The 72,089-nt window shown below is 41.1% G+C and overlaps 2 protein-coding genes across 2 annotated transcripts in view; one reads left to right on the plus strand and one right to left on the minus strand.

The window, feature by feature from the left end:
• The first annotated feature begins 18,502 nt into the window (after positions 1-18,502).
• LOC139337911 (ethanolamine kinase 2-like) lies at positions 18,503-44,414 on the plus strand. Its single transcript, XM_070972745.1, has 8 exons — positions 18,503-18,643; positions 24,439-24,701; positions 25,749-25,901; positions 31,679-31,827; positions 32,194-32,277; positions 33,507-33,667; positions 37,068-37,141; positions 44,345-44,414. Exons 1-8 carry the CDS (start codon positions 18,503-18,505, stop codon positions 44,412-44,414), a joined length of 1,095 nt encoding a protein of 364 aa, XP_070828846.1.
• Positions 44,415-54,406: 9,992 nt separating this feature from the next.
• LOC139337884 (transcription factor SOX-6-like) overlaps positions 54,407-72,089 on the minus strand; it is a 104,343-nt gene continuing 86,660 nt past the window's right edge. The window contains exons 10-16 of the mRNA XM_070972711.1: positions 71,551-71,700; positions 69,889-70,066; positions 67,931-68,136; positions 60,685-60,793; positions 59,424-59,594; positions 57,715-57,928; positions 54,407-54,877 (exon numbers count right to left, since the gene is read on the minus strand). Coding sequence (XP_070828812.1) covers positions 54,532-54,877; positions 57,715-57,928; positions 59,424-59,594; positions 60,685-60,793; positions 67,931-68,136; positions 69,889-70,066; positions 71,551-71,700 — 1,374 coding nt within the window. The 3' untranslated portion in view covers positions 54,407-54,531. The remainder of the gene's footprint in view (positions 54,878-57,714; positions 57,929-59,423; positions 59,595-60,684; positions 60,794-67,930; positions 68,137-69,888; positions 70,067-71,550; positions 71,701-72,089) is intronic.

Below are 72,089 nucleotides of genomic sequence, written 5' to 3' on the forward strand. Positions count from 1 at the left end.
AAGAACCATGAAAGTGGGTTTTGAACGCATGTGAAATGTATGTGAAATATCCCTGCTAAATAAAAACTGAAATTTGAGTAGAAAAAGCTGCACACAAAGAACTGTGGACTCCTGTTTGTACTGTGCACTGATGAACTGCACTTCAGAACCAAGGACCCATGATCAACAAGGAGGGGAAGGTTGTTTTCAAGAGGCCCCAAACAGGAGCAGCTCCCTGAACAATGTGATCTCTTACTGAGGTGTGTTAAAAAGCACATTTGGACAGATTCTATTGAAATTTGTTTGTTAGTTTTGTTTATTTGGCTCAATATGAATGCCTCCAGTCCAAAGGCAGAGTTACACTGACAGCTGATCCAAGAGAGCCCTGAGGGCACAAAAAAACCCCTTCCATCTATAGCTTAACTTATTTTATGATTGCCGTCATATAGATCGAGGACAGCATGTGTTTGTACTTCATGTGTGTGGTCTGAAGTAAATTAAAGCTGAAATGTGAAACAACCTTTAGTGCCATAAAGGGGCTTGTTTGTTGCCACCACCTTTAAATGGAACTTGTGAGGTTGTAAACAACAACAAAACAATAGGCACACCCTGCGCACGTGTTTGGTCTTGCCTGCTGTAGGATACCGGTTTGTGTGGATGTCAAGTGCGAAACACCAAAATGGAAGCAAACAAGATTCTGAATGGAAAGTTTAGTTTCAAAAATTTGCCAGATGGGTCGGCTCACAAAACCAAAGTTATCTGTGTGTATTGTTGGTGTGAACTGAGTTATCACCATAGTACATCCAGTCTGAAATACCACTTGATGGCCAAACACACGGCGCATGTGAATTCTCTGCTGCCTCCTTGTCAAAACCAGGCGACAATGGATGGCTTTCAACAGAGGTGTATGGATGCTATTATGTTCAAAGGAAACTGAAGAAAGGAAAGTTTAAGCCATGGTTTAACTGCTCTATAGCCTGAGTCCTAGTTTACAATGATGTGCACTTTGTAACTTTACTTTGGATCAACGTGTTTTGATCCCATTGAAAGGGTTGTTGAAGGGGCTTTTTTGTAGCCAAGTATTTATTTTTTTGTCATCTGTTTATTGACAGTGTTAAATTGTGTGAGATTGGATTCATTCAAATGTGAATGACTGCTCAAAGTGAGAATGTTAGTGAGAAATAAAAAACTACACTATAACAGTATTAAAATGATAATGGGACATTTAGAATAGATAAAAATGTGCGATTATGTTGCGATTAGTCGCGAGTTAACTATGACATTCATGAGATTAATCACGATTAAATATCGATTGACAGCACTAATTTAGACATCAACTCAACATACGTAATATTCATTTAAGTAGCCTAATTATATTGCTTCAGGTAGTTGTCACAATTTCACGTTAGTAAAATGGTTAAATATGAAATAAATAATTTAATGTTAATTGCAATTCAGTGTTCAGACTTTGGTTTGGGGACACGCGGTGAGGACAGTGCTCCCTGGACAGGACCCTAACATGTTGTATTCATGTAAAAACACACAAAAAAACCTCTGACTTGGGAGCGTTCACTTTACTTCAAGATTGCTGCCCCTGCTGCAGCCTCATAGTCACACCTGATAATTAGCCTAAATGATCTACTTCTGTAGTATTGTGGTGGTTTGTCAACAACTGAAATCAGACATATTTTTACTCCTTCTAGGTATATTGGCTTAATTAATTCAGTTAGTCTGAATATTGATTTTGTTGAGATGTAACTACTAGCAATGTTTACATTTATCAGAAATTTCCTGACACCAAAAACCATGCAGTTTTTTCATTTTCATTTTTTGGATCTTGCACTATTTATTTATATATCCTGTGATTTGTTATTTGTTACCTGCACACTGTTTGGGTTATATGAGCATGCAGCTAGATTTGAAAAATCTAAAACAACAAAACAGGTTAGTCCCTTTTGATTCGCCTCAAACAGCTCATGCACCAGCTGTGGAGACTTCTGTGGCCACCACTGCACACACAGGCCGGCATATGCAGACTGTGGCTCCATCAACCTGTTTGTGGGAATCACTCAGGAATCCCAGTTATGTCTGTCATTTTCCTCTAGAAGCCTCTCTTTCTCATGCATTGGTGTCATGAAGCCTCAAGATAAGATGATGAGTTTTAGCTAGAGCTGAAACTGAAAGGTTTAAACACACACAAATCCCACATTGCTGCAGCACATATAGACCTCAGAGTAAAAAAACTAATTATGACTTAAGTCCCATCACCTGTCGGACAGCCAATTACGGGAGTAACATGATCTCCAGCTGGCTCCCATTAGAGGATCCAGTAGGGATTTTAATTGCTGAAATACAACCACAACATTGAGTGTGGATTAATTATCAGCACTTTGTGGTCACAACTTCTGGCCAACGTCAGTGGAGGGTAAAAGCCTAACAGCGAAAATGATCAGGAGTTTGTGTTCAGTGGTCGTATGGCTTTATCCTGTGGCTGCCATGCATTAGCACATCATAAAGGCTGGACCCCTGCAATGCAGAAATTTTCCTCCATGGTTTTATTCTGCTGTCTGTGCCTTGATACTGCAGAAAAAGAAATAGTAAAGAAACGTTATGCAATGAAAACTAAGCATAACACTTGAAAAACAAACCTCCACAGGTCAGCTTCAATGTTTTTCACGATCTGGGCTGTTTAGTTGTGTTATTTCCTGTTTTACCTTATGTGTCATATTGTACTTTACTTCCTGTGTTTTCCCTCCCTTGTGTTTGTCTTCATTTAACCTGTCTCTAAGTCGTTCTCCTCTCCGGTCTGTATGAGCCAGCACGTTCCTCTTTGTCTTTGTTTGATTGTTTGTTTGTTGTTTGGTTCATCTCTTGTTTGTGGCGTTCCTGTTTCCTGTCAGTTTGTGAGAGTATTTCCTGGATTACCTGTTTGTTGGATTTGGGCCTTGCTTTTGTTTTTGACTATTGGACTTTCATTGGATTTTTGCTTCTCGTATGGACATCTCACCTTGGTTTGACTCTAACCAGCTTCATCTACCCATAAGTCCTTGCTTGCCTTATTTTGTAGACAAATTGTCTAAAGATAAACTGCTTCCGCCTTGCCTTTCTGTTTGGTCTGCATGTTAGGTTCACTTCCTGTTTTTTCTCTGTGACAGCATTACAACAGTTTTTTGTGTTCTTTGCTCTCAAGTTCCCAAAACAAGCTGACAAATTAAACATTTATGAGTCGTAGTTCAGTTCAGTGATATGATTTCAGGGACTTAAGTCACATTTTCATGAAGTCGTCAGATTCACTTCTGTTTATTGCACATTACCAACATTTCTTTTGCATTTCTGTGGATGGTACCAATAGAACCACTCCGTTCCATCATGTTCTTTTAGTTAGCCCTCTGTTGAGGTACCCCCCACACTGATCCAGTACTTAAAGGGGAAGCTAGAAACACTACAGTCCATCGATTGATCACTGCCGCCTCGTCGTCTGCACTCTGATGCTGTCTTTCTTTTCTCAAACAAAGCTTGAGGAAAAACATTTCATGTCCTTCATTGAGTTCTAATAAGTAATAAGTAATAGTGTATAAGAACGAGTGGCAGGACAGTGACGGTGAATGTGACGGTGAATGAGAGCGGAGCAGAGAAAAGGTTAGCAGGAAGTTGTCAGTGTGGCAGTAAATATACAGTATAGGCTACAGGAGGTTTGCCCTGAAGCCCTGATAACAACCCTGCATGCATTCAAGAGTACTGTCTGCGGTGGAAATGCAAACAGATCTACAGTTTAAGTACATGTGGGTATTTTTTTGGGTACTATACCAAAAGTGTTTGGTCAAAACCTGGTTATAGATGTGCAAGTGGGGAAACTTCCCCAACATTGTCTCCTGGATCATTTAAAGACTGAGTAGGTTTCTGTTAGTCGCAGTCAGTTTAAATTATCTCAACTTTTTGTCTGAGAAATCATGTTTTTCTCTCCCGCACAGAGAGCTTTGAGCATCAGCTGCCAATGCTATGAAGAAGAAGCCAGTCACAGCTCAGATCGCTTTGCTGTGGCATTGGGAAAAAAAACATCACCCTATTATTGCAGAGTTCATCTGAAATTAAGGCAGAATTCTGAAGGGAAGTGAACTTGACCAACTGTATTTTAGTAAGCAGAACCGTATAGCTTCCATGTGCTGATAGTGGTGCAGCCAGGCAACAGTTTCGAACTTGGTGAAGCTCAGTGGGTGTTTCATACCATAATGCACCTCTTTTTTTGCAAGTTTTTTTTTTTTTTTTATCCATGCAGGCTTTTATCTATTTGTTTATCTTCTGTAATGATGATACGCCTGAATGCCTGAAATATTGTAATCCTGCCACTTTGCAACTCACTTCATCCTCCTTGGCTACGACTGTTTGGCCTGAAACATGTGGGCAGTTATGGTTTAACCACGATAATTCACTGTGTGGTGTTATGATATACAGAATAATGAAGGAAATATCAGGATACCTTGGAGTCTATCATTGCTTACTTAAGACTTTTTCTTATGTTTTTTCCATCGTATGTAAATCCTGTGGAATTATGGGTAGTCTTTCACCCCATTTTCCAGTCAGTATTTAACCAACATCCACTCAATAAACCCCAGACATCATTATACTCTCCTGGCATTTTTTAATATAGCTCATGTTGGTGGGAGAAACTGCCCACGACACCATTTTAAATTCGGCACACTCACAGGCCAGAAGTTACAGTGAAATTAAACGAGGCGTCTGCATGCTGATTTGTGCTTGAAGTCGCAGTGAAGCAGGCCAGGCAGTATGTCGTGTACAGTAAACTTTCACAGACCTTCAAGGTAAAACAAAACCCGCTTTTTCTTTGTGTTCAACAGAATTCCTGATGGGCTGCCATGAATTTGTTCATTGTTGCCTGAGTGCACCTTAATTTGTTCGTGCGAGGCAGGATAGCGGGAGGTCGCTCTCTGTGGGTCAGAACTGACTCTCAAATAAATGCTGTACACCGAGGCTCAAATGACTCCTTTTTGTTCCGAGACACGTGGCCTCGATTGGATTCTGAATGCATTCAGGGCTGCAATTTATTTTCCGTGCCATAAAGCAAAAGATAAACAATGGTGATTAATTTTCAGCAGCAGAAAATGAACATTTTGAATCTTTTTTCTTTCACTAAAATGAGTCTGCAGAGTGGTGCGCAGCAGCTCTTTGGACAGAGAGCAGCATGCTTCTGCAAAAAGGAACGAATTAATGAAATATGGTGATTAAAATTTGAGAAGCCACAGTCTTGTTAGTTTCAAAGGGTGTTTTTATTAAGTCTGCATTTTTGCATTTTAGAGTGTGTGTGTGTGTGTGTGTGTGTGTGTGTGTGTGTGTGTGTGTGTGTGTGTGTGTGTGTGTGTGTGTGTGTTAGAGAGAGTGGAAGAGAGAGAGACTGCTGCTCTTTAGGGATTGTGGTAATTCCAAAAACTGCCTTGAACATCTAGTGTACACACACAGACACACAGACACACACACACACACACACACACACACACACACACACACACACACACACACACACACATGTTTGTACCTCTAAATTTATGATGACCGTCACTGATATGACTGATTCTAGTCCTTAAGCTTTAACCTCCATAACCACATGACTACTAACCCAAAGCCTTAACTTAAACCATAAAAATCCTTTCCTCCTCACTAATGTGGTATTTACATTTTCAAGGTTAATTCACAGAAATTCTAAAAGTATTTTCTCACTTATTTCTCGTGATAAGCCATCTAGCTCTAGTTTTTCTACTCTTCTAGGTTTTAAAGTGTCTGTTCAGAGTTTTTATTGGAACTACAAGAGAAACAGAACTGATTTAAACTGTTGACGGCAAGGTCTGTTGTTAGTTTGTTAGTTGCGGGTAGATCGTAATGTGGGTGGACCGACCCTTTCACATACAGCGTTTCCTGTGCCTGATATTTGCTGATACAGTACTTCTTGCAGTTGGCTCACACAGTAGGTTTTCTATAAATATGCAACAGTAGTTTGACAAAAAAAATAAATAAATAACAGTTTTAACTTTAACTTAATTTGTCTTGAGCTGAGAATATTTTGTCAAAGTACATGTTTTATGTTCTTTTTATTTTGTATAATGATTATTATCATTATCAAACAATTTGCCATCAGGGATCAATAAAGGAACTCTGAATCTGAATCTGAATCTGAAACTGAATCTGAATTATTTGTTGGGGTTTGTATGCTTTGGGCTGTTATTTTGGTAGGTTCATGGACTTTTATTTTGGTGACACTGGTTCCTGGATGGGTTGTTGTGGGCTAACTTGTCACCTGCTCTTCCTGAGGCACCCTTCCCCCCTGCTGCACTGAGGAGTGATTGAACACACCTGTTCCTGCTTTACCATCAGTGTCCCTTCTTAAGGCCTGCAGAGACACTCCTCGGCGCCAGAGTATCCTGATAGCTTGCGTGGTATCTGCTGGCTTGGTTTTTTCTTGTGAAAAGTTGATATTCCCTCTCTTGTGACAACTGCTTAATTTGTGTCTAACTCGTGTCTCTCCTCTTCTTTTCCAGTGCCTCCCGTCTCCCACACAGCCCAGCACTCTCCAGCCCTTTTGGATTTTTTGTTGTTATTTGTGCACTCCCTGCCCCTGTTGAAAATAAATCTTTGTTCAACCTTTTCCGTTTCCGCTCCTGGGTTCAGTTTCGTGCACACACGTCACATTATTATCACTGTCACCCATGTCATGACTAACTCCATGTACATTTTCTTAAGCTTGTACATTTAATTTACTTATTTGTCCAGTCTTTTTTTCTCTATGCTGCAAAGCACTTTTGATGTTTGAAGTGCTGTATAAATGAAGCTGGGCTGACATGAGCTACCCTAACCCTCATTAAGTGTCCTATTGGAGTAATCAGAAAACGTTGTATGCATCCTTGAAGCCCGGCAAATGTGTTGAGTGCATTTTTATCCCCGTGAAACATTTGCAAAGCAGGTTTCAAATATTTTGAAACCTTCAGTGTTTGCTAGTGTGCAATCTTCTTTTTTCTTTTCATGAACACATTGCTCTACAGCGCCACCAGTGGTCAAAAACTGTGTGGGAACCCTTAAACTAAACATGATCAAAACCAAACTAAAACCAAGTCTCAACACTCAGACTGAAAAAATGAAGCTAGGCCTAAATTTCCTCAGTCACATATGAGTCAAGTAGAATTACACACACACGTTTACCACCACATGCACATAATACACACAAACACACACGAAGACCAACACGCTCACACAGCCACACAGTATTTGCTTTTTTCTACATGTGCTCCATGTAAATGCACACACACATTATATTGACTTACATCCATTTCCCTGAGATTTACACAAACCCTGCCTATAACCTGAACTGAGCTTTAACCCCCGTCGTCACCCTAAAATTTAATGATTTATGTTCTGGAGACTTGCATCTTGTCCCCTACAGGAAGGTGAGTCCTCACAATGTGTCTGTGCAAACAGATTTATGTCCTGTCCCCACAACACGAGTAGTACACATCCATACACACTCACTCTCATGCATGCACGCACGCACGCACGCACGCACGCACGCACGCACGCACGCACGCACGCACGCACGCACGCACGCACGCACACACACACACACACACACACACACACACACACACACACACACTTTCCCCACTCTGGTCCTCTGAGCCCCCCTCGCCATTAACAGGCCACCGCAGCACGCCTTCTCCATTTAGGTCCTTCAGTCCACCCAAAACCTTGCACAGGCACACGCGCGCACACAAACACACACTCACACACACACACACACACACACACACACACACACACACACACACACACACACACACACACACACACACACACACTCTCTCTCTCTCTCTCTCTCTCTCCTCTCTCCATCCAGCGCCTCAGAGGATTTGTGGAGAGGCTGCTGCTCCTGCAGACGATCAGGCTGCAGAGTTGTGTTTGTTTTTTCTGTAGCGCTGCCTGTAACTGCAGACAGTAGCAAACCACTGGACCGTGTGTGTTAACTGTCTGTGTCCACAGTTATGATGGAGCGTCCGAAACAGCCCGAGTATCTGTCGCCCTTAGGTTTTATATGTCTAACAAGCCTGAGAATGTTTGACACTGTTTTGGATTGGCAGCAGTTTTGGGTCTCCAGGGTATTTATATTTTGAATGACATGCTGTATGATGCTTTTTTCTTTTTCCAGAGTTGCACTGGATGTGAGGAAATGCTACTTACTAAAAATGCCCATATGTTATATGAGTGTTTGAGTGGCTTTAATTTCTACTTTTTTTTCTTTCTTTTTTTTTTTATTACACTTGCTAATAAAAACAAATGGAGAGCTGATTTCTGCAGCTTTAAGCTAAATGTCAGGATTGTCTTGTGTGTGTGTTGTGTTTAACCTCCCATGTCCTGAAGTGACATTCGTGGTTAACCATTAAGATGGTGGGTTTGCCCTGTTGGAGTGGATCTTTGAGCATGCATGACTCCACGTACGTTTGTGTGTGCACATATTTTCACTTCAAGAACCCACGTGGACAAAATACTCGCTGTGTTTTAGGGGTTTGTGTGACTCTAAATCCCGCTTCACTGCTGTCATAATAAGTGACTGATAAAACAGGCCTGTGTCTTTATGTGAGAGGTGATTTTAGTGTTTGTCAGACTCATTTTGAAGCAGATTTGTATTTATGACCATCATGACAGGCTGTTGTTGCAGAGGGTGGTCGGCACACAAAGTGCAGGACTTTGACACTGGGATTCACATCCTGGTTGGTTCAGGCAACAGAAGCACTTTGGTTAAGGTCAAGGAATGATTGTTTTGTTTTTGTTTAATTGATATTAAATGTAAGACCACTATCTTTGCCTAAACTGAGTGCTTTGAGTACCCAAATATAACCCTAAAAACAACCCGCTCACACACACAGACTCTTGGTCAGGACCACTTTTTAAGTCACTTTGAAGGACTTGAGTGTAATTTTTCAATGTGCAGGGTGGTCTGATAGATTTAAAGAGTTGACATCAGGGTTGCTGGAGGAGCCAAGCACAGGACTTTCATCTACAAGGTTCAAGTCCTGTGTGAAACGTACTTAATGTGCATGTGAGTAACTTATTTTAAGCCAAAGTATGATTATGCCCCAAACCTAACCAAAGAGTTCTGTTGACTAAACCCACCTGAGTGTGTTTCACAACGTTAATCTGTCTTCGTTATTGTTCTCTGCAGACTTTATTTTGAAAGTCTAAGCGGACACCGTTTAGCAAACCGTTGCATATTTTATTTCTAACTTAACCACAGAGCCGTGAATGTTGAAAAATGTTAAAAATGAACCCAGAGGTCATGACCAAGCCATCCGCATGTGATGAGCTGGGAGTGAAAATGTTAATCATGCTTTAGCTGCTGCAAGCCAGGATTTTATTGCAAGTGCAGATGCTGTAGGAATAAATTGTTAGTTAACGTTTTACAACTTTTCAGATATGTTCAGTACAATTCTTCACTGTCTGATAAATATAATCAAGGCAGCATGATGTTTCCTTAACCTCTTAAAAACGTATGTGCTGTTACACATTATGTAATTTCTAGCACACAGTACAGAGTTCTGAATTGCCTTAGAATATAAATAGAAATGAAAACAGATTCCTCATCAGTGGCTCTGAAGAAGGCCTTTGTAACTGAAAGCTTAGATAGTAAATTTGGTGAAAAGGAGATAAATGTGCAATTGTTTTGATCTTTTGTTGCTTCTTCTGTTTGCATCCGGCACCTCTTGGTGGTCTGCAGCAGTTTGGTGAAAGTTTTGCTGAAGCATAAGTAGAAGAAAAACCAGCACTCAAATCTAAAATAAATCCAGTGTTCAGTTAACATGTCAGTTCAGTTAGAGTCATCTCATTTTATCCAATCACTGGCAGAAACAGGCTCACTCTGTGACAAAGATGGCAGTTGAGGATCAGAAGTGACTCCTCACTTTGCCTTTTGTCAAAAGTCATATTCTTAAAGTGAAATTCCCTTCTGTCCAAATGACACTGCGGCTGCACTGCCTTGAAAATATTTTCCTCTCCGTCTCTCAAAAAAAAAGAAGAAAAAAAAAAAAGAAAAACACCTCTCAGGGGTGGGATAGGGGAGGTGTTTGTCAAACCCCTCCACCTCCTCCTCACATAACCTGACAGGGGAAATTACAACTGAACTGGCCTTCTCTATTAGAGACACTTGTAGACAGAATAAAGAGACTTTCATTAAGAGGGACTCTGTGTGTGTGTGTTTAAAAGTCTGTGTGTTTTCCAAGTGACTGATGTTTCCTCACAGATGTTATTCCTCCATATGTGCTTTAACACAAGATGGCTATCCTCGCTCTGTTAGCGCTAATTCCTCTAAGAATTCACCACTTTCTTCAGATATTTCATACCAACTTCAAGCCTTTTTCCTCCTCATCTGTCAGAGATTAAACAAGAGCAGCGCATGTAACCAAAACAGGTAAAGACTAGCAGGTATTAAGTAGACACGGTGCTTGACAGATGTTTTTCAAATATAGTACAGCGCTTTCTTCCCCCCATCAAAAGAGACCCAACAGCAGCATTGAGGGCAGATCTGTGTGATTTTCGAGCAGATGAAAGTGAATATGTAATTAACGTGCTGTAATTGCTGGCAGTCTCTCTTTTTATTTCAAGATGAAATGATGTGAGCTCTCTCCCAAGCCAAGGTCAGAGGCCCAAGCCTATGCAATACATATTTAATGGAGAAAGACAGAGCTGAACATATGTGGCTGGATGCTTGAGCTATACTGTATTTTGAATATCATCCACAGCTGCCGTTGCTCATTTTGGTTTTTGAGGCAGTCAAATAAAGACTGCAGAGCATCTTTACGCTGCATTATTTATTATTTTCAATGTGTCTTTAATAAGATTTTTTTTTTTTTTTTTTTTTGCAGGGTCTCGGTCCAGAAAATGATTGTTAATTTCCTCAACATCCAACATAATTTGGTAGCCAGACCACAACTAGAACACACTCTACTTAACATAAAAGTAAATTTGCTACCTCTGCCTCATGTGCTGACGTGGTTTCGTGGCTCATTCTTCATTTCTAGATCGTTTTAACGTCACCGCCGTGCCGCCATGCTCTATAAACTGCGACCCAACCGCCAGCACTGCTCCTTGCAAACGGCATCACAAGCAAAAGCTCTCTATGGACTTCAAACACATAAACTGGGTACGATTTAGCTTTATGAGCTGCCCCAAAGAATCCCCGCAGGCTAAGACAAGACAGCATTGTTGGACTGTGAACACCCCAGACTAGTGTGGTGAGAGATGGAGCTGGTTTAGCGTCTCTCTGCCAATGATATCAGATTAAGCAGGGCTTTCAGGGCCCGTCCGGTGTTGGCTGCAAGGATGACCTCACCAGCTGTGGCTCGGGTGGTTTGGCAGCGAGGGAGCGTGTATAAGCTGTGGCAGGAGATGACAGAAAACACTGCAGAGACGATTTCTGCAAAAAGAGCGCGCTGGTGCCGACACTGGCAATGGTTTGATCCTTAAATGCTTTATTTGATAGAATTAAGTCAACAAGAGTAATGGTTTGGAAGCGTCCGGGGGTCTGAATCCTTCAAAGAGTCAGAGGCTATTCATTCAGTTGTTTGATACTATATGTGCTTTGTACAGTGCAACAGTCATTTGGAAAGAGATGCACAACCTAAACTGCTCAGTGTGGCTGGAAAACACAATCCAGAGTATGATAATATTAATAGTATAAATATCATAATTTTTACTTATATGGCTGAGGGAATGAAACGAGGCACAAAGTAAACTTCCAGTGGAATACAACAAGACGATGGCACTGATTCACATTAACCTGTTATAAATTACCCCTCTGCCCTCTGGACTGCAGCTATCACACTTTTTTCTTTTGAAAGATGATTCTTTGTAGCTTACTCTCAAAAAAAGAAATCTTTTTTTACTCTTGTATTAAAGATAAACATAATATATTTAAAGCCTAGTTAGTTAGCTGTTGGAAAACACCACATCCTGCTTTAAAATCCAAAGATTATATAAACTAGTTCCTATTTTCTGATATTCAAACATTAAATACATCATGAGGTTGTTGGGCTGCATAAATAAATCCTGGATGTCTTATGCTGTATTTTAGAAATATATGTTGAACTTGTCAAAATTAAAACTATGCTTTTGTCTGAAGAAATATTTTTAAAGCTGGCATTATTAATTCAGAGCATATCTCCCCAAACTATTAAAGTCTTATGCAGCTCAGACATATATGATTTTTACTTCATGAACCTGCGGGCCTGAAGCGCAGCAGTAAACATCAGTTAAATGACGTACAACAACCACTGCTGCAGCTACTTCAAGACGTGACACATGTCACTGCACAGAAAATCTGACATCCTCATCTCTGATCTGTCAGTGGAGGGAACAATTAATTGCAGTTGCAAAGTATTTTCTTTGCCCATGTAGATCAACAACGTCTTTGGCAATTAGTCTCCCACCCCCCCTCCCCGAGGGCCGAGGCCTGAATCCTGCATGTCACCCTCTTCACATAATGAAGAGACAGCGAGTGTTATGTCTGGACTTGGCAATCTGCTACTGACATGAGAGTTAGAGTATTAAATGGACTAACTGCCGGCTCTACCGTCGAGGAACACCGGTGTCTGAGCCCAATGATTACCATGGCCCCAAACAAAAATGACATTTGTCTGACAATAAAATTGGATACTAACCTGTCTGAAAGCAGTCTCCATTTGCCTAGAACAAACGTTGGCAAACAGTTTGACACACTTTCCCCTTGAATGCATAGAGACGGCGAAGCCATCCTTTGGCTCACGGTAATGGCCCATCATTGTTGGCCACAGAGGATGTGGCGCTATTCATACCGGTGGATGATTGAAAAGAAAATTGAATCCCTTTTGATGTGATAAATGTGTCTATTACTGAATTTGCACACAAAATGTCGGTGGAAATTATAGTGGGGAGGCAGGGCTCAGAGGAGAAAATACATAGGGATGGCATATTGGCTAGCTTTGATTGGAGCTGAAATATAAATATACTGTACCAGTAGATGTAATGAGTCCAAGCTCCCTGATTTTCCACAGGAACTTCACAAATGAAAGGCCTTGACAGCCCCAATTGTAAGACTATATAAAAAGGTTAAATGTCTGCATAGCTCTCTCTCTCTCTTTTTCTCTTCAAAGAGCTGTTTGATAAAGGACACCAACAACTGTTTGCCTTGTAATAAAAGGGAATTTTCTCTTTTCAAAAACTTCTGAAAGACAGCAAGAAGCCCGGGGAAGAAAAGAGCCAGGTATTTTGTGTTGCTTAAAGTGTTGCACTGTGAAGGACAAATTCATTTCAAATTGTTAAGACAGTTGATGAAGTGGTTTGATGTATACATTTATGAAAATGTTCTCTTTGTGGGAGATAAAATCCTCCTTTTGTGCCATTTTGGAAACATCTACAATGCAAGCATAATAATAGTAATTACAAAGAATTAAAGTTATTGAAAAGTAGCAATTTTTATGCTTGTTGGACAATTTCTCAATATATTGCCATCTAATTATATATAGACGTAATTTTAGTATTACGTTAATGTTATTCATTTGACAGGTCTCTATGAGGGAGGGTCATGTTTTAATAGTTTATCTTAAAATAACTGAATACCCTGTATTAATCACAGAAAAAATAAATATCAGCTCAAAATGGAATAATTTCTGACGTAACACATGCCAAACAGAGTGAGGGTACGTGTCTGGAGGCAGTTTTTGGATTAAAAATGGTGTCCTATTGTTCTAAGCTGCATTAAAAAAAACACGTTACAAACAAAACTGAAATCCTAATCAGCCCCAAAACAAAGAGAGATGCTATTTAATAGTAGGAAATTAACTCTTTGATTTAAATTTAAGGTCTTGGTGTAATCTTAAGCTCAGATCTAAGCTTCAAGTTCCTCATTAGCACGATGATGAAAACTTCAGTTTTTCCAAACACAGCTGAAGTGTGACCATTTAGAAATCAAAGAGACACTGAAAAGCAGCTTCATGTCTTTATTTCAAGCATCTTGAATACTGTAACGCAGTATTTACTGGCCTCCCGAATGAAACCACTGAGAGACTTCAGCTCATTCAAAATTCTGCAGCTCGGCTATTAACCAGAACCTCGAGCAGAGAGCACATCAGTCCGGTTTTGGCTGCTTTGCAGTGGCTTCCTGTAGCATTCAGCACTGATTTAAAGGTCCTCCTCCTTGTATAAAAACCTACATTTCTAAATCCCTACTTCGCCATTTGCAGTCAAGAGCACTGCGATCATCTGCTGCTGGTTTATTGGAGGAAAGAAAATCAGGGATGCAGCTTTTGTCGATGACGCCACAAAGCTCTGGAAAACTCTACCTGAAGATATCAGGGAAGCAGCTTGCTGAATATTTTTAGAAGAGAGCTAAAAACTGATCTCTGCACTTGAGCCTTTAACGAGCTCTGACTTCCTGATGCAGACCTGAAACTTCTGCACCTCTTTTAAAATGTTGTCTTTCATTCTGTGTACTCTATTTTTAACTTTGTTTTATTATTATTCAGTGGTTTTTATTTTCCGTCTGATGTAACCCGTTCTCCTTACTCTATTTTCATCCTTACTTTAATCTCAGTCTTACTATCATCAAGTGGGTTTTATTTTCCATCTGATTTTACATTTATTTTCTCTCCCTGTCATTATGCTCAGTCTGTGTCCTTTTTATGTGAAGCACTTGGTGCATGTGATTTCTTTGTTGCAAAGCACTTTGAAAGGTGCTGTACAAATAAAATTTATTATTAGACATGCTCATGATTTTGGAAGGAATTTGAAGACTCGTATATGCGTATATGGATGAAATGTATGTATGTAAGTAGTTGCAGAAATAAATATCTACACTTGAAACAGTAAAAACAAAAGCATACAGAGACAAGATGTGCACATCAACAACCTACTGCCACAGTACATGCACACCCTTTTGTGTTTTAAAACCATTATTTCACCAGAAATAGTCTTTGTTGATGGGAGTGAATGTAGTCCTGAACGAGTTCTTAAGAACTTCTCTGACAAAGGTATCCCAACTATTCACATTCACAACATTTCAAATCTGATCGCATTCAGGTTCGCTCACAATTCACCAATTATCTGGCTTATTCTTTGAGTACTCAGGTTTGAAAGATCAAGGTCACCCTCCCACTGTAAATCTATGTCCTGTAATGGGTCCATATTGGACGCACCCGCAGTCAGCACACCTTATCCAACGGGGCTGAGACGTTACACAAAATGTGAGGTTTTAGACAGCTTTCACTTCTGGCCCTGTGTTCATTCTCTGTTTCAAATCTTTTTATTTCCATCATTTCTAAGATGTCATAAGTGCCAGTGTCAATGTTACACTACGGTTTGTAACATTAAGAGAATATTTGTGGCCTTTTTGGTGCTCTTCAGCTGCATCTCCAGACATCACTGAGATTCAGTTTACATTCCATACACTCCAGCTTATCCAAAGAAAGATACAATTCACATCTGTGACGATTTTGTGAAATATGCCCACCGTGCAGCTCTGAGGATGGCAGTGTGACTCCGTCGGTCATCTGGGCTGAAATACCTGTTAACAACTGCTGAATGGATTTGGATCAAATGTTGTACAGAAATATATGGTAATCAGAGGATGACTTCGGTGATCCCATGACTTGAGAGATTTTTTTTTTTTTTTTTGTGGAATATGCCGGGAAGCTAAACTAGGACAGTGAACGTGGTAAATATTTTACCATCTTGGTATCAGCTTGGTAGCATTGTGCTTTTGAGCATGTTAGCATGTTGATGTTAGCATTTAGCATGATTGTAGACTTGGTTTTTTTTTTTTTACTCACTTTTCATCTTGAATGAACCCCTCTGTCACCAAACATCTGGATTAAACTGTACTGAAGTGTATTTAGGCTTTTAGAGTGCATTTGTCAAATAACTCATATCCTGACACAAATTCTGGGAATTGACATCTTCAACAGTAGATCAGTTTTCATTACTTATGAAATCTTACTGCTGACAACAAATAACATTCTGGAAAATATGGTGCAACCTCTATAGCACTGACATTTATTGTGAACAAATGCTAACAAGCTTGTAAACTAATTAGCTACAACCACGCTATACCAACTATATGTGGAAATGCTGTTTTAGTGTTTTCAAGCTGTTCAAGTAAAACCGTCACCTTGAAACACCTGACCTGTGGTAAAACTGCTGAAAAATTTCCCTAACAAATGCTTACATTTCTCCTCTTTGTGCCAGAACCACAATATATTTGTGTCCAGCTTTGAAAGTGGTCTTCAGCAGGAACGAATGGCCTTTGGCCTGATTGCCACAGACAGAGTAGGGAAGTCAGAAAGCATTGAGAAAATGTCAGTTTTGTTTTATGTCTTTTTTGGGATTTGCTAACAATAACAAAAATACAGAACATCAGCGGCCTTATCCTTTTAAAATGGAAAGTTGTGAGCATAAAGTCGCCCCCACAACCTTCTGATATTTGAGCTGCGCCTAATTTGTGCCAATCGAGCCATTATCCAGAAATCTTGGAAAATGTTTAATAGAATTTTTTGTAAGAAGGAAAAGTGAGGACATATGATCACTTATCGGCAGCAAAATATAATCTGCAGATAGTGGAATCCTCTTCTCTATTATTCCACTTCCACTCGTTTTATTTCCACATTCTGCTGAATAGATATTGCAGGTTCTATTGCTTAAATGACTTCAGTGAAAAGGATGCATAGTCTAGGTAATGTCAAGAAGTCAAGAGAAACTCCAGCAACATTAACTCAGTTTTGTTACGCTTTCATGCTGTCTTCAACACAACTGATACTTTGTTGATCCTTTCATAAATGATTGATTTTCAAGGCTCAAAGGCCCAAATGTTAATGTCTGCAGTCTCCATATTAACAATCATGAGGAACAAGAAAAAAAGAGAAGCCAGACATACAGTAAGTGAATCTGTCTGAAAAGTGTCATTACAGTATATTTATGCATGCATGGGTTATTGTCTGTGTCATCTCTTTTTCAACCAGCCCTCTTGTTGGGCTGCATTTGAGACGTACACCCAGTAACACAAACACTGACTCTACTACTCTATTCTACCGCCTGACCCTTACATTTTTAATCGAGACACTCATCTCTCTTTCAATACACAACATCTTTGATGATGAGACGCTCTTTGATGGCAAGTGAATTTCATTTGCGTCTAAAAGCTTGCAAAAGTATTCGGTTGAAGATGATCACCACATTCGTGACTTCTAGGCAATTACTGTAATGATGCAAAATGGTAAACATTGGCCCAACATCTAAATAATTTAACAGACTGAAAACATGCTGCTCCAATGTTTATGAAATTCGTTTTGTGTTTACAGAGTGATCATGTTGAAATGTTCCATGGCATTGAGCTAGCATGAAAGGTCATGTTTAACTGAACTAATTGTATGATATTTAAATGGGTCCTCCAGATTACAAGACGACTTGGTTTAGACAATAGCCTCCACCCAAAGTCTTTGCGGTGCACACAAGCCAAATGTAATGCATCTGAAAATTATTTGGAGAATCAAAAGTCATCTCATTGGGCTGATTTTTGTTGTATGCCTACTTTTTAGCATGAATGAACTTCAACAAAGTCAACCGTACGCTTAATTCTACAGCCTGTGGGATTTGCCGCAGTGATATTTGCAGCGTGCTCAGTTTTGGGCTTTCAGCAGCGTGGTAGGGCATCAAGTATCTGAGAGCTGTGCTGAAACTGGCTGCAAAGAGAGCTCAGGATTTGGAGAGAAAGTATGCAGAGCTTAATTTGGACATGTGTTGCGTCTTTGTGGCCGACAGCGCTGACTGACATGTGCTTGAATGGCTTACAGACATCAAATGATGAAAAGTTAATTAAATGCAATTCCTTATTTTTGTAGAGAATTTTTTATTTAAGGAGTAATTTCAAGTACAGTGAAAAAATGTGGGGTTTTTTTTTCAATTTCAGTCGTTATGTTATTAAACTTCTATTTACAGGCATAATACATGGTTAAATTAGTAAGTATATAGACGTAAAAGCGGTTTACTGAAACAAATCTTAATGCCTCATTGCAGCTCTGCAGAACGAACTTTTGTTTCAAGCAATTGCTTTTCTCATTGAATTCTGTTTAACACCACAAGTGCCTGCAGGAAAGCTCCCACCTCCAGTGGTTAATATGTAAACTCTGCTGCAGTGGGGATGAAGATGCCCATAGGAACATTGGCCCCTGATAAGCCAGCTGGGCTGCTGAGTCACTGGACGCACAAGTGGACATTTCAGTGACTCAAATACAAGTGACTGCTCTTGAATTGTTCTGCAGATCTTAAAGCTCCGCTGTAGACTTGTCCGTCTACCTCGTTTGTTGTGGGGCCCATGTTTGGATGATATTTTGATGAACCGATCTCGACATAACTCTTAGAACAGAATAGGACTTTGGTCTGAAAGTTTCTGAGCAAGTTCTGGACCTCAAAGTTTTAAAAGCATTTTAAATCTGCTTTATTGAAAATGGACAGTGGACCTGCTGGTGCTGAGAATCAGCTTTTCCATGTGGACGTCCAGATTGATGAGCTGGAACCTCGTAGAGGAATCCTAGACCTCCTCAGCAGACTCCGTCCACATTGGAAGGCGCAGGACATTCAGATGAAGGCAAGTGTTTGGCTCTGCATTGGTTGTTTGGTAGGTCGGTTGTCTGAATCTGACGCTTGGTCTTTCAGAAAAATATCTGCTACTGTGACTTGAATTAATACGGAACCTGTGCTGACCTTGTATTATTCTTGTATTGAGCATGACACAAAATTTCAAAGCATTTGATCTTATAATGATTTCTAATTGTCTGCTCTGGGCACCTTTTTTGTAAAGAATTTTTGGTTTGGTCAGAGTTCAGGTTTCATGTTATGGGGTGTTGTTCTTCCATCAGACAATGCAGATTGGCTCTTTACCCCAAGTATGGGAAAGCTTGACCAACCCCTAATCTCCATGTTAATGTGCTCACCCGGCCATGTTATGCTTTTTGCATGGAAAATGTATAATCACTGCGCCTGAAACGCCTCTTCAATGGTCCAGCTTTATCTTCCGTTGTTTGTCTACGTCACTATGTAACACAGCACCACCTCCAGCATGGTGACCATCCCCCACCCAATGACCTTCCCATCGAGCTCACTGTCTGTATATCTTTATTTTTAATGGAAATGTGAGAGAAATGACCCCACAAGACGGGAAAACTGTGTTTGCACTCCATTGATGAAGCTGGACTGCTTCGGGTCAGTGTACAAGTTCAGTGATTGATTGGTGCCATCTGTCAGTGATCGTCTTCAAACTTGGACGTTGTAGGTTTTGCCATGTTTAATATTGTCTTATGGTTTCTTTTGCTGGTTAGCCTGTTTAACTTTGCGCTAACATGCTTTATGACGAATGTGGCTACTACCACAGACTGGGGCAAACTGCAGGGATTCATTAACTTGGCATCGTTGTGTAACTTTGATTATCACCCGGTAGCTTGCATACTCAGCCCATACAAAGACCTCTACAAAGCTGTAACGTTAGTGGTCTGCTGGGCAGCTATGCTGAGGCTAATACACATCACATTCATGCTGAAGATTTTATTTTTGAAATGTTATTGTGGTGTCTGTTTGGTCCTGTGTGAACTGACCAGTCAGACTGAAAATGAGCCTTTAAATGAGTATAGGCATAACAGGTTTGATTGGGAGCTGGTAAAAATTGTAAAGATGGGCAGCAGTATATTTCAAACATCTAGAGCACTTTCTTACATGGTTGAGATAGATAGATATGAACGATAATATTTAAATAAATATAAATATTTAATTATTAATATTTTTTGCGCAGTGTTTTGACTCAGCTGCATTAAGGTTCCAGTAAGTTTCCATTAAAGTGTCACTTTGATTTACTGCGTCTCTACAAACTGTACAACCATTCACTGACGTTGTCACTGATGTCTGTGACATTTTGTAAATTGTTTCTGTCATTACAGTTCTTTTTGTTTAGTTTCTTTAGACCAAATCAACAGCTTTGTGGAGAAAAGATAAGCAAACTTTATATGTAATATTATTTCCTTACACATATTTTCATAAGATACTTGTGTGCGGGGGACATAAACCTGAACTGATGCCGTTTCTCCCTTGTGTAATGTCTGTGCTGTGTTTGGATAATTGATTGAAAACTGCATTAAAACAAACAGTATTCATTGCTTTTCTACAAAGCTATGTACAAATATTCAAGTGGGTCACAGTTAAGCAGAGCAGACTTCATATGGATTATGAATTGGTCACCTCTGACAACTTTTTTAATTAGAACAAATCTCTGCTCGTCCTTGACGTTCAGTTTCATAGTCTGTCTGTCGGATGATCTGTTGGATTTCTGGCATGTCAGACCTTCAGGTCTGCTGTCTTGTTTGAGCAGTTTCACAGCCCCATTTACTGTATGTCATGGCTGCTGTCAGAAGATCTGTAATAAAGTGTCGTGAGCTTTGTTTAATATTATTGGAGTAGTATTTGACATTTGTGGTTAAAACTACAGTCTTGCTTCCTGTCAACATTCTACACCTGTACCATATATTTGTGAAAAAAATTCAATAAAAATATCTTTGAGGAAAAAAAAAACTGCAGTCTTGACTGAGACTGTTGTGATGTAAAACTGAACTTCACTGCAGAACAGACACCATATTGTCTGCATCTTCCAGCCATCTGCGCCTCCATATTTCTTTTCTTACTTTCTTCTTGGTTGAATGGCACAGTCCATCATTGTCTTGTTTGAATGAACTTTGGAAAACTTGTCAAAGGACAAAAGCGACGTGGAACTCCATGCTTACATTCAGTGCGAGCTCCACCTCATGGCTGTGAACTTGATCTGTCTGCTGTGAAGAGAAACGCTGCAGGTTCTGGCCATGCAGAAAGGCCGATTAGACGTGTAGTGTGCGCTAACAAAACATACGAGAGTAATAAAAGCACAGTGTCTGCTAAGTTTAAGTAAACCAACGCCCACACTTATGGGTTAAGGGTTAGATCGCTGAGTGTTTTTCCTCTTTGACAAGTACACTAAATCTATAACCTGTTACGGTTATACTGTGATCTGTGTTTTTAAAATGAACTAACCTCAACCTTGTCCTCATATAAATGGTATTACCTGTGTACGTGTGTGAGTGCCTGTCTTTTCATATGACATTGTATGCTTTATTTTCTGCTCCTGTTTTTACTGTTTTGTAAAGTGAATGCAGACTCTCTGGGTGATTGCAGTGAACTGAAGCTGAAGTTGGAGTTTGTCGTGCTCTTGACAGCCCTTTAGTTGTGTTTTCACATTTTCATAGGGAAAGAATTTTTTTCTAGTGCTTGTGTGGACAGGATTTTCTTTTTTCTGTGTGGGCAGTACAACCTGCCGACACTGGACGTGTCTTTAAGAAGAAATAGAAAAGTGCAGGTGAAAATATACATTTGCATATTGAATAAAACTGTCATACATGTTCTTATTTTTCAGAATAAAAGCACTCTTTGGTGATGAAATGTAACACAAAGCTAAAAAGTCCCATTTTCTGCACATATGGCATTGTATAGAAAAATACCTTTAAAATACTAAAACCAGCAGGAAATCCAAGGTAATTGGACTACAAAACTAGACTTTTCTTTTTTTCTGACCCTGGGAACAGATGTGTAAGGTTGTCAGAGCATCTGTTCAGAACAGAAGAATCCAAGCCTGGTCCCATGTGCAAACACAAGGTCCAATCTTTCAGAGAAATAGGGTTTATGTTTGTTAGGTGACAGCACATGGGGCGGGTGACCTCTCAATCTACACCAGGTCCTGTAATGTACACAGAGGAGTAGATGTTTCCCTTCAGTGCTCAGATCCCAGCGGTCCCTTTAATGATGTATTGTGTTCATCTGTTTGGAATATACAGACTGTACAGAGGAAGGACACGTAGTTCCCACTGTTACACCTGCACTTTTCACTGTGTTTATATGTGAGTTTCACATTACCTTCTGTTGCATCTTGTCTGTTTTACTATTCTCCATTTTCATAATCTTGTTTTTTGGGGTGATGGAGGTTGAGGCAATTTGAATGCTAAACTTTAAAAGGGATTAAAACCAAAGGAATACAAGACAAATTTACGCAGGAGAAATAGTTAAAAAGCTGAATGGGAAATTGTCAAAGCACTTCACATTAAAGAGTTAATTCAAATTCATCACAAAGACACTGAAAAGAAGATACTTACAAAGAAAAAGAGGCAATCCTGAAACAAAGAATGTGTGCAGTGTGTGGATACAGGTATGAAAGCAGTTTAGGTACACATGCTGTAATTTTCATCCCCATGTGCTCAGAAATCAGTTCAGGACATGCTCTAAATGAGGTTTTGTTTCCAAATGACTATTAATGAATGGAACACTTTCAGTAAGACGTTATGCAAGAGTTTAACAACACTGTCAAAGCCTGAAGAAAGTGTCCATGCTGCCCCACATCCACCATATAAATACTTGATCAGATGTCAAGGTGGACATGTTTGTTCACTTTCCATCCAGATGAAAAACTGTGGGCCCATCTGAGGCTCCGAGAATGCCTTGGGGACTGTGGCAGAGAATGAGAGACTTTGAGAAACCACTGAATGACAACAAATGTCCGATGAGGCCTTTGCAGGCAAACAGTGGTCACTGTGGTATTGTTGTGTACACACAGAGCAGTACAGGCCGTGCAGCAAGTGTGATCTCCAACATCAACAAGTTGAGGCTGCAGCTCTCTGCAGCTGCACGTCTGCAGCATGTCATTTACCTGCTGTGGCTTCTACTGTGCTTTCCTGTGCATACCTCTTTTGCATGCAAGTTTAATTTTAGCAAAAGGAAAGATTAAATCATTCAAGATGCTGCACATGAAATATAATTCCATAGAGAACAAATCTGGGTTTTAAATCGATTCCAGTTTACTTTTTTGCTTATTGGATTTACTTTTTAGGATGCTGGTGGGACAAAACATTTTTGGGACCCCATTAAACCTCCACCTGCCACCCTCTGTGCATTGATTATGTACCCTGTAACCTCCGACTTCCCATTAAGTGCAGTGCAAACAGCCGGTTGCATATGGCAGAAACACAGACCAAGCAGTTGCTCCTGTGCTTGATGAACTCGACCTGGAGCAAGGTTTTACATATCTCAGCTAGTTTGTGATAATTTGACAAAATGCATTTTTATTTTATAAATCTGTACCATTTTGGCACAGTCCCTCCACAAGACAGGGCCACACCATTAGCTAACAATACAGGGCCCTTTTTGTGCTTTGATGGTGTGAATTCTCCAACGAATATGCAATGAATCAAATGACCAAGAACCAGCTGACACACAGCGAACCTGAGACTTTTGGGGGCCTGTGGGAGTCTGGGGCCCCTGCACAGTTCCCCTGCTTTGCCCAGCTGGTTATCCTGCCTTGCACTTCATTTTGCAGTATTTTAATTATACTCACTCTTTAGATACACATGCCAGTACTGCTAATTTCTGAATAATCAGTTTTTGACATAAACACCTGATCCTCATTGATGGAATGTAACTGTGCTTAAGTGGGATTTTGAGGTACTTGTACATTATTAGTACATTTTACTACTAATACTTGTGTGTTTTTATATTTTTAAGAAATCACAGTTTTAGAGGTGGGGCTTTTACTTGTAGTATTATGTAGTATTGGGTCTTCTGTGTCTTGGACATTGTGGTGCTACATTAACTTCTGTGATGATTTTTACATATTTAAGCAATTGAAGATTAAATGTGTTCTGATGCAGAGTGCACATGTATTTTCTCAAGTTTCTACAAAATTGCTGGTAAATGATCTCTCTGTTTTTATAGTTTATTTTTGCACAATACCGTGTCTTCAATGGAAGGTTGTTAAAAAATTTGAGTTAAATGAGCCGTAACGGTGGTAAATTAGCAGCCTGTAAAATGATATGCTACCAAATGTTATAATCCAGAGTCCTGAATCCAAACATATCAAATTTGTTGGCTATATTTACATACTTCTAAAGCTTTGAGTGCAGCCATGTTGGTGAGATTTGTCCAAGATTGTTATGAATAAACTGTAACTCAGACTGAGGTTTATGAGATTGACCCATTAAACTTTCACTAACAGAGTGTGGCTGTGACTCCCTGCTTAACAAACTAGAATGGCTGCAGCATGCTGTAATTGTGTTGTCCGCATGTTAGTAATACCATGAACGCTATTGTAAAGAAAGGTCCCCTTTTTTACAAGAGGTTGTGCTGTTGCAGTGTTATCATTGTCCCATTATCTGTGAAGTGACTCATAAATGCCACTTTACAATGTACTTAGAAAATTAGTGTTGATTTAAGTGTGTTGAAATATGGTGTTGATAAGATATTACATGTTTCATTTGCAGGAAAAAGAACAAGCTGTCAGTATTTTTCTGTGTTCATTTCCCTTTTGATCTCCTTTCATTGCAGACATTCACAGAAGGCATCACCAACCAGCTGATTGGCTGCTATGTGGGCTCTCTGCAGGAGCCCGGTTGCGTTCTGGTGCGGCTGTACGGCAGAATGACGGAGCTCTATGTGAACAGGGACCGGGAGGTGGAGATGTTCCAGGTCTTCCACGCCCACGGGTGCGGTCCGCAGATCTACTGCAGCTTCCAGAATGGCATCTGCTACGAGTTTGTTCAAGGAACGGTGCTGGATGATGAGCTGCTCCGGCAGCCCTCCATCTACAGGTCTCTGCCAGAAGAGCTCTCAGATTTTTTGGTTTTTCTTTTATTTGAATGTGCAGAGCATATAGACTGTGTGCTTTTATGGGAATGTCTTGGTCCACATTCTCACAGTTACGCATACACAGCTGAAAATTGCCTCTTCAAGCAGCAGTATGATGACCAGAGTCCAGTGGAGTTATTCTCATTTCTGCAGAACTCATCAATGAAGGGTTGAAGCTGTGCTCACGTTTATGAATTCTCAAAAACTGAACACAAATGGCTGCTTTTAATTCTGATTTTTTTGAGGGCAAAATGAAAAAAAGATACTTCATCTTAAAACCAGGTTTGGAAAACACATTAAAACATTTACTGCACACTTTATGCTGTTTAAAATACTGCTTGATTTGCAAATGTCTTGTTGCATCTCATCATTAACGGAAAGCAAACATTTGCCAGATGAACATTATAGAAAAATGTTCAGGAAAGTTCTACTGACCTGGGGCTATAATGAGAAAAACATATCTAATTTATTCTTCTAACTTCTTTGAAATTTAGATTGTGTAAGTGAAGTGCGCGTGCGTGCGTGCGTGCGTGTGTGTGCGCGCGCATTGTGAGCATTTCAAAAGTGCTGATGCAGGTGTTTTTTTTTTTGTTAATTATTTCAGTCGAGTCATGTTTCATGTTGAGTCAATGTTGTTCAGTCGTGCCCCCCGTGTCATTCATCGTCCTCATGATAACAGGTCAGCATCATTACTCTCTCCACAGGACAGTGGGACGCAGCACAGCCAGCTGAGGCTGAGCAGGCAGGGCCACGATATGATCAATCACCTTGCTCTGCCTGATACCCTCTGTGGGGAATACCCAGAAAACTTTATGTCACCACTGAGATGCCTCGAGAACGAGCACTCAAGTAGTCAAAAGGTCACGAATGCAACAAGGCCCATTTTTTGAAAAGAAGAACAAGATAAGAGCACTAAATGGAAAGGGAGTTGTGTTTCTACTCTGATAATGGTTGTTTGTGCAATAACAGCGTCAGCCAGGCTCATCTGAGAAAATGTTTTCTCTCCGCAGATTGATTGCAGCAGAGATGGGGAGAATCCACTCAATCCAGCCAAAATGTGGTCTGCCTGTTGAACCTCTGCTCTGGACAAAAATGTCTCACTTTCTCACACTGGTGCAGAGCAGCATCAACAGCTGCCCGGGTGAGCAGCGGTGCATGACAAGGTACGACTTCTGACAAAATGACCTCCACATATTTATAGTTTAGGTATCTTGCAGTCGTCATCAGAACGAAAGTGCTTCCTGAACACGACATGTTAATATTTACACTCCATTTCAGCAGTAGCTTTTCTCAGCCAAACTTTATCCTGCAAGCTCTGGAGAGTGCATTTGTTGTTTGTGACCTGTGTTTGATTGGCCAAGGAATGGTTAATCACATGACCTGCCTGCTTAAACCTCAACAACTGTTTTAGAGGTACATATAAATAAATGGAGCATGACTCTGTAACCTGTTTATGACCACAGAAATATTAACAAGATTTTGGTGGATAGTGGCAGGTGTCAGACCATGGTGACCACGTGCCACCTAGAGAGGCACTGGAGCCGCTCAGAAAGGCCATCCATGAGTTCTTCAGCCTTTCAAAGATTAACTTGTAATTTGGAAATGTTTCCCATGTTTTTACCGGTTTGAAACTCTGAAGCAAAAACAAAGAACAGTCCCGCCAATTGACTGTTTGCTCATCCCCTTCCCCTGGACACTCATGTCCTATCATAGCACAGCAAATGGCGGGTGTGTCCACCTGACAAAGCCAGGTGAGGCATTAAGGAGTTTGGAGGGAGTGACATCGTTTTAGCTTTTCCAAAAACACACGAGGAAAAGTGTAAGGGCTGGATTAATTGGTGTGTCTGCCTGCTCTGACAGCTCTAACCAATCCAGTGTTGCTTCAAAGGCCTTGGAGCACATCATCAACTAACACTGGTTCATGAGGTTACAGGTTACTTTATGAAAAGCACTGATAACTTATACATCTACTGCATAGTATTTACCATCTGTGTGGGAGCTGGGAAATGCAATCCTTTTAGAAGTTTCTCATTTTGAGATGGCCTGCTGGAAACATGAAAAAGTCAGCTGGAGACAGCATCATTAACTAGCTCATCGAGCTAAAGTTAGCCTAATTAGCATTACGCAGCTGATGAAATCTGCCATGTCTGTCAGCAAAATTAGTAATTAGCAGTGTGATTTTGTCTTCTTCAGTCTGACAAAAAAAAAGTTTTTAAAAATACATAGAAGAAGTCATTATCAGCCACCATTTTCATTGGGAACTGCATTACGTGTCACACAAGGGGGGGGCGGGTCTGAGTGCATGGTCGGTTGTCTTGTCAGGTGTAGGAAAGGTTCATATTAATGTATGAGTGTGCTGACACCAGTTTTCAACAAATACCTGTTGAGCTGGTGTTGGGAGAATACCTCAGTGGTGCATTTTTGCCATCACCCCTTTGATAGAAACCAGCAACATTTTCCACATCTTTATCTTTTAGGCGGCAGCACTTCAACTGATGCCTTATCGTTTTCTCACATGCCAAACACACATTTCTCAAACCTGCACACAGTGCTCACACTGCGTCGGGACGCTCACCTCTCTGACCGAAGCAGGCCGTCGTTGTGAGCTGTCATTGGTCAGAGGGACGAGGCGGGGGAGTGGCCTCCGTGGCAATGACTTTGTATTATCTCTGACAGGGGTCACGAGGTGAGAGGTGAGAGGGGCCTTGCAGACACTACAAAGAAACAGAGCTCGGCCTTGAGCTTCCTGCAGAGCTCTCCCTTATCGGTCAAATGTTCAACCTTGTTTATGTTTTCTGCAAAGGGGTCGGAAGTCCACGCAAACTGAAGCTGCAAGGCCTCGAGTCTCAGAGCTGCTTTGACTTTCTTTTTCTGAGTTTTATCACGTGGGCAAGGCGTTTGGCACTGGAGTCAGTCATCCATTAAAGAAAGGGACTGTGGAGGAGACAGTCTTTTATGATAAGATGTTTTAGCTTCCTGGACTCAGATGGAAGAGAAAGCCGGTGTGACTTAACCTGTTTGTCATCAGGAAGACAAGACACAGGCAGCCATTCTCATTTTAAATCTGTATTTTCTGGTTTGTCTACTGTTGTATTAGTAAACCCAATCTACAGGTATTCAGTTATTTTCTGCTGTATAATAATGCAAATATGACCACCTACAATGCATTAACACAACCTCAAATATCTCAAGCAAGCTAAAAGAAATATTGATTTAATCTAAACTTTAAATTTAACATTTTTTGTTTGATCACCAACAGTGAAGTGAACATTTGACTTAAAATCCTGCATAAAAGGAAACACTGCCACTGAAAAGTGAGGCACAGGGAGTGAAACTGAGCACAGAGGAGTTGTCAGCTATTATTTTAGATCCATTATTCAGAGATTTTTTTTTTGTTAACCAAGGACTTTGTCGGGGTTAACAACTACTCTCTTCTTTTCCTTTTCAGTGTCAGGTTTACACTGAACAGAGCAGTTTTGAGGATCGCATTTTGTTATAGAACTCCTAACATACTTCTGTGTTTTTCTATGAATGCTGTTTCTGCTATGTGACACCAAGAGTGATGCACGTGTCAGGGTATTGCACACTGTTATATGCATCTACAGAAGCAGGCTGCACCTCATTTAGAGGCCCAATAGATGGTGCTATATTGTGAGGCATTTGTGTGACTGAAGGACTTGACACAGTCCACTGCTGCTCAAACACAGACATACAGAACAACTCAGGAAAATATAAATAATCTGGTTACATACGATAAAATAAAGAGTGTTGGAACATTACAATGAAGTGACGGAAGGAATGCCATGGCACTATTTAAGATTTCAGAGCAGAGATTTAAGAGGTGAATTTATGGTTAAAACTCATGGCTGTGGTGTGTATGTCTGTCTGTATATCACAGGTCTCTTGAGTGTATGTGTGACATACACACACACACACACACACACACACACACACACACACACACACACACACACACACACACACACACCAAAGAAGAGACAGAGAGGATCAAAAATTTTAAAAAAAAAAGAAAAAAAATTTAAATAGGCATCAGACAAACTTTTGTGCTTGAGCATGTATGATTGCTGGTATGAATGTGATCTTCAGAGGAAATGGTAAAAGAAAGGCAGAGAGAGAGCAGGAAGAGGCTGCACCTGCAGAGGAGGTCTTCAGCTCTCAAGCCACCCGCTGTGCAAAGAGAGAGCGACAGATACAGAGAAGAAGAGAGAGAGAGAGGCAGCGACGGAGGCTGCAGCAGCTGCGAGGTTCGGGGAGAGAGTGCACAGCACAAGTCAGAGATGGGAGAGAAAAGAGCAGAGAGAAAAGCAACGGAGAGCCAGAGTGCAACGTCTTCTTCTCCAAAAGGCCCCCTGCTATGTCTCCCGTTTGCACTCTCGTGAATTGCATAAAACTGCAAAAAGAAAAAAAGACAGAAAAAAAATCTGCAGTGCTTGGCTGGTGTTTGAAATCATATGTAAATAAGGCACATTGATAATGAAGCGCCAGAGGAGGAAATTCCACTAATTACCTTACAGAGACTTGACAAGGAGCAGGAGGCGAATGTACTTGACATACTGTTTCTCATGAAAAGGACAGAAAAGAGAGAGGAAAAGATCTGATGGCAAGACGACAGGTTTCCATTTAAAGTCAATGGAAGTCTTTCATTTAGCTTTTGACTCCGAGTAATCGTGGGTTTCTATGATAAAGTCAGTTTGTTAAGTTAAAGAAATGGTTGGGTTGAAAAGGAATCAGGGTGATTCACCATCCAACTGTGTGTTTTAATTCATATTAGAGAGCAGATAGATAAATTATGCATGTCAGAAGGGGTCGATTTTAAATAACAGAAAGATTTCATAGGCTAGTGGATGTGAATCAAACACTCCGACAGCCACAGCATATTCTAGGCCTGCACTTCTTCATAATGCAATTTTCGGTTACATGTACAGTATTTGCACAATTTCAGCTGACAATAGAAGTAAAAAAAAACAAAACTTTTTTTTTCAGTTGCTTTAAAAAAAATCTCAAGCAGCTCTTTTCAAAAGAAAAAGCCTATATATATTTTTGCACACTTGCTTGCAAGCACACAGATTGAAAGTATAGATCTGAACGTGGTTTCATTCAATCAATCCTTCCTCAAAGATAATTTACAAAAATGACTTGTGTTGATGAGGATGTGTAGGAGGACGTGTATAAGGCAGCAGAGCCCGTGTCATGACTATAAACAAGGCTGCGCTCCTCTGCTTTTATTGTGCGTTCCTAACAGGCCTCACTAAATTATGTCTACAAGTGTGTATAATACTGGAGCATCTGTTTGTTCCCCTTCGAATAAATAGGTAGTGTTTAAATTACACTGTTTAAATTACCCTCTTATCGTGGCCTGACAACTGAAAAGGAAACACGAAAATTAATTAGGAGACGGATGCTTGCGCAGCATTTCTTCCAGGTGCATTTTGCACTGACGTCCAAGGACATTAGTGCCTTCTTTGATAGATGGAGTAATCAACAGAGTGAAAACAAGGCATGTAACCTCTCAACGAGGCTCGCCGAACTGCTTCAGTTTACAAACATGTTGCTCCTGGAAGAAAAGTGTGGAGTTCATGGCAAAGTTCGTCTTCCATATCTGCATTCTTTCAGCAAATTTTCAGCTTCTTCCTCCCTTGATAGCTGTGTTGTAAAAGTCTTCTTCCTCTTTGTTTACACAGGTTCAGTTTGTTCCCCTTAGCTGCTCTGTACGCACACTTTCTTATATAGTGTTTGTCTAATGTTCAGAAAACTCCTTTCTGAAGGTCAAAATGTTATCATCTGAGGAACTAACATATAGTCAAATCCATGATTTTTAATTTTAAACATTTTCCTTTGAAAGAATTGTCTGTGTTTCTAACATTTGCCCATCGTGTACAGTAGACAAAGGGACAGTAACTTTGCTGAAATCCAGACAAGTCAAATTCTTTTAGAGTGAACAAGCCTTAAAGGCAGATGAGTCACCATGTGTAAGAGGAAATTCTGCATTAACCGTGCACTAAAAAAAACATTTGAAGTGGCCTCAAAACAGAATAGTGCCACTTTACAATGAGGCATAGTGACACTGTTTAAAGTGTTTCACTACTTCCTGTAAGCATGTCCTTTTGTCTTTGTCTCATCTTTAGCTTATTAAGACAGGAGGACCCCTCCCATGTCCCATACATCTAAAGCCTATTCATGTCCAGTGGTGGAATGTAACATGTATGTTTACTTAAGTTCTGAGGTTACAGTGAGGATATTTTTTTCTTTTCTCTGCTTGAGTTCTCACATTTTAAGTTACTGTGTACTTGTACTCTACTACGTATAAGAGCAAAATACTGTGTTTTTCCTCTACAGCATGTATCTGTCAGCAACAGCACATATAGAACATTAGGATGATGTGCTCATATGATGTGATTAAAGTACCCAGTGTAAGGTAGTTAACATTAGCTTCTGCTTCCACGTAAATGCATCAGTTCTTGTGCTACTTTTTTGCTGTGTTTTTCAAAAGTTCTTTTCCACCACTGTCCATGCCAATAATGTGTGAAAGCCCACACTTCACAGTACAATAAGCTGTCGGGGCTGCAGTCACAAGATTTATATGTAAGCAGAGGTCATCTTCATCTACTTCATTTAAACGTGAAAACCATGAACTGCCTTTTTATTTAACCCCTTCCACAGATTTTTGCCTCATGCCCTCTTTTGACACCTGTCTTTTGAGTCTGAAACACAAACATGGTGTGTGATGAAGAAGCTCACTGCTAATGTATTTGTCTCATGAAGGTGGTTCATGCAGTTTATTGAGACTCTTTGGAGCTTTGGCTGCACAGTTTCTTTGTACAGCAGTGAATCAAAGACAAAAAGCATTCCTCAAAATGATGAAATGACGATCCTCCATTATGGAAAAAAAAAGTGATTTCAGTGGATTTACCTCCTGCAGTCCTGCGGTTCGACGAGAGGTGCCCAGCGTTGAGACTCTGATGGATGAAATGGAGTCACTGAAGAGACACCTCTCGCAGATTCACTCACCAACGGTGCTCTGCCACAATGACCTTCTGACAAAAAACATCATCTACAACCACAAAGAGGGTGAGGAGCACATCACAGACACTGGGAAACACGGTGCATATGATACTGCTAATGATACATCTTATTTGTTTTAAATGGACATGCAGCAGAAGCAATGAGACCAGCTGAGCTGTAAGAACAAAAGACCTCCTTATGCTCCTTAACTGGAGTGCATTTGTAGTAGCTTTTATTAATTTATTTCACTCACATATTTTACAAGGATGCCTGGGGTGACGCTCAAAAGAGGCTCCTTGTTCCTTTGACTCCCACAAGGTTCTGTACCTTCAATAAAAGGAGGGAGGGTCATCCGTTTTCTGCCCATACCTAAGATGTGTTCGTCATGTTGTCCTGGTAACAGCTGCTGCTCTCCCTCTCCTCCTCCACCAGGAGCAGTGAAATTCATTGACTACGAGTACGCCGATTACAACTACCAGGCCTTTGATATTGGCAATCACTTCAATGAATTTGCTGGTAGGTTTGTGTTGTGATGGGAAGAAGTTCAATTTGCCTCCGAATCTTCTTCACAGCCAGAACATATTAGATTTCCTAATGTGGAATATGGAGTAAGGCAGAAGTTGTATATACAGTCTATGATATGCAGAATCATTGTTCAGTTTGTGCTGTCTCCTGGACTATGATATCATTTATCTTTTCGCCATGATGTACCATGAAAGTCTGTCCTTCGTCTGAGGCTGCTTGGACAAATTGCTGTATTCAGTGTGCATTCTGTGTGCTGACTAAAGTGGCTTTGATGTGCCAGCTGCCTCACGGCAAAGTTTGACAAGCCTCCTTCAGACATTTGTGCAACAATCATCAATTTAACACTTTTCGATAGTTTTGACTCGTGTCAGCTTTCACGTCATCGTCAATGATGCCAAATTGTAGCTGCAATGAGCAAATTATAGAAACTGTTTCCACTTCTCATTCAGTTGCATCGTAGAGACCTAACTGAGATTTTCACCTGAAGCTGTTGTGCCGTAAAATGCTTCGTACTGTGTGCAATTAAACACACGCTACGCAGTGATGGAGGATTAAAGATCATACTGAGTAAAAGCATAGAAATACTTGCAAATTTTACTTTGGTAAGTATCAAAATTAAAAGTACTTGATGCACAACAGTGGCCCTTTAACGTGTCATGTTTTATTAACTATTACTGCTGACTTGTGGCATTAAACTGTGCAGCTCGAAGTGGAGCTTATTTCAGTTATTTTACATTCACTGTTTTACCTATAATGATGCATCATATTATACAAGCTTATCACAATGTTGCAAATGCTGCAAAATAAATAGTGCACATGGAGCAAAAAGTGCAGCAGTTTCTTCTGAAATGTGGTGGAGAAGAAGTATAAAGTGGCATAAAAACAAACAGTTAATTGTAAAAGTAATAGATAATGAAAATAAACACCAGGTTAGACCCCTTCACATCAGAAGTGGCACAATGACTTAGTGTTTTATTTTTTATTGGCACCATATTGATCTCACTCAGATTTTAATTCAGTGCTCAGGTGAAGTTGCTGTCATCCAGCTTCATTTTTTTGCACGTCTGTGTAGCATTGTACTCACCGATGGGTACGAATAGTTTAATTTATGTGGAACTGACGAGTGTTGACTCATCCGACGTAGCTCTGCGGCAAATCTTCAAAAGCGTCAGCTGGTTTAATTGTGTTGAATAATGTGAGCGTGTGTGTTTGTGTTCAAGGTGTGAATGATGTGAACTACAGCCTCTACCCGAGCCGGGAGCTGCAGAGGGACTGGCTGACGGCCTATCTGGAGAGTTACAAGCACAGCTCAGGCTGTGAGGTCACCGTTACAGAGGCAGAAGTTACGCAGCTCTACGTTCAAGTCTGCAAATTCTCACTGGTGAGTGTCTGCTCCCTCCAACTTTGTTGAAATGTTGAAATATGTCATTATGTAGTGCCTCAACACTTTGGAAAGACTTTGCAAAGTGACAAATCTCTCAACAGCTATTTCCTCTTTTAAGTCCTGCTCTCGGAGCAGCTCAAATATCAATATTATGAGATTAGTGTGTGCATTTCAACAACATCCATATGTGTGCAGAGCTTTAAAATGACAGGGCGGCAACACCTCGCCATCACATTTGAACAATTTACTTTTCCAGATCTCAGAAAAAAGACTCCCCAAAGAAAACCAAACCCAATCCACAGCTGACCCACCACTGTTCAAAGCCTGATGGAGTCCATCTGAGTTGATTAGAAACTGCCGCAGGGAAAAATGAAAGACAGCAGCCAAGATTATTTTTCTTATGACCACAATTTTCATTCTTTGGTGGCTCAAGTGGTGCTGGGCTATCTGTCTAAAAACACTTTCATAGCTCAACACAATATGCAGAATTGTCCTAGCAATTGTGGGGTGGTGTGAATGTCTCTTGAAATAGCCCAGAAATGATGAGGAAGCATATTACTTTTTAAAATAACTTGCTCCTCAGCCAAAAAGCAGAGAGGGAAAAGTGAGAGGAGGGAAAAGAAATAAAGCCTGAAATGGAGTGAGAGAGGCGATAACATCATGTTGATTGAAATCAGATTTTCTATGACAAACCGAGGAGGAGTCTTGACTCGAGGGAAGTGGGAGAAATCAATCACTGACGCTTAACAAGCCAAGTTTCCAGCTCGAACCATTTTGACAGCTGTGTGTCAAAATGAGGGATACCGAGCCTGTTAATTCAGAAAATTATGCCGTCTATTTCTCATAATATCAAAGGACTGAAATGCAGCTTTTGGCCATTAAATGTTGTGTTTTTGTGCAGTCCTTTACTTCATTAATTTTTATCCTCAGAGCATTTCATTACTTGTTTTCTTTTGTCACGTGCAAAGGCCCAGACGCAAAGGAAAGAAAATATCTGATGTCTAGTATTTTTCTTCTCTTCTTATGATAATTAAACATCACATTATGACAATTAAGTCAGTTTTTTTTAGCAAAAATGCCAAAAATGTGGTATTTGCTGGTATCTGTGTAATAGTAAATGACCAGCCTTCAGGTTTTGGACAGTTTGTTACCTCATGCTCTGGCAATCTGTGACTTTTTATAGATGAAACAATTAATCAGTAAAATAATTTGCTCATGAAAAGAAGCAGCCTGAATCATTTTTTCCATAAGAAGTGGCACAAAAAATTGTGTCCACACAGTTTTCAACCATTCATCTGCACAATACAGATTTCGCTAAGATTTTTTAAAAGATTTTTCACATCACATCTGGTAAGAGCAGATGATATTCGCTTCACCGGGGTTGGATATTTTCCAAAACAGCAATAATTATCAATTCAGCCTGATGCCTTTTAATATTTCTTTTGTATACTTTTTTATGAATTGGATTAAATGCCATTTTATTCTTTTGTCCTACTTCCATATCACTCGGTAAGTGCTTGAAATAATCAAACTACATTGAAGTCATGCTGTAGTTAAGTCTGAGTAGATAAGAACTAGGATGAATAGTCAAAGCTCTGAAACCAAGGAAACGAGCACGCTCCGGAGGAAGCTGTGTGGCTCCGCTGTGTGGCATCAACAAAGCCTGGCCTGTTGCCAGAGCTCTGCGGCGTGAAGCTGCCTCCTCCGAACCATAATCCCTGGCAAACTGTGCCAAGACGCAGTGGGGTCTTTTACAACTCGTCCTCTCCCCCGCGGGGATCCCCCGTCATGTCGAGGCAAAAGCTTGCGGCTCTGTGATGTCACTCCCAGCACGTCCCTCATCTCCGTTTTTCTCAATGGCTCCCTGTCACCGATGGTCTCTGCTTAGTGTTAGACTAATGCTCTCTTAATGGAGAGCAGTTATTAATCATAATGGAAACATGCTCAATCTCTCTCCCCCAACTAAAGACAGAGATTAGAGATGAAAATCTGCCAGCGAGGGAAAAAAGCCAAGGGAAAACCACACATTGCTCTTCAAGTATTTCATTCCACCCTTTATTTGATTATCAAATAAAAATGTGATTATATCACTGGGCCACAGAACAGAGGCCTGTCTGGATCTTATTAGGACTTGCTATTAGTGGTCCTACCATGAAGATTTACAATAAGGGTGGAGAACAACAGAAATTTATGGAGGCATGGAAGTCCGCAAGCCTAAGTGAGCAAAGCCATTAAGGAGGGAACCATTCAATACGGAGGTTTGTCATTCTGACTGAACAGCTTGCAACTGGCAGGCAGCGGCAGCAGTTATGGGAGTAGTTATAACACGACAACTGGAGGTCACTGAAGTGAGTTTTTATAGTTCTGCTCAGTGGCACAAGGAAATGTAGCAGAGCGTCAAAGGGAAACAAAGCTGGTGACACCGTGCAGCACGTGTGATGTGTAATTTACAGCAACCAGCAACATGGATTTCCATAATGCCACAAACAGAATCCAGATTTTGACACTTTTGAGACATGTCCCAGTCCTATATGGATAAGCTGCATGCAGGTAATGAGGGTGTCATTCAATTAGATGGATCCATTTCAGTGTCAGCGAGCAGCTTCCCTGTCCTCGAGTGAGAGGCTGACATCCAACCCTGGTGTGGCCTCCTGTGGTGGCCATAAGAAGAGAGCGTTTGAAGCTCTTAATTGGATCACCATAAGGGCGTGTGATGGTTACATGTCTGTCACATGCTCACGCTCCATTCCTTCCATTAAAGACAACATCCAGCATTGTTCAGAGCATGTAAGCACATCGCGTTCTGCTGGTGCTGCTGCTCAGTATTTCCATTTTATGCAACTTTACACTTCTGCTCCACCACATCTCAGAGGCAGATATTAGACTTTTTACTCCACCGTGTTTTACACTTTCAATACTTACATCAGTACAATGCAACATGGATGTAAACACAGCAGCAATATTAATCCAAAAGCATCAGATATAATGGGAAAACACTGACGGGGGATGTTTTTACTGCACTATAAGTGCTTTTATCTGATAATGCTTTCCTTACTTTTACTTCAGTCAGATTTTAATTTCAGGACTTTTACTGATGGAGTATTTTCACAATGTGGTGTCAATTTATTTTGCTTCAGTAAAGGATCTAATATTTCTTCTATTGCTGTAGTTTTAATGCACCACACACACATTCTATAGTGCTTTCATTCTTTTTATTATTATTGTTGTTGTTGTTGTTGTTGTTGTTGTTGTTGTTGTTGTTGTTGTTGTTAATTACTGCTTCAACTGCATTATTTTGCAAGTTGGACAATGAAGCACTTGTGATGTTTACTCTGAAGACTCCTATTATGCAATAACATAAGGTTGCTTTAATGTTACTTTCTGTCTCCTCCACCAGGCATCCAACTTCTTCTGGGGTCTCTGGGCCATCCTGCAATCACAGTACTCCTCGATTGACTTTGACTTCCAAAGGTTTGTACTTCTGAAGGAGCTGAAAGTTCTCGTGAAATAGAGAGAAAAAGCCATTTCCATGTGTCCACAGTTGGAGGTGTGTGTCAGGGTGTCGCTCTGTATAAATATACATCCCAGAGAGGTTACAAATACTTGATACTCAAACTGACATCCTCCTGACATTAAGTACTACCTCCACATTCACCCCAACAACTAATGTAGAAACACATGAAACAGCAAAGAAAATGATGACTTGCAATTTCATGGGTGCCCCTTATTACTTAACACCATCATACATCACTTACTCAAAAATGGGAAAATTTATCCTTGAATTGAAGTCAATCACTCGCTGTTTTTCACAGGGGGTTTTAGACAAACAGGATCTTCATTAGGATTGCCTGATAAAGAATTTATTGGCAGAAAAATTGCAATAAAGGATGGGGAACTTGAGCCCAGAGTGTGGAAATATTTCATTTTTTTCCACCTGTGCTTCAAGACTTTGTGTACCCAGAATCTGCCATAAAATAGGCAGGACAAGCACACTTCCTCTACTCTTCTTGTCACTTCTGAAAGCAGAAATTTTCTACTTGCTGTCAAACCACATCTCATGAAAAGATGAAAGGCTCTGCTTTCAAAACTAATCAAAACTTTTATTTTTTAATGCACTCTGATACATGTAAGGGCTAGTTATCTTTAAATAAGTCTAGGAGACATTCCTCACCACCAACCAGACAATAAAGTTCAGGAGGGTGAAATGTTTCCCTTCACCCCCACTTTTTCCTCTCTTTCTCCCTTCTCTGGATGCCCCACACCCACCACAGTTGTGATCGTGATCCTAATCACTATTGACATACGGCACCCTCCCCTCTGTGTGGCTTTCTCTGCTCGCTTGCTAGATCAGCGACAGGGCCCCCGCCTCATTTCGATCTGGACCTCGGAGGAAATGTGATCCAGAGGGGTGCCGAGGCACAGAGGCACTATTGTTCCCATGCCGTTGGTCCTCCCTTACATACGTCTCTCATCCCTGGCTGGGCCACATGCGCCTGCTAGACGTCTGCTCCTCTAAGCCGCCGGCTGAGGTTGTCCTAAAGTGCATGGTGAGGGTCGGGTTACCTTTCCTTAACTGGAGGGCTAAACTGAAATGAGAGCAACAGTAACGATGTGGAACCAGGTCTAACGTTTGGTATACACACATGCATATAGACACACGCACTGTATATATCCTAATTACCTTTGCCGGCACTCATTCACACTGTAAAGAAACACACAATATAGATGGCAATGGTCAAGTTTGTCCTCGCTTTCATCTTTTCATTTTAATAGACTGACATTGACGGTCATAGACAGTCATACTCTTAGGAAACTGTCCTTGATGTCTGTTTAAAGAGCATAAAGCAACCAACATTTGCATTCAAAAGCAAAGCAGTAAGTAATACACTGTATGCTTATTTTGCTGCAAAAAGACTTGAAAACCTGGATGCATAAAGGCCAGGTCACATTAGGATTTGCAATAGCCAAATGGCACTTAGCAAGCTGGTTAGCTTCTGAGAGCTTTTAACCCTCTGAACTGAACAAAATGCTGGGGGGGTAAGTAAAGTACACGGCACAGCACAGAGAAAATAGCAAGGAGCTGGGAGAGCTATTGTGGCTGAATAGTGTAATCATGTCACAGCTGGCTGGCATGTGAATTTAACACTGATTTGTCTGTATGTGCGTCAGTCAAGTTGTCACGCCAAGGAGAGTGTTTTTTCTTTCTAAAGAGCTCTGGAAAGCTTATTCCCTCCATCTTAAAGTGACCGGTAACGGAAATGCTGCATTCATGATGTCGATGGGTGTGCTAAAAGCTGAAAAAATTGTCCCCCGTTATGATGAAAACAGCTATGGTGTATGCACAAGCACATATATTTGTGCATGCGTTATCACAGAAAGGGTCCCAGTGTGGTGTTTGAAATGCACCGCAAAGTGAAGATGCCCTCATTGTAACTCTGTTTTGGTCACCTTTAGAGATTCTCACCAGCCGTTTGCTAACAATTCTGAATGTTGGTTTTATTTTAACCATTAAAAATCTTTCCAAAAATCTTTTGCCATTAGAAGAAATTCTCCAAAACAATTTGACACAGCACAACAAAATATCTGGCTGAATGCTCGATGTTAGCTGGCTGCTAACGTTTGGTGGCAGTTAGCTCAAAGCGAGTGTACCAAACTCCAAACGGCTGCCTTTGAGAGTTTGCGGGCTGAGAGGCGGTGAGACTGAACCATACCGTAAATTTGCCATGAAATTTACTGCAGCGTGGGCTGATCATTCTCTGTGCCTTAATTACTGCAAGAGACATTTTTACATCAAACATCGTCAGCCGATTTAATTTATAATATCATGATTAATACAGCTTCAGCCATAATTTACATGTCATGACCACAACCTTAACTCTTAGCTAGTTTTATCTTGCTTAATTTGACAGAGAACACACAACACACTGCTGCTTTATGCGTTTGTGATAAACAAGGAAAGGAATAGGAAGTTAGAGTTAAACCCTGAATCTCTTTTTCTCTGTGTGTGTGTGTGTGTGTGTGTGTGTGTGTGTGTGTGTGTGTGTGTGTGTGTGTGTGTGTGTGTGTTTGTGTGTGTGTGTGTGTGTGTGTGTTTCCTCCCGCTGTTATCCCCCTGAGCCAAATCTGCCGACTTCCCAACGAGTGACAGGCGTCGCCGAGGACTTGCGCTTTAACCAGGGCCAGATGTAGAAGTGACAATAGGGAGCCACAAGGGGAATGCAAACCCACCCTCCCTCTACCGTCCATATTTACTTTCCTTATAAGATTTTATTCATGTGTCGAAAGTGTCTGCGAGTCAGCGGTTTAGATTTGTGGAAGTGTTGGCAAGGTGAGCCGTTATTTGACAAAGACATTATTATGAGGAAATGAACGAGGAGGAGGCCCACTGTTTGGAATAGCCCGTCTGCAAAATTGAGGGAATTGTGCACAAAAGCACATTGTGAAATGGAATACCTGCTTTGGAGGGAGTTCATTTTCCCCTACTTCTGCTAAATAGAAAAACGTCTCAGTTACATCTCTGATGATGATAAATGTTAAGCACGCTAGTTTTAGGTGTCAGCCTTAATAAAAACAAGGATGAATGGGATCCCCTGTGAAGGTTGCTGTTCTTTTAAATTGGTATACTCAAATATAATTCTGCTTATGAAGGGTGTGGGTGTGACAGGTAATTAGATTAACAGAGCAAAATGCTATGCTATGCTACGTGCTGCTTTTGCATACGCTGACATTGAGGCTCTTTTGACTTTTTATGTTAACTAACTGAATGTAATGACTGAGATTCATCAGTCTTTTATTCTAAATGCTTTGGGTCGAAATAGACACGATGTGGTTGGATAGACAGACGATGTACCTCTCTGAAGGTGTTTGAGCGACAAAATCTCATACAGTAGCGTAGCAGAGGAGTTTCATATGGCACAAGTAATTATTAGTCAGGCACACAAATTTAATGTTGGCCTGTTAATGTTAATTAGCAGCTGATATAAGCTGCCGCCACTGATGTTTGCCATTTTTACCGGACAGGGTCTTCATAAAAGTGGGAAGCTGATGCCCAAATATTGTGCATGGTTCCTTTTACAAAGAAAGAGCTGAGATACTGTAAAAGACTCACTAACAGATTTGTTAGCACATTAGCTTAGCAAATATGTGTTTTTAGTCAATCAGGGTGTCAGAAATCGAAATCACTCACAGTTTTTCACATTCACATTTGTGTTTTTCATCAATATATTCAGTGAAATGTTCGCACTGTACTCTCTGGCTCTCATAAAGGAGGAAAAAAAGCAAAAACCAGAGTACAGACAAGAAAGATTCAGCATTTCATTGGGTTTATTCTTAGGACTGGTTCAGGACGTCTCCAACAGTAAAATGAAACATGATTCTGCGTATGTGTGGAGAAACAGCCGCCATGTTTTTATTCAGATTTTACCCAGTGACAACCAGGTTTTGCTTTCATCCAGTGGGATTTAGGAAGGCTTCTTGCTGCCATCTGAGTGAATGAGAGAGCTGTCAATCATCCACTGTAGCGGATGGTTTACTTAAAGTTAAGTGAGTCCAGAGAAAATACCTTTTGAGTGTCACCCAACCACAATGAGAGGAAGCAGGCAAGGATTTCTATTCACCCACATTTTTTAATCAAATACCTCCCAGTGACAAAGACTGTGTACCATCTGTCTCTGTCTACAGGCTACAGGTGTGTATTCTACAACCTTGATTCCAAAAATGCTGTGTAAAACATAAATAAACAGAATGCAGTCATGTGTAAACAAACTGTATTTACTGACAACAGTTTTACAAAGTCTTCCTGAGTCCATGTATTATAATCTCCTTTAAACAATCATGTGTTCACAAAGTGGTGAACTTCGCTCCATCCTTTCATACCCAATCATGATGCTATCACCTGTTACCAATCAACCTGTTTACCTGTGGAACGATACAAACAGGTGTTTTTGGAGCATTCCACATCTTTCCCAGTCTTTAGTTGCTCCTGTTCTAACGTGTTTGAAACATGTTGCTGCATCAGATTCAGAAATAGTATAAAAAATCAATGAAGCTGATGAGGTGAAATATTAAATACGTTGATTCATGATTAGCAAATGATCACATTCTGTTTTATTGATGTTTTGCACAGCGCCCCATTTTTTTTAGAATCAGGCTTGTATTCCTGAAGGTGGTCAAAAGAAACTACAAGAAAGAAACAACTGGAAAGAGCCAACAACAGAGGGCAGATTCTGACATAATGATTAGAGAGCAGTTTTACCCAGAGATACAGGTGGGGAGCAGAGTGATGGAACACAAGTAACTAAAAGGTGTCAGAATTATCTTTTTGTCTCACCGAGTAATAAGAGAGAGAAAACTGATTCGGCATTGAGGAGTTCAGTGAAAGCGATGATTAAAGGACAAACTCCTCTCTGTGCCTCCATTTTCTGTGCTTTTGAAACTTCACTTAATTTCAAAGGGTATATTATAATGGCCAAGGGCAACAGTGTATTCAGACATCAGATTTATTGAAGCGTTTGATAATATGGTTTGAACAAATACAAAACCACTTTTCTCACATAGTTAAGTTCTGAAATTCGCTCAGGCTTTGGCACAGCTCTCAGAAGAAGACTCTGTGCTTCACTGAATAGAGACTTGATGCCATATTGTTATGCAAGTTTTGCAAACAAAACACATAGTGCCCACCTTTAGCTATAAGGGCGGTTTGCAGCGTGACCCGCGGCGAGTGCAAGAAAACACATTATTGTATTTTAACTCCCAACTGATACTGAGGGTACGTCTTTTTTTTTTCCATTTTTGCCTTACGTCTTTTGTTTGAGATGCTCTGAGGGGAGGTGCAGACGGGAGGTACAGGAGTACGTTCTGGCTCAGAGAATGGAAAGCTGTCAGAGAAGTTCAAGTAATTTAAATATTGACAGCAAACATTAAATACAGACTTAATATTTAATCAACATATGTATTAACAAATAGAAATTACATTAACCTTTCACATTTGAGTCAGTGTTTAGTAGGCAGGGAGGCTGAGGAATCAGATGATATCGAGTTGCATTATGAGAATTGTAGGATCCAGCATCCATCAAACAAAAAGTGAGGGTATCTCCTTTTTTTTAACCATCCTTTTTTTGTAAATCTGTGGCTCACAAGTCACATGATATTATGGAATTTCAAAACTAAATCATTCGCCTTTACATAAACTTTCTCACTCTTAAGTGTGCAGACCGATTTTATCTTATATATTTGTGTTTCAACTAGCAAACTAAATAAACATATTTATCATTACACTTCATTTATGATCCACATTGGATGCTCAGCTCCTGACTGCATTGGTTTTAGAAAGTCAGCTGATTTTGAAGAAATGAAGTGGAAAAAGTAGCCCATAGATATGCAGTATGGGGACTCCTTAGGCGGGTTAGAGTTATAGCCTACAGGCTTTCAAGTGCTGTTCTGCATCAATCAAATTATCCGTCTATTCTGTGTAACTGGACTTTAGCCCAGCGCACAGTGGCCACAAGACTACATCCTTGTATTTCGGTGGATGTGGTGAAATTTAAATGGCTTCTCTAAACTGCGACCTCATGGTATGCAGAGAGTATTTTATTAAGGTGACACTCGCGGTGGAAGTTCTTAATTCTTTTTAAAACATTATATGATTTCACTTTGCTGCACGAGCCTGAAAAAGAGAAGATGAAAGGTTTTTGATAGTGCTGTCAGGCGATTAAAAAAATTAATCTAATTAATTACAGGATTTGTAATTAATTAATCTAATTAATCGCATTTTAATCTCATATCTGCTAAAGGTCCCCAAATAAAGAATCTGAATTCTAGGACATTACAATTCACTGACATTCACATTACAGCTGGTGAATTCTTTTCATCACTGTAGTTTTCGACGGTAGCTGGAAATTAGAGTCAGATGACGCTATCTGAAACACCTCTTTTAGGCCCTCGTCTTCCATGATTGAAATCGGCCTGCAATCAGCAGTAACCCACTTTGTGATTGAGTTTGTCAGTTTTTCTGTCGTGGCTCTGCTCATTCGTTTTCCTAACTCAGCAAGTGTGGGTTGGCGGAGTGAGCTCACGGTAGCACTAGCGGCACTAGCAGCAACTACATGTTTAGCGTTTAAATGATAATTCAGGCTGGAGCTGCTACGGTGATAGGAAAATTCTTTTTTACACAAGGTACAAATCACTGCGCTCTTGTTAATAGTCCCGTCTTTGTTCTTTTTATAAATAAACTTGCCGTTCAAAGGTCCAAGTAGGCTTGCCTCGCTCTCCGGTGTCGCATCCATGTCTGTTGTCACCCTGCTTTTGACTAGTGGCGCAGGTAAGATGCGACCTCACTGCAGCCTACGGGTCACTCAAAGGGCCAAATTTAAAATGCTTGCGCATTGACTTGCCACTCATGATTAATTGCGTTAATTTTTATAGCGTGTTTAATTTACTTCAGAGAATTTGATGCTTTGTTAGAAAATAAAATGTGCCCTGAGCTACAGTAAGGTAGTCACAGAGATGGAGAATTGTTTTTTATTTAAGATGTAAAAGAGAGAGGTAGACAGGAAGATCACCATATGCAGCAACTGATCATGCACTGTATCCTTCAAGGAAGGTAGACGGGACACAAGAAGAAAAAAGCTGTTGTGTTCTCTGATCACTGTTTTCTGCTCTCTGATCTCCTCCCAGATACGCCATGGCACGACTCAACTACTACTTTGAGAAGAAAGAGGAATATTTTGGCCTGACAATGAGCTAGAAACAAAGGACCGGCATTTCTCAAATCACGAGTAGCATCACTCTGTGAGTAGAAGAAGAGTTTTCGGTGAGGCGACCCACGTCCTGCTCCATCACACCAACAAAACTATGAATCCACGGTGGAAATGAAGGCGCAGAATGAGCTTAGAAATGTGCTCCCCATTGTTTGTTTTTTCAGGCTGTAGTGTGAGTTAATATGTTTTGCTATCACTGTGATTTTTAAAATATTTGTTCTACCACAGTCAGTATGCCGATAAGCCTATCTGGCAAATTGAGATGAAGCTCCTGCCAGAAATGCATTAATTGTTCCCACATTTAGCCGAGTCGCATAAAGCCACAAAAACTGAGCCTGATCATAAAACCCATAAGAGGGTTATTTGCATGCTTATTCAGTGTGCACCACAGTTCTGATGGAAAACAAGTTTCCATTTCAACTTATTTACTGTATCATAGTGCATTATCTCAAATCTTTCTCTTTCCCCGAGACGATCGGTGTAAAGCTGATTTTTATTTACAGGATGTCCACAATCATACAGTGTGCTGCACATTTTAAAGTTTACTGCAAATCCATCGACAAGTGCTAAAACGGTGTGTAACAGCAGTGTAAAACAGTGTTTGACTCAAAAAGTGCCTGAAAAGAACTTTTGCTGACCGACTGAAAGTGCTCTCACTAAACTCCTGTTTGATTTCACCTCGAGCAGACTCTTTTCTCTGTGTCAAAGACAAACACAGCAGCAGCCCACAGAGTTAATCATAGGTAAGTTTGATTCACCAGTGCTCCTTCACCGTATTACCGAGTACTATCAATGCTTTCACGACTAAATTAAACTTATGCTTCACTTTATGAGCCGTAGCTGCTTTTTGTTATCGCAGTTATCTGAAAAGGTTTCCTTGAAGGACAATGGAACTGCATGTACGATCATCTTTCAACGCAGTTTATTTTATTTTTCACCATTTTTCACACTGTAACCTACAGCTGTGAGGACAGACTCGATGCTGCTGATATCCCCTCGGATGCATGTTGCAGGTCATTAACTTTTTGACATATGCTCCATTAAAAGCAGCACAAAGACAATATATTTAATGCTTGACCTCATCAGCTTCACTGATTTTTATAAATATCTTCTTACTCTGAATTTGATGCAGCAAACACGTGGGGACAGGATCAACTAAGGACTGGGAAAAATGTGGAATGCGCCAAAAAAAAAAAAAACCTGTTGGAACATTCCACAGGTAAACAGGTTGGAGGGAGGTAAACACAGTCCGTTTTCAAGTGACTGCATTCTGTTTTTATTTCCGTTTTCCCAACTTTTTAGGAATGGGTTATAAAACTTTGCAGAGACTCTTCTTTTTTTTTTGTAGTTTGATGAACACACACCTGATAGACACCTGCTGTGTGTCTTTCATACAACTTGAGATAAGTTATGTTTGTTTCCTTTCATAACATATGCTAACCACTACGAAGGTTAGCATCGAATTCATTTCAACTCCTGTGCTTGTGATTTAATAAGGGCACAGGAGCGGCCTTGCATGTTGTGTTTATATGGTGCAAAACTGGCTCCAACAGCAGCCGCAGCTGTACTTTATTTTCTTTATGGCAAATGAGAGAAAGTAACTGGAAGCAAACCCGTCGGTAACACCGGTCAGTGCGGCTGAACAGCTGTTGATTCAGCTAAATATCTGAAGGTTATTGAACTTGTTTTCTCGTGTTTGATGAACTTACCTCTGTTGGTTTTACACTTTCACAGCTCATGAAGAAGTCAAAGTAATTATTTAACTTTAGTTGCGTTCAGTCACATTTTCCACACCAGCAGCTGGATTCTGATCAGATGATGCAAACGTGCAGTGAACATAAGACTCATGGAGTAGCTCAGTGTGTGTATTGCTCCATTTTTTACTGACACACAATTACCAATGACTTCATTTAACTTTTAAATAAAGAGGCTGCAAAATGAAGAATTCTGATTCATGACAGAAGAGAGCAGACTCCATGTATCCCTGAATCCCCCTCTTTATCTAACATAATTACAGTACATCTCAGTGTGTTAATGTTCCATGTAAAATTAAAGAAAATGACAGCTGCTCCAGGCAGTATGGCTCAGTCATTTCTCAGAATCGACAGCAGGAAAAATGTGTTTGAATGCCAACAAATAGAGATGATGAAAAAATGGAGTTTCCTCCTGGGAATATAATGTGAAGTGCTGCTTGCGAGCTCCTCTTCAAAACCAGAGGTCAACAATATGATCCGTCATGCATTCAAGTGCTCTTCATTTGAAACAATAACAAAATGGACTCTGCAACAAAACTTTCTCTGTCCTCTGTGAGTACTGCTCTTCAAAGTATCAGAAATGGGTGTTTCACTTTTTTATGCTTCAAACCTACAAAAGTGCTAATTATAAATTAGACAAGTGTAATTAAAAGGTTCCATGGGTAACTTTTTTTCTGGGTGTTCTGAGTTGACGAGATCAAAAGCTTTCTCCAGTTCTTTGTTTGAAGGTGACTCACTGGGATCAAAGTATTTTCACATGTGGTTAATGTTTCTAATCCCACCTTGAATCAATAGGTTTCATGTGAGGGAGGGCACACGAGCACAGGTGAATTACTGACACAGTAACACAAATGTCACACCTGCTGCAGCACAAAGCTGATGTTACTGTAGGACAGCCTCTCCTACATGCACTGGGTAATCACACATTTGTATCACCCAGTGCATCCTGTAGGAAATGTTCTAGATCATGTTCACTGGGATGTGTTTGCTCTGATGCTAAGTCATGTGATTTTGTATTTCTGCTGTAGTTTCTGGAGAAGGCTGGATGGCAGAGAGTGCAACACTCTTTAGTTTGACTCCCTCATTCTTTAAATCAACTCAGATTTTTTCAATATTAAACCAAGATCACAACCTTTGTCAGAATTCAACCTTGTGCTTTGAGTGCTTTTGACGTGCTTATTTTTTGCTTAAAATACTGCAGGGAAAACAAATGAGAGGGTAAAGTTCAACTTGAAAGTTAATTTTGGGCTACTGGACATAAAATTTGAAAAATCAGTTTCACCATGAGGTCCAAAGTTTGGTAGCTGTTCTGAAGCTTTTGATCATAACACATTGCCTTCATCAGAAGATGGAATTCACCCATTTTCAATGGAATTTAGTTGATGTGCATCATAATCATATATAATCAATGCATCATGGTGTTTCCTCCAAATTATATTAACACTTAATTTAATACATAACCAGAAAATAAAGAAAAATCTGATAATTCATATAGAAATTGTAAAAGCAGGAACTAAAGGCAGTCAAACAGGTATACATACATATACAGTATTAGAGATTGCATTAAAGGCCGGCTGGGGCTGTCTAAAGGGGGAAATGACCCAATAATCGGAGCTCTGAAGAGATTAAAACGTGAAATATGTGCTGAAATGTTACATTATGTTTCCTTCTACTTACATGAGCTAAGCTTTGCCATTGAGCACTGTTTGCTCTAACGTCATACACTTTCTGTTGTCTTAACTCCAGGCTGTTCAGCTTGTCGTGTGAACAAATTGGCAGCCTGTCGCACTTCACACCATTTTGAATGGTTCACAATGAGTCCGTGTGTAGTCAACGTAACAAACACATCAGGCTGTGAAAAATGGATGCAGCATGCTGGCAAATATCAAGGAGTCCCCTCCTCTGCATAACTGTGTCTAGTGTCTTTGTCTGTGAGGGCAGCACAAAAGCGAATGTGATTGTAAAATCAGCAAAAAAGGATTATGGTGGGTGAAATGAAGGGGAGGACTGGCAACAATGCACTTCTTTACCTCCTCATGGTCGCACACAGTTCCAATCATCAAGGCTGCAGCCATGTCTTTGAGTCAAACAATCCAGCTGCTTTCAAAGTGCATTTTTCGTTAAACATATAATATTTAATTAGCGGACTAATGCACTTAAAAAGACCCAAGGACTTTGCCTCAAAAAGGAAAAATTGGCCTTTTGTCCATTGCCCATCCAAAAAGTGCTGTAGATTTTTTCTTTCACTTCTAATTGCATTAAAAAATAAGTATAGGCCTTTATGCACTGACACACACACACACACACACACACACACACACACACACACACACACAAAAACTCCATTCAGAGGTTTTTTTGTTTTTTTTTTTGCTATGATTTCCTTTTATTCAGTTATTGCATTTAGCTTTTTTTTAGTTATTGTTGAAGGCCTCCCAACACGGCTGACCCTTGGAATCCTAATAAGACCCAATCTTAATTCACAATTGTGATCAGTTTTCATTTTCTGAAAACAATGTGTTCAAGAGAAGGCTTTACAATACACTAATGTTCAGTGCCTTTTTCAAAAGTTTGATTTATCCGTTTTATCAGCAGGAGAAACCTTTTTTTCTTTTCTTTGCACAGTATGCCGTTAAGTGATGCATTGAAAGCCCTAATTAAAGCAATTGCTTTATGTGCTTGTATTGTAAAAACTCCCACCACCTTTTCAGTTTTTGAGTATCTTCAGCTGAAGCTTGTGCTGATGTTATTTGTTCATTCGGATTCATTTGTAGGTAAAGTTCTTATTGTCTTCATTTGGACGAGCTGTACTTTTAGCCACATTAGCAGTGCAGCTACAGCGATGGCGGCGTCAGCCTGTGTTGGACGTTCGTGGTCCCCAGAGGATCAGTCTTACTGACTTTGGTGATCCCCTGACTTTTCTTGCAGTGTCAGCATGATGTTGACATTTGTGGTTTTGAGCAAAATGTCTCAACAGCTATTGGAAGTGTTGCCATGAACTTTGGTGCAAACATCCACGTTCCCCTCGGGATGAACTGTAATGACTTTGTTGATCCCCTGACTTTTCATCTGGTGCCATCGTCAGTTTGTTGGTTTATGACCAAATACTTGCAGAACTAATGATATTACCACCAGCCTCAGCTGTATTTTGTGTTTGTTGCTAATTAGCAAGTAGCATGCTAAGTCGCTAGCATAGCTGAAGGCTTTTACTCGTTTCCCAGCAAAGACCTGCAAGAGAACAGATCTTTCAGACAGAATAACACTGAGGCCCAAGACTTGTTAGGTTTTTAAAAGAATATTTGATGAAGGGGACGTCTCAAACTGAAACAAAACCATGCACAAAATGCAGCTCCTGTGTATGTAAATGGAAATAAGAGAACTTTCACTCTTCAGTTAAATGCTGAAGACTACTTTTTACCTGCAAAGTGACACGAACAGTGCTCATTGTGAAACATGATCACCTCGACAGAAGTGCTTGGGTCAATTATTCCCCTTTTGAATCAGAGACACTTGAATGATTAAGCATCATAAGCTCTTAGCTCAAAGAGGACGGTAGTGTGTTGCAGCACTGTGGCCATTCTGTGCACTTTAATGAGTCGTGGAGCCTCCATGATCATAAACAGGGTGTCTTTGATGCCTCATTGAAAGAACCTCTCCAACACGTCTGAAGGGGGCTCCTCCTTTGTAATAACAATTTCTAATTCTCTTGATCTAAGGGCCTGATTGGCAAGGAGGAAGAAAAAAAAAGGATTTCGTTCTCTCTGCTCTTCAAGATGTTCTTGTATAAATCAAAAAACTGAATTTGCCCACAGGGCCCATCTGAGACCAGGCTTCCATGAAGAAAGCGTGTCATTATGCCTCATCATCCCACACACACCAAACCCAAAGAAAGGTAAAGTCAAAGCCTGCGTAATCACCGCTCAGTTTATCACTTTGTCGATTTCTCCCACACTTGAGAACAGTTAAGACGGTAACCAGGCAAGCAGTCAAGCTTTACTGCTAAATATCCAGTTTGAAATCCTCCTTTAATTTTAGCTTGTTTTTCCTGGTGACGATCAGGCGTGTTCAGTAACAGCAACTTTCCCAAGTAGTTTGAAAATTTCTTGGTTAATAAAGACAAAAATACATTTAATTTACAGAGACGGATGCACATCAAACTGCTAGAAGGACAAAATGTACAAATATGGATCTTCTTTGAAGTTCTCCACTTTCTTACTTCACTTGGATGTTTGACCTTCACAGAATGATGTTTGTGCACAATTAAACAGAAGGATCAACGTTTTTCTGTGCTCACCTTAAAGTTTAAGATGTGTGCATACCTGCATGATTATGGGACATCACAGCAAATTTGGAAGCTAATGATGGTCCAATATGAGATTTCTACAAGTGTGATGATGCACATAGCCACCTTTTGTCCAGCAGTTGCATTCTCATTTTTCATTTTTCATTTTTCAATCTGGGTGAATGAGAACATTTTAAAATTTAATGTGGAAAAATCATATAGGACACAATATTAATCAGAGTATGTGAGAGTGCATCAGTTGAATTACCACAGAAAACAATGTCTCTCAGTATGACCCAATTCCAGATGCAGCGAGCTTCACCCAGCTCTCATACTTCACAAATTCTAAAAATTATTTACAAATTTGACTGAATTTATTTAAGTTATTGTGACAGCTAATCTCTTTACATTTAGCTACCTGCACCTTTAACAACTGGGAAATCATGCAAACTGAATGGAAAATTGTGGATTATGTCAGTTACCTTTTGGGATAATTGTAAGAAAAAAAGGTTTGTATATGAAACTATGACTGCGCTGTAATGAACTACACTATCCTGTGTTAGGGCGCTGAAGGTTTTGCATACACTCACACGACCATGCACACACAGAAACAATCTGTCAGCTTGCAAACTGCTCAACGTTCATCCTGCAGAGAGGAAAAAGGAAATGTAAATTATGATGACTTATTTAACGAGATTAGTATGGCAACAGCAAAGTATGATTTCAAACACCCCTCCCAACTAAAAGCTGTAGCGCACACACACACGAGTGCACACAAAGGAGTGTGTGACAAACTTGCCGGCGCCCCTCGCAGGGTGACGCTACAGTTGATTTGGGAATTACAATTAGATTTATGATGTGGCTGCATATGGCTGAGCTCTCTGTTTCTCTCTCTGAAATTCTGGGATTGGCTGCAGCGAGCACCGGCGCCGTGGCGTATACACCACAGCACAGTCAGAATGTGTGGCGTTTCCTTACACACACACACACACACACACAATGGAACAATAGGCCACATTTACTGTAATGGGCCACCAAAATATAAAGACGGAGTGGAATAGCTCGGCTTTGGAAACAGAAAGCCTTGTGTTGGAAATTATTAGGTCCCTGGAAAGTAAGAGCACTATTTAGAGCAATGGAAATAAAAATTCATGCAGCTCTACCTGTAACTTGTGCTTTCACATGCAGAACACAATGGGCGTGAATGCTTTCCTGCATTCAGCCGTTTCCACAGAAGTCAAAGAAACAGTTGAAAAGCAACAATGCAGTGACAGATTAGCAACAAAAATCTCAAGTCTGTACTTTTTATTTATTTATTTATTTTTTTGATTGTCTTTCTCACCAAGTTGTACTGACACTTTTTAGAGCCAAAGCTGGCTAATAAATACAATGAAATGTTAAAACGCACAATTGAATTTCAAATACAATACTCATCACAAAATGTGTCTGACCAAGAAACGTATGTTCTGCTTCTGCAGGTCACAACTGATAAGAGCATGAGGTTACCTATTCAAAGAGATCAGAGGTGATGTGACCCCTTCAGGCGGCACTAGAGCTGCAGCAACAAAATTTGCTTCAATCAATGAAAAGCTTCTAAAGAAATGGCAATTTACCTGTGCCTGGCATGTACGAGGCTTTCTATAGAGTCCGAGCATGTGACTTTTGACTGTTCTAATTTATCATGTTGAAAATCAAACAACAACTTCACATTAGTAATACTAAAAAACAAAAAACAAAAAACAAAAAAACATAGAATTTATATCCAGTGCTTAGGATGTGTATGACACTAACAGAAATTTCTATGCATGAGGCTTTTTTCCTGTGATGCAAGCAAAAACCAATGTTCAGTCCCAGCTTGTGAAGCTTTTCCAGATATGGTCATGAAGACAAATATGGAGTCAGAAGGCATGTGAAACAGCTACTAGCTAAACAGAGCACCGAGAAACCACCTGAGGTCACAGGTGTTGAAAATGGAAACATGTTCAAAAAGCAGAGTGTGGTGAAAAGAGACAAAGAAAAAAAATATTATGTGTCTTCAGAGAAAGAATGTGACATTTGAATAAAAACAGGGGAAAAAGCGTGCACACCCAGCGTGGCGCTGACCGCTGGGCCGCGCCACGACGAACCACTGTGGAAAAACTTGTGTGCTCTGACTGGGGTGGTTTGACTGAGAAGCTGCTTGAGAATTACGCACCTTTTTTTCTTTTTTTCCTCCATTCTTCTCATAATAATTTACCCATCTTCAAAATATACATGCAACGTAGAAAAAGGTACCCTTTTTGAAATAACAGACCTATTAAACCCATTTTTTTTGCAACTATATAAGTTCTTTTTTAAAACACAAGTTTGGTGTATATTTCCCACATGATGCTTGAGAAGACATTTACAAATATTAACAGGCTAATAAAAATAGTAAAATTTTGTACACTTTTGTACCGATTCAAAACACAAAAATTCAAAATACAGTGAAGGGATCCAGAATATTAGAAACTCTTATCCTACAGTAGGGTAACTGTGGGGCTGCTCACCCCTGAACAGAGCTACAGGTACTCTTAAAAGACTCTTTAACTGTCTAACCAGAAATTTAGTCAAACATCATCTCTACCTTTAGCCAGATTGAAAGGGACACACTCAAATGCTAAATGCCAACAACTGGTTGCGGTGTAAGTGTTAGGCCTCGAGGAACTATGGGCAATGTGGTTCTTGACAGCACCATTGCAGCAGAATTGAAAAACTGACGCCTTCAATGCTGCTCTTCTGACTGCGTCTCAGAGCTAGAGCGGCTGCCAGAGAGCAACACAAAGTGTGTGATTGTGTGTGTGTGTGTGTGTGTGTGTGTGTGTGTGTGTGTGTGTGTGTGTGTGTGTGTGTGTGTGTGTGTGTGTGTGTGTGTGTGAGACGGAGCGAGCGTGATGAAAACACATCCTCCCTGAGCTCTGCCTGTGATTGGGCCAGGAGGGGAGCCAGCAGTTAGAGAGTAGGAACTCATCTCATCAGATAGAAAAAGCTGATTGTATAAGACTTTTTTGCAGCATTGGAAGTTAAGACTACAACATCCCGAGTGAATGTGAATGTAGGTTTGGCACATTTGAAGTAAATCTGTACAATGCCTGGGTACTTACTTACTGACTGCATTTACTTAATAATAATAATAATAATAATAATAATAATAATAATAATAATAATAATAATAATAATATAAGGGATTTTGTTCCCTTTATTTCATTGACAGTCTGACAAATCTACCACTCTTTTTGTATGAAAACAAACACACAAAAAAAAACACATTCACAAGCTGGCACATCATACCTGAGCTGGGATATTTAAAAAAAACAAAAACAAAACAGTAATGTAATGTAAGCAGTTTGTCAGAAAAAAAAGATGTAGATGCACTGTATCCGTAAGAAACAAAAGTAAGACTATAAGATTACAATAGCTAGGATTTATATTAAAACTTTTCAAATTTCAAGTTCCGACAGTCCAGAGTTTGTACAGGCAGTGACCTGTCAGAAAAAAAGTCTACAGACCAAAAACAAAAAGGAAAAAAACACAAAAAAGTAAATACATAAAGATGAAAACTAAATCACTCCTTAAACATTTAAGACCAAATAGCTGTTGAAGACCAATTCCTGATTCTTCAAAATCCATGCATGCTCTTTACAAACCACACAGCAATGTGTTCGTCGCTCATTTGTTCTTTGTCTCATTCTCACTCTCTCCTCTAACTCTTTTTCGCTCCTGTTAAGATTGTCAAAGTGTAGGAAACTGAAGTCTGCTGTTGGTTTGATGTCTGTTCAGGTTGTTTTCTTGGGTCACATTTTTCCCCTCAACCCTCTTCTTCAAATGGATGTCCGTCGAGACACTGTCTTTTCTTTTTTTTCTCCTCACTCTCTGAGCATTTCTTCTGAGCTTGAATCCTGTCTGGGCATGCTCGGCGCGTGACGCAACATGTCCTGAAAGTTTGCCTGAAGGTCTCTGTAATAAATTGTGTTTTCAAAAAGTGTATCTGAGTATAACAGATTTTTTTTTTCTTTTTTCTTTTTTTTACAACTGAGACCCTGAGCCCACTCAGTTGGCACTGATGGCCTCCCGTGTCTCATGGTCGCTGCTATAGTCTGACTTGGGCTCGTCCTCAAAGTCCTCATACATGTCCATGTCGTCGTCTCCATTGGTGGGGTCACTGGGCAGATCCAAGGCTCCGACCCCACTGCCGTTGTTGCCTCTGCTTCCAGGCTCAGACTTCACCCCGTACGTGCTCTGGATGACGGGGATGGTGGGTTCGGGGCTGGCTGAGTTGCTGGAGCAGTCTGAGGTCAGGTGTGGGGATGGTGTGGCTGTCGTAGCCATGCTAATGGCGCCTGGGTAAACTCCAACACTGCCTGGGCTGTTGCCAAGAGGAATCGGTGGCTGAGGCCTGAGAAACAGAGAAGGTACAACAGCGGAATAAATCAAACATCATAGAAAAGTGTGGAAATGAGTACGAATAAAACTAAAAACCTCCAGCCATGTTAGCTGCTCTGTGAGCTGCACCGCGGGGTTTGGAGCTAAATGCTGATGTCAGCATGCTAACACGCTACAGCCCGTCGTCACCATAGAGGTCATCTGTGCAAGCAGGTTATTACGACCCATATTTATGTTTATTGCTCAGCAGTGACCTCTAGTTGCCATAATAATTATGACAGGAACAAAGGAGGAAGTCAGGTGACATAGCATAAAGAGCAAGAAAGTCTGCATATGACTGGTTGGGTGGACGGATGGGTCACACACACTCAGGACATTCATTCAAATCGTAAATCAACGTGATTTTTTAAAAACTTTCGTAAAGTACCTAAGATGATCTTTTCCTAATCTTAACCAAGTAGTTTTAGTGCCTAAACACAGCACTAACAACATGACGCTGTGTTTTGGGAGTTATGGCAACCGACCTATTGAGTAGTTTAGGCATGAGGATGTTTTGGAAGCTCTCAGTGACAATGCTAACATGCTGATGTGTTGCAGGTATGATGTTTCACATGTTAACCATCCTAGCTCAATGTGTTAGCATGCTAACATTTGCTAATTAGAGCTAAACAAAGTACAGCTGTGGATAATTGGAGCGTCATTAGTTCTGAAGGCATCTTCTCATAAACGTCAAAATTTCAGTTTAAACAAACTGAAATTTTGACCTGATGGTGGTGCTGGAAGATCGCAAAATTTATTACAATTCATCCTGAAGGAAAATTAATGTGCATACGGCCACAAAAGTGAACCTCATGGTGGCGCTAGAGGAAAAGTTAGGGATCATTAAAATCAGTATGGTTCATCCTCTCAGGACCACGAATGTATCATAAAACCTTTTTGTAATCATGAAATTATGCAAAAAAAAAAAAAAAAGGAAAAAAAAAGAAAAAGAAAAATGAATGATTTAGTCATTGCAACAGTTAATATAACATCAACTGCTTACTGCACAAAGTGAGTGCACAGACCGGCCTTTGATTGATTCATTATAACCTCCTTTGAGCAAACTGCTTTGAACAAAACATTAATTCTCAGGCCACTTAAGTTAAACAGCAGCACTTCTCATCTGGCCGGGCATGTCCTAACATGGAGCTCTCCCTGCCAGCTCACAGCAGCCTGAGCTAAATAACCTGTTAAGATATAGATGGAATGAGGGTAAACGCACATCACTCAAACAGGCCCTCTGGCTCCTCAAATGAGCCACATAAAGCAGGAAAATTGCTGTCACTTTTCTCACCTAACAGTTTTCCCTCCTCTGTCTCCTGAAACAATTACCGCCGTACACTCTGACAGACTCATTTTCACATGAAACGCTTTAAAACAACACTGGTTTAGTTGAATGTGGAATGTGCTAGAAACTGGTTGTGTACTGGCTCCCAGTAGCTATTTGATTTAGCTTTGATTGAAAGTCCAGGCCTGGAGAATCATAAGTTGTTTTTTTTTTGCGTTTGCTTGACCACACACAGTAAATGTGGCATTTAGCCTGTGACGTCTGCCTCGCTCTCGTTCCCTCTCAAACATCTGCTTACATTTCATATTCCACTATGTCTGTCTGCGTCCAATTTCGCTGCCCGCAAGCGCCCAGCATTGTCCTAATTTAATAAATGACAAGCTATTAAAAATCGCTCCTATTCAAAGCCGTGGCCTCTGGTAAATCCATCTCAAACACAGGCCACTGTGATGGCTTTAAACACATCCATGGCTGGTTCCTATTAAGACAATGCCACTGTTTTTCCCCTCGCTGCACTGACTACACTCTAAAAAATCCCATGCTCTTCAGTGAGTATTTAAGAGGTTTTACAGATACAACCAGCAGGCTCCAAGAAGAGACCTTTCATAAATGGTCCATAAACTCTGATGGTCACTCCACAAACCTCTAGCAAATGGATGTAGTTAAGAATATTTTTTTTTATATTCATACTAAGAAAAAACACCTCATATAAAGTGCTAAGAAACAGAGCAGTTGCTGGTGAAATATCTGAATGAAATGCCCTGAATGATATGTTCCTCCTGCTGAAATACCCATATTCAGGCCAAGGTGGATAGCAAGATGGCATGTTTACGAAGGAACCCGCTGAACTGAAAGGTGACAGGTGCAGCAGTAAATGAGTCAAAGTCTTTTTTAGCAAGACAAAGCGTCTTTCTGTGATCCAAGGTTTATGGCTGTCAATGCACAACGTCGCCTCTTAAGAAATATGCGAAATTCTTTCTACCATTGTATGAGATGCAGTGATGGAGAAAAGCAGACCTGCCGACCCTTTTTCTCAGGATTCTCCCGTCTTTAACCCTTCTCTCCTGCTGTCCTCCAGTTTAAATGCTTTCTTATAAATCTCCTGCATTTTTTATCTTTCTAACAACAAAAAAATGTTGGCTGTAAAGTTGATGGGAAGCATTAATATTTGATGTGCTTGCTACATCCAAGTACAACAGGCGGCACCATGTAGAACACTGTGGGACAATTCAGGCCAGAACGGCAGGAAATTTCCCATATTTTCAAATCCCAGTGTGGACAGGTTTGAAGAAAAGTATGTTGGACAAGCTATTTCGACTCCAAAATGTTGTGCTAACATAGAGAATTCCATTGCAAACAGTCGTATTATTACACATTAAATTACTCTGATGTGGGGGATGGCAGCAATGGCAACACAAGCAGATTTACTGTAGCCTTCTTTCCAGCTAGTATGAACACTTATTCTACATGGAAAGCTAAATATGTTGCTCAGAGACAACTTTCCTGCTGACACAGATACTCACCCCACAAAGAACTGCCTCATCTCCTGACGTCGTGACCGCATCATCTGCTTGTACTCCCCGATGCGCAGCTTCTTGCCGTCGATGATGCAGGTTCTCTTGGGCCGGGGCTTGTACTTGTAGTTGGGATATTTCTCCAGATGGATCTTGCTCAAGCGGGCCTGCTCCTCGTAGTACGGCTGCTTCTCCTGGTTGGTCATGGCTTTCCAGCGAGATCCTGGAGCAAATGATTGACATTTTATGTATTTACTTCTCATAAAACCTGTTCGTGTCTATGGAAATCAACATTACAGACTTTAAGGAGTGACAAAAAGGGTTTGACATGCTGACTCCTGAACTGTGTCGATGATCCTGGCTGAGTGCAGATTTTCAGCTTTAATAGATGTAAAGAGCATTGAACCAGTGATCTGACAATACTAACTCACTGTCAATTAAGCTGCACGTTAATTCAATCATACAAAAGCATCACAGGGCCTTGGTATGCACATAAAAAAATCCAACGTGAAGGAACCTCAAGAAATGCTGACGTTTTTATCATGTGAACATCATTGAGTGTCTAACGAAGGAAGCTGTTGAAAATCAGGAGTGGATTACACTCTGCTCCCTCTTGGCTGAAGAAGAATGATGCATTGTGTACTTCTTATTTTTCCCAGTAAGAGGACCTTCTGAACAAGTGGACAGGGCCATTACCGCAGGAATGCAGCACATCTGCAAAGCACTCTGACAACTGTTGTGCACACTCTGCCTCGCGTCTCTGTTTATCAAGGTTTATCACACACTAGTGTTGTACTTTTGTGACACAGGAAACAGAGAGGAGTCTGCCACCCACTCCCCACAGTCCAGCTGTGTTGTTATGTTGGAGAGACATGAATTGTACACATGCAATCATATACACATACACAATTGTGCACTTGAGATTCTTTGCCACAGAAGATTGATAAATTACTGTCAAATCATTTCAGTTTGCTATAAAATGGAAATACTTGACTTAAATTTTGATTCTGCCAAAGAAATTCTGCACAAATGATAAATCATATAAATGCAGGACGCATTTCATCAAAACACAGAGTGCTCCTTCATCAGAGCCCAAGCTCCGAGTCAGGAGCAGAAACCCACCTAAGAAAAAGCAATTTGTTAATGTTGCTCAGGAGGAGCTTTTACATTCAGTAACCCTCGAGCTTGCTGGAGCCCGGCATCGGACAGTGGAGGCCTTACGAATGTTTCACCAACAACCGTTACGCTCAGTGCCCTGTGAATGGCTATCTGTGTCGAGGTGGTTAGTATCAACACGGCTGCTTTTTAACTGAATGCATCCATCACACTAGTCAGGCTGACACAGTGGAGCTCTGTGTGTGAAGTGTGGCAGGTTTATAAACACACAAGTCCTCCTTATAGTCGCTGCTGGTAGGAAACCCTGTGAACTGTACGAACGCGCTGTCTTTGAGCGAGATCGAGGAAGGAGGGTGTGCGTCTGGAAGGTGTTGATACACAGCATATAATGGCATAAAACACTGGTTTAAACTGCAGTTTATATTAAGTGAGGGCAAGAGCAAATCAGAAATTGCTTTTAGTAACAGAAAGTCTTGAGAAATAAGCTGCTGATTATGCCAATGTCACTCCCAGTATGACTACACATTTAGTATGGATCCATAGTAGACAACATACTTCACCCCAGCCTAGATGTATTGAAAGCCAAATCTGTAAAATCTCACCTAGGATCTTGCTGATGTTGGAGTTGTGCATGTCAGGGAAGGTCTGCAGGATCTTCCTCCTCTCGTCTTTGGCCCACACCATGAAGGCGTTCATGGGCCTCTTGATGTGGGGCTCGCTGTTGTTCCTGCCTCGCGCCTCCCTGAACACTCGTGCCTCTGTGATATTACTCCCTATGTGTCACAAAGGAATGACACCTCATTGACACATTCATCTTGCAGGTTATTGAACTGATGAGGGGCCCTTCCAGCCTCCTTTCCCTCCTCAGGAGAGGATGTGTAACAAAAGTATAACAAATGTCTGATGGAGGTCTTGCTGGGAATTCCCTCAACACGCATGAATGATGCACACTGTAGTCAGTTTGCATTTGCCTGATAGCATCGCAGTGCCTATAGTCCTGTGTTTACTCCTCTCATTCTAAACTAAACCACAATGAGCACTCCTCCACTCCTCATTGCCTGTAAACAGTGGTGCTTTATGACTAACAGGTGGGTTGGGAGAAAAAAAGACCAAGTCAGTGTCCTCAAAGTACATTCAGAGATGTTATCTGCTAATAATACCAGTGCATGAAGTCAGTTCTTGTGATTCATTAAAAACAAGAGAATTCTTATTTGCAGTCAACTTCATTGACCGTTAACTACTTGTTGCCTGTCGTCTCCTGCTTGTGTTTGCAAACTTGTACTGGGTGGGATCTTGTGTCACAAAAACAGGAGAGAATTTAGCCTCTTGTCATGTACTTGCAGGAATAATAACAGTGTAAAATCTTTCAAGAGAGTAAAATGTTGACATTGAACACACTGTTTAGCTGTTGAGGGTGTCCTTCACCGTGGCTTCCTGAGGAGCACAATAAATATTTGTATTCGCTGAATACCTGCATGTTCTGGCTTTCTGCAAGATGCCTTCTTCATTGTGGAGCTCTGAGATGTGAGAGCCTCAGAAATGGGGCCTCTTCTATGTGGGGCCCACAGAGTTAAGGGTCACTGCTATCAATCTAGTCTGAACAGGATGTGACTGCTTCTAACTTACTCTGCCTCTCAAGACAGCTCCTTGCTTTAACATCCCTCCAGAATGTCTTTTATGTGTCTGCATGCATTTTTGAACTACCATGATTATAAGTAAACAAAAATGAGGAGGTCAAAAGTCATAAGATGGGTAAATCTAATCAAATTCAACAAACCAGGAGCAGAGTGTTAGAGAAAGAGGGACAAGGGAAGAGGAATCAGGCAAGAAACCAGCACACAGATAAGCAGCGGCGCTACGCACCGTCCAGATCTTCTGGTCTCGTCAGGTCAATGACTCGATGGACCATCTTCCCAGCATCCTCTCCAAGCTTCCCCAGGTGCTGGCTCAGCGTCTCATAGTGCAACCGCTCCTGCAACACAAGGAGAGGTATGAAAGGTTATTTGAAGCAAGTCGTAAATATGACGCAGCTGCAGCATCGTTGAAGTTGCCAAAAAAAAGTTTTCAAGACAAATTCAGTTCTTACTACTTAATGTCTGGACCGAGTCCTCGTCCATGTCTGGCATCCTTAAAATTGGGCCACTAGGGATGAGACTTTGATGGTAATGACAATAAAACTAATTGCTGGGTTGAGTTGGCACAGATGAATGTCCAGCCCCTGAAAACCAGGCAGTTCATCTGGATACAGCTTTACTACTTTCTTTACAGTTATCTGAAGGAAATGAGTCATGATGCTGGTTACGCAATAAACTAATAGACAAGTCACAGCCTCTTCAAGCCCATGCTAATCAACAGTGTCTCACTCAACCTCCCATCATCATGCGCTCCCTCTGATTCTGCCTTCTGCCTGCCTCTCCACTTCTGAGACAAATAACTTCTATGAACAGCCCGCCTCGGGGCCTTCCAGCTAAAATTACCCAACCACGCTCCCAAACTGTGGTGGAAAACATCGAACCCTCCGCGCCGCTACTGCACAGCTACACTCCTCCTCTTCTCCACGGCCTCCCCTCCCTCCCTTCCTTCCTCTCGGCCCTCCTCCTTTTTCTGGTGACAGAGGCATTTTGTTTGACGCAAGGAATGGTTGCCGGGTGAAGTCATGCCGCGGTAGCTGCTGGCAGAGTTGGTGGAACTTAGGGGCCAGCGTGTATGTGTTCATCTGTGTGTGTGTGTGTGTGTGTGTGTGTGTGTGTGTGTGTGTGTGTGTGTGTGTGTGTGTTTATAGATGAGGAGTCGGCGCGGGCCAATGTCAGCACTACGGCAGGGCTGTAATCAGGCCCACCACAGAACATGTGCCTGGGCAGTGCCATGCTCACCGCAGGAAGCAACCGCCTAACAAAGGACTAAAGAAAAGAGAGAAAGATGGAGAGACAGAGAGAAAGAGAGAGCAAAAGAAGGAGTAAGAGAAGTGGAATGGAAAACTAGTCCAGAGACAAGAATAAGGCCTCCAGTCTACTGAGGAGCTCTTTGTGATCTTGTAATGGTAAACAATAGCCTGGGAAAAGTGGCTGTGGCTCATGGTGAAGTCGACCTTTGCTGCTTTAGCACTAAAAGCTAGCGCAGATTTGTAGTTCTCAAAATGATGCTAAACATGGCTGCTTCGCAATATTCTATCACATGCTCTGATAAGACTAATTTCTAAACATCCTACGCAGTTGGAGATGTACGAATGTTGCTGGTAAATGGGAGGAGACCGATGGAAAACTGATGCACAGTAGAGTAGGCTTTTGGAAAATGGACCAGGACAGCATCAATAGAGGTAGACTGATCCAAAGTGCAGATTAACAGCAGACCTGGGTCAAAATTTGCAAATACTCCATGCGGTTGGTCTACTTTTGGTCTCCTTGAAAGCGCTTGTGGCAAATGCAATAAGGAGCTGTCTTTGCTTTGTTTAGGCAAGATTGAAATAGGTTTGGCTGGTGCGCCTGCTGGTTTGATACTGGACTGCTGCCTTTTGGAGCAGCATTATAGACTTTTTTCAAAACTTTCTCTTTCATGAGACTCTGTTTATTTTGTGTACGCTATTGAATTGAGCTCCCCTGAATGCTTTTGTCTTAGACTCTTCATCACAGAGCAATTACCTGGTTAAAAACGGTCACTGTCAGCACTTCTGGAGTGATGCTCTGGCAATTACAGTGAAGAGGAAACAAACTGAACCCACCAATCACCTGTTTCATATTGCATTACTGTTTCACCTAGGCCTGAATTGGAGCAAAAAGAGTCGCACTTGACTTCAAAGCCAACAAGCTAACTAACCAAGGACTTAATTAATAATCAAACACAATGAAGGACATGTGCAAGGGCAAATAAAACAGGAGATTGACAACTAATTAAAAATCTAAAAAAAAAAGAAAAAAAAACCCACATTGAATCTGTACAAACAAGAACACCCCCGAAACGAACCCCATCTGTGCTGCTACAGTATGTTTAACACACCATTCTTGGGCTCTTCAGTCCAATATTGCTGCTGAATGTATATTTCTAAATTTAAGAGACACCCGACTCTTTTTGTTCCGCCTGGTCTCTCCTCTTTTTGGCGTCTGCGTCTCTCCGCTGTTGCTGGGGTAACGCTCCAAACATTGTTTTTTCTTTTTTCATCCACACCGTATTGAGCTCATTACCACAGTTACAACTCGCCTACCGCCAGCACGGCGTGCCTCCAGCTGACCCGCAACCGTTTACTGTCTCCTCCCGGGCCAATCAAGTTTGGCAGCCTCCTCCGTCCCCCTCCCGGCGTTCCCTCTCTCTTCCTATTTTCTTCATCTTTCTTTCTCCCTTCTCCAGATTTTTCTGTGTGCCGATAGAGCTGTCAGTCAGCTCTGTTCTCTTTTTTTTTCTCCTCCCCTCCTTCTCCTTTTCACCATTCCTCCTATTCATAGCCCTTAACACCACCACCAGCCCTCCACCCCTTGAGGCTCCAGCCCCAAAGAAGTAGACACTCAACAGTCTATTTGCAGGTGCCAGACTCAGCTTTGTAGTATACATTATTATAATGTATATCATTCAGGCTTCAAATACAGCAACATTACGTCGACCTTTAATCAAGACTTGGAACTGTCTGAGCTGTCGGTTTCACAGGCTTGCTTCCTACAAAGACCAAAATCACCAGCAGAGCCAATATAAACTTCTATACAACCATTTCCTCCCTCCTCACCACCTTCCAGACTCCTTCTGCTCTACCAGCAGAAAGTGTGAGCATGCCGACCGACTTTATTAAAGAAGGTACAGACAAAAGACATTCCTCTATAATGGGCCAGATTAGATTAAAGACCCTCAAAAGTTTGGAATAACTACTTGCTTAAAGTACACAAAACTTAGCCTGAGAGGGATGTGAATGTTAAAGAAACAAAGGAGGTCTGCTGAACACTATGTCAAACATTTAAAGCAATTGACTTAAAAAAAAAATTGTGTGATTTATAAATAGTGTGAGGACAATGTAACTTCACATCACTCTGTCCTCTATCATACAAGCTCTACTTTTTGATCATTAGTATTTAGATTTGTTCATTTATTTGTTTTGTGAAGTTATTTATCTAATTTTACAAACCAAAATGAACCTTATTTCTCAAGTGCCCAAGCCCACTTTTGCATAGCTGCTGAGGGATCATTTCACAGCTTCAAAAGAATCAGGAGGTTTCTGCACATCAGCCCTACGATCAACTTAAATACTGCAAACGCCAACACCATCATTCAATGCTTACAATTTAGAATCAGCTTTTGAGTGATTGTGTGCACGCCCAGCATCATCCAAAGTGAGACAACAGATCTGGAGTGATAAAAACACTTGGCGCTCCTTATACTGTAGATTTACCTGCTCTCAGTCTGCCATCACCCACCACCTTCCCCTTCTATGGAAACAGGAAAAGCAGCCCCTCATGGTTGAAAGCAGTGTATTATTTTTCTATCAGATTTCACATAAACTTTACCAAGTTCCTGTGCAAAGCTGTCACACATTTAAGATAACTTACCACGCACACTTCTGCATGTTATCACGTTATATTCTAATGAATTAGAGCCCGAGTGAACAATCTAGCAGGGACACATGGTCGAGTTTCATGTTTTCATCCAAAACATGTCATGTGTTGAGTAATGTGCCAACCTCTCAAAAGCTTGGTGTTTTCCTTTAAGTGGGCTTAGGGAGTGTTTTGTGGCTGTTTAGATGAAAAAAAATGCACACAGGCTTTTATGCACACACACACACACACACACACACACACACACACACACACACACACACACACACACACACAGAGTCATACACAGTGGCTATTTCAGTGAGCTTTGGCAGCCGCAGGCCAGCTGGAAGCAACGTAAGCGTAAGGTGATACTCAACAATGCCACTAACTGGCCAGGCCTCTCGTCTGTACACCAGCTATAATGACATTAACATGGCCAAGGCCAGTCCAGAGCCAGGACACACACACTCACACAGACACACACACAAAGGAGGCCAGGATCAGTTTCAGCTCTTAGGGAAACGTCAATGTGCGTCTATGCTTGAAATGAATGCTGTGGGACAAAAATACACAAACAGAAAACGAAATAAACACAAACACACACACTCAGACGTCACTCCGATGGCTCCCTTTGAGTCGAATCAGCATCTGCAATAAATAGCTCAACATTACACTGAGATACCATTTACAGCAGTTGTCTCATTCCCTCCGAAGACGCCTAATGTGCTGTGTTAGTACAATGTCATAAAACAAAAAGGCTCGGGCAGAGCCTCAAAGTTTCTGAGGGGAGGATTTGAGTAACAAATTTATTCGCTGAACAGAAAACAACACACAAATCCAAGGTAAAGAAAAAGAGCTGGTCTCGTTGCCTCCCGAGGTGGAGCGGGTGAGTCACACTCTCGCGATCCAGCAAGTTCCATCCATGAATTGTTTAAGACAGAGCAAAGCCTTTGAGCGCTTTAAAAAACACACACACACACACACACACACACACACACACACACACACACACACACACACACACACACACACACACACACACACAAAAAAAACTTCTCCGTCCCAAAGAAAAAATTATGAATTTAAAGCAAAGAGAAAGAGTCTTTGAGCTGCTGTTGTTAGGTAACGAATAACAAACTGACAACAAACACCACAGCGTGCTGTCGTCCTCGAACCGGAAACAATTACTTTGAGACTTTCCAAATGAGCTTTTTATTAGGAGGCATGGAGCTATAAACCAAATTACTGCATTGCTTTGGTTTTGTTCTTATAAAGTTGGAAAATATAGAGCTTGAGGGGCATGAAGAGCTCTCCCTGCAACACACTCACCTTAATGTGTGATCATTTCAAAGTTAACTTTAAAAGCACAAACTTATTTGGGAATATCGGTTTGATTTTTCACTGGACCTGCAGCAGACAACTCACATTAAATTTTAATCAATTTATTAGTTTAGGCTGTTGTGTATTTATATTTATGAGTTTCTCAGTGTTTACTAGTATAATGACTTATAAAAAAAATCAACTTGGGACTGAGGATAAGTACAGCAGAGATATATTTTGCCTGATTTTGGATGTTTTCCTCCTGAAGATGCAAAGCAAACAAGTCCAAAAAATTCAAAACAGCCTATCCTTGGAGTGCACCAATCATGACCTACTTGGGGTTGGTGGGTTCAAAGTCTCCACCCCTAAAATATTTATGAGTTCCTCTCTCCCTCCTTCTCCTCATCCCTGCAAGCAACATGGGATCAATTGCGCGGGAGACCCGGTCTAATCATGTTTCCTATTTTACTGAATGTCTGATCCCTGGAATCCATGATTGGCTGATCAGACTGATTGAAGATGTTTTGGAATATGGATTTCCCTCTGGACATGAGATCCCGGTACAAAGGCCCTGTCTCCTTCAGCCCAAGGGGGAGAGATGAGCAGGGGGGGTATGAGGTGAGCATGGAGGGGGGAGGTCCCTTCCCTGAGAAAGGCCCTTTAATTGGGCTAAAACCCTGAGGCCGGGATCCCCCCTCCAGGGCAAGTGGAGAGCTGGACTTCATTATACACACACACACACACACACACACACACACACACACACACACACACACACACACACACACACACACACACACACTAATGTTAACACCATCTCTTCTGCAAAAAAACACCCACTCAGTCTCAGTCAAAGCAGGCAGACAAACACACACACATGCGCACACACACGCCAAAACCATCACTTGTCATTGGCCCAGCTGCTCCCTCTTCAAAGCTGTTGGCTTCTGGGTGGCCGTGGAGATGAGAGGAGAAAAGAGAAGTCCTCTAGAGCTGCAGGCCGAGCCAAACAACACCAAATATCATCCATGAATATTCTTCAGACTCATGCAGGAGCTGAGCTGAAACCTTGAACACTTGGCCAAAGACGTACTGGAGAAAATGTAACACAGGAGCGAGGAGTTCGGAGATTTATCGTGATCTGGGCGCTGTACAGGGATAAATACAAAATAGATCCTCTCCCTTTTCTCCTCGGCACATCTTTTACTGAAGGACAAGTAGGGATATCACATTATAAAAAATACTCCTTTACAAGTAAAAGTCCTACATTCAAACGTTTACTGATCTGTAAAAAGATGTAGAAAGAGTGAGCTGCTAAATCATTGCTCAGGTATATGGGATTAAGGGGGGGGGGGGTGAAAAAAGCTGTTTGAATTAATAATCTCTGAATTCAAGAAGGCTGAATTTTAGCAACAGTTTTGTAATTGCATGCTTTGAGTGTTTTTTTTAGTGTTTTTGTGTGCTTTTACTTTGAAATTTCGGTGTTGGAGGTACAGCTTCCTCTGAAGGCAAAGTCAATAAAAACATTCAAAATGTGTAAAAGTAAAAAATGATAATCAGCAACATGTACTGAAGTGTCAAAAGTAATTATGTTTATTATGCAATTACTACTACTAAGGCATTAACATATAGGGGGCGGCTGTCGCTCAGAAGGTAGAGCGGTCATCCACCAATCGGGAGGTCGGTGGTTAGATCCCTGCCCTCAGCAGTCCACATGCCAAAATATCCTTGGGCAAGATACTGAACCCCAAAACTGCCCCCGATGCTGTGCAATCGGTGTGTGAATTCATATGCACATCGCTTTGGATAAAAGCGTCTACAAATGACTAATTGTAATGTGCACAGTCTTTTACATTTTTTTCTGGTCCAGGTGGAGCTACTTTTCCATTTTTGATCCCTAATATGCATCCTATGTTAAACGCTGATCATATGTTCTCTATGTAAAATCTTTATAGTAACTATAGCTGAGAAATGAAAGCACAAAGTAGCATAAAATCGAAATTCTGAAGTGACCACAAAATTCAGAAAAGTAGAGTACTGTCACTCTCCTCTGCTGCCTGCTGATGTGTGTCACATGCACTGAACATTATGTCCGTTCTTGCATTTGTTCATGTGGATGTGTGCATGCAAACCCATCAGCATTTCAATCAGAATTTTTTCTTCACATGAAAGAAAATGCCTTTGAAAACTGCATTTAGACCATGTGATTCTTATAAACCTTATCAGTGAAGTGTGTCTTCTTATGTAGCCACATGTGATCTGTCTGCCCCTCTAACCTTGTTGCCATTGTTGAGGCTCATGCTGCTGAGGGCCGACAGTTTGGCCTCCAGACTCTGGTGTCCTGGCTGCTGCTGCTGCTGCTGCTGGTGGTGGAGCTGCTCCCTCTGTATCTGCTCCCTCATGCTCCTGGCCTCTTGGATGGCCTTCATCACTGCGTCCTGGTCCCCAAACAGCGCCGTGGAGTTGAGGCTGGACAGGATGTCTGGGAGGGGAGGAAGCAGAGAGGGATGAGTGTTTGTCACTTTGATTGGCTGGACAGTAAAGCGAAGCAAAGAGTGCGTGGCTGCAGTACAACTGGCCAGAGTTTATTCATCAACCTCAAGCTTTAATGACGACTGTAAATAGGGAACAACTGAAGTTTAAGTCAGAGAAAAACTAATTTTATGTGGTCAAGTGATTTGATCAGAGTTGACAACAGCCTGGCAACAATCCTGCAACTGTGATCAGAGTCTGATTCAGATGTTGCTGCGTTCTGATTGGTCTATTAATGTGTGTGAGATCTTTTTTTTTTTTTTGCAAGAAAGCGACTTCAAACTAATGAGAAGGGGACACAAATAAATCAATAAACATTCACTCTAACTTTGGCAGGAAAATGGTACGTTAAAGGACACTTTGTATCCTTTCCATAACCTTAACCAAACAGCTTTTAAGGTATTACTGACATGAAAAATTCACTCAGTAGCTCTTGAGATAGACAACAGGAAGCTAACCTTTGAGAAAAGTTCAGCACACCACCATCATGAATAGTTAAACTTTTGAACGTTATTATGCTCCGAGTCTGCAGATTTCAAAGAGTTTATCTGCTAGCAACTGCTTTCTAAATTAGCATGTTCAGTATTCTTTATTTATCAGTTTGTTGTGTCAGATGTTGAACTCAAACACCTGAACAACCCACTTTGGTGCATGTGCTTTTCATGCTCCTTCAAACAGCATTAAGCTCTGAAAAATTCAGAATGGCTGCAGACAAATTCCTAGGAATACTATTTAAACATCTGTATAAAAAAGGGATCTTTCCAGTCTTATTAGGGCAAAAATGTTGCTGAAGTTGTTTTCCACTTGTGTCTAAACATGACCGAAGCTCCGCCTTGTTTATGTACTGCACTTCACACTCTTGAAGCCGATGCACATTTGAAGAATAAGAAAAAAATAAATAAATAAAAGGATGCCAAAGTTTCCGTCGCCCTCCTCGTTTAATTAGCAGACGAGTAGGAAGCCCTGTATGCTTGGGTGGCCGTTAAAATGGGCAAAAAATAACTTGCAGGGAACATAAGCGACGCGTCCTCAAAGCCACTCCAGAGGAGCTGGCAAAATTGTTTTCTGGGGGGATATAATGAGAGGGTTTAGATTGGCCTTAATAACAGATAGCAGAGGTAGGGGCATAAAAGGTCTAGCGCGGGCAGACAATGATGTGAGGAAGCTCTTAAAAACCAAATAACGTGTGCTGGGTTTCACTGCTTCCGCTGCCGGGGTTTTCATTGGGGCTAAATACAGGGCTTTGGACTCCTGTAAAACACAAACACACACACACCAACACACACACACACACACACACACACAGGTCTCCTCGTGGGGTTGAGGTGTCTGCAGTCTATCAGGCACATGCGATGCTGCTCGGTTTGTCTGTGTGTGGCGGGGAGGAGGGTGGTGTTTGGGTGGGTGATGTTTTTGTTTTTCCGGTTGAGGGGAAGGCACAGTTTTACACCGAGGACGTGTTTGCTCTGGATGGATGTACAGTGCAGATGTGAACAATACAGTGGTGTATGAGAGTGTGTGTGAGTGTGTGTGTATGTGTACATGTGTGTGATTCTTGGCTGGTTGAAGCAGCTTTCAGACCCTGTGATTCCTGTTGAACGTTTCAGTAAAGCCAAACCTAATGAATTTCCTTTAGGTAGAATAGCATCCTGTCTACCCTCTGGTAAAGGAAACACTGTGCTGAAGTGCATTTGTTACCTACCCAGAGAGGTGTTCCTGCCCATGCTGGAGATGGGGCTCGGGATGCGGCCCTTTCCCATGCCTGTAGGGCTGGTCTTGTTTCCAGAGAACAGACTCTGTGTCGGGGATGTCGGCGAGCGAAGAGGCTCGGCTGTCTTGGGTCTGGCTGAGAGGTTCAGTGGCTGCGTGGATCCTTCCTCCTGTGAAGTTAGAACAGACGCATCCGTGTTAAATGGATCAGGATCAAAATGTAACTGAAAGTCAGTTAGCGTGTGGTCCAGCTTCTGATCACTGCTTTGTTTATTCTCTGTGGAGATTTTGACTACTAGTAGTGCTATGAAGCATGTTTTTAGGAGGGATCCTCATTTTGTCAGTATCTCACGTACAGACACAAGGATGCGCATACACGTGGATGCATGATGCACAGCCCTGATGTTGGTTTTCACGCTGTTCCACTGATGGACATTTAGTGACAGCAATGCACCAAGAAATGCAGCAATGCACAAACAAAGGCAAGAAAGAAGAAGACTGCTAACAAGCCAACATGGATGTAAAGAATGTAGGTTTCAACTTACTTTGGAAATGTTTTATGAGGAAAAAAAGGCATTCAGCACATTCATTATCAAATATTGTGAGGCAGGTTTTCTTAAGCAGTTTGTAAATCACTGGCTTCATCTGTCATTTGAGAGTCAAACAAAACCTCCACCTGTTGGCTTGAAAGGTGGTTGGTTGGCTTCTTAGCAGACACACTCAGTCAGTGTTATGAAGGGTTCCAATAGTGAGTATAGTATGGAAACATGCATCGAAACGTCACGCAGCATCATCCATGTCTCCTTTGTCCATCCATTGGCACAGTATGAAGTTCACCAACAGTGCTAATGCTAAATACACTACTTGTGGAGAAGCTTGGGGTAATATAAAGTGTGACCGACACTGGCTATAAAGCAAAATTTTGGCAAAATATGTTTCTGCTGTGAAAATGGGTCACCATTGGAAGTGTAATTGAATGAATTTGGCTGCGGGTGGCACGCCAAAGTGCAGTGGGGTGGGGAGTTTGGAAGGCGCAGCACTACTGTTTGAGTGCGGTGAGCTCTGACGCCGGTCTATTGTGACGCCGGTTGCAGCTGTGCCCCACACACACACATGGCTTCCATTAGTGCCTCGTCGTCGAGTAAAGATGAGGCGTGCGCTCTCTCCAGTGAAGGGGTCTGGGCTCCTGCCAAACAGCAGCCAGCGCCAGTGTCAGTTTGTGTGTGTGTGTTTGTGTGCATCAGTGTCTGACTTTTAAATAAGCTGCTTCTAATTGACGGTGAAAAGTACAGGGCCATGCGCAGATCCTCGTTTCAACAACTTCCAAATTTCCAGCCTCTCACTTTTACTTGAACTGATCATTATCATTATTATTCTTGTGTGTTTTCCTATCGTACATATTCCAAACTCTCTCTTTCCTTTGTCTTATTATGATGTCTGTTACTTTATGCACCACAGAAACCCTGTTTTTTACCCATACATCCATACTTTAAACACTGTTGATTGCATACAGTCAACTGTTCTTCACGGTCCAGTTGTCTTTGCCTCCTTCCTGCTTGTTGCTTCATCAATCTCCTGAATTGCAATATTACCATCTCAACAGCTTTGCCATTGCAAATAAACCATTTTCCAACACTTGCAGCGATGGACTCACCTTAATCTGAGCAACAGGACTAGAGGCTCGCTTCTCGTTCTTCAGGGCAGAGGGGGAAAGGGGGCTGGAGGAGTTTGGAGCCTGCGGGAGGGGAGTCATCTTGGCTCCTGGCGAGATCTGCATGCTTGCCAGCTGGGCGGCATACAGCTGCTGCAAAAAGGGAAGAAACCAGCAAAACCGACAGGCTATTAACATCGCTCGCCAGCAGCTAGTCAGTGGCTTTCCTCTTTCATTCTCTCTCCTCTCTTCTTCTGTCCCCCCCCGACAACCTTGATCCTGTTGTGTTTTTTTTTTTTTTTTTTGCTGTATGCTCTCTCTGGTGCTGCCTGCGTCTTCTGAGGTTTGATGGGTGTGTATCTGAGCCAAACACACACAGGACTCATATGGAAACAAAGTGTGGACACACACACACACACACACACACATCTAGACCTGAAGACAGGAGTGTCGCGCGCAAACGGAAAATTTGTTTGAGGGGTATTTATCAGGGAGGCGTTCCAGCAAAACATTTTTATTTTAAATTATCTACGATCCATCTC

The sequence above is a fragment of the Chaetodon trifascialis genome, chromosome 10, assembly GCF_039877785.1.
Source record: "Chaetodon trifascialis isolate fChaTrf1 chromosome 10, fChaTrf1.hap1, whole genome shotgun sequence".
Lineage (NCBI taxonomy): Eukaryota > Metazoa > Chordata > Actinopteri > Chaetodontiformes > Chaetodontidae > Chaetodon > Chaetodon trifascialis.

Bases quoted from the DNA above. Each gene is read 5' to 3' on its own strand.
- LOC139337911 (XM_070972745.1), top strand. From the start codon at position 18,503: ATGGACAGTGGACCTGCTGGTGCTGAGAATCAGCTTTTCCATGTGGAC. The intron at 25,902-31,678 runs GTACGACTTCTG...TACCTCCTGCAG, and splicing joins GAGCAGCGGTGCATGACAAG to TCCTGCGGTTCGACGAGAGG. The intron at 37,142-44,344 runs GTTTGTACTTCT...ATCTCCTCCCAG, and splicing joins ATTGACTTTGACTTCCAAAG to ATACGCCATGGCACGACTCA.